The sequence below is a fragment of the Mytilus edulis genome, chromosome 9 (genome assembly GCF_963676685.1).
Source record: "Mytilus edulis chromosome 9, xbMytEdul2.2, whole genome shotgun sequence".
Lineage (NCBI taxonomy): Eukaryota > Metazoa > Mollusca > Bivalvia > Mytilida > Mytilidae > Mytilus > Mytilus edulis.
The window spans coordinates 73,934,069-73,988,943 of NC_092352.1; the positions used below are offsets into that span (position 1 = coordinate 73,934,069).

At 32.5% G+C, this 54,875-nt stretch overlaps 4 protein-coding genes across 4 annotated transcripts; 1 reads left to right on the plus strand and 3 right to left on the minus strand.

Moving 5' to 3' along the window:
* Window positions 1-4,289: 4,289 nt before the first annotated feature.
* On the minus strand, window positions 4,290-13,426 carry LOC139489000 (uncharacterized). Its single transcript, XM_071275019.1, has 8 exons — window positions 13,128-13,426; window positions 12,575-12,707; window positions 10,269-10,729; window positions 9,399-9,474; window positions 7,845-7,900; window positions 5,912-6,004; window positions 5,228-5,328; window positions 4,290-4,523 (listed from the first exon to the last, which is right to left on the minus strand). Exons 1-8 carry the CDS (start codon window positions 13,228-13,230, stop codon window positions 4,323-4,325), a joined length of 1,224 nt encoding a protein of 407 aa, XP_071131120.1. The 5' UTR covers window positions 13,231-13,426; the 3' UTR covers window positions 4,290-4,322.
* Window positions 13,427-21,250: 7,824 nt separating this feature from the next.
* Window positions 21,251-25,610, plus strand: LOC139489001 (zinc finger protein 501-like). The gene is made up of 2 exons (XM_071275020.1): window positions 21,251-21,355; window positions 24,137-25,610. Exon 2 carries the CDS (start codon window positions 24,280-24,282, stop codon window positions 25,168-25,170), a length of 891 nt encoding a protein of 296 aa, XP_071131121.1. The 5' UTR covers window positions 21,251-21,355; window positions 24,137-24,279; the 3' UTR covers window positions 25,171-25,610.
* A 4,800-nt stretch (window positions 25,611-30,410) lies between these two features.
* Window positions 30,411-31,617, minus strand: LOC139490428 (neurogenic differentiation factor 6-like). The gene has a single exon (XM_071277223.1). The coding sequence runs from the start codon at window positions 31,533-31,535 to the stop codon at window positions 30,525-30,527; it is 1,011 nt and encodes a 336-aa protein (XP_071133324.1). The 5' UTR covers window positions 31,536-31,617; the 3' UTR covers window positions 30,411-30,524.
* A 17,273-nt stretch (window positions 31,618-48,890) lies between these two features.
* On the minus strand, window positions 48,891-49,898 carry LOC139490178 (neurogenic differentiation factor 4-like). Its single transcript, XM_071277027.1, has one exon. The coding sequence runs from the start codon at window positions 49,896-49,898 to the stop codon at window positions 48,891-48,893; it is 1,008 nt and encodes a 335-aa protein (XP_071133128.1).
* Between the last annotated feature and the right edge of the window lie 4,977 nt (window positions 49,899-54,875).

The window sequence follows — 54,875 nt, forward strand, 5'->3', positions numbered from 1 at the left end:
CATATAACAAAAACACAGCCTGGGCATGGCAGATTATTCATACATCCCCACAATAGAAAAATTACAGATCTGTGGGTACTCAGAGTTTCTGACAGCTAGTTCATAGCTAATAACATCTAATAAACAATCCTGCAATGAAGACTACAATATCAATCAGTAAACATCTAACTTCCAAATTATCTAGTGTAAAAGTCATTAACAGACAAAGAAAAACATGACATTGTGCAAGGTCAAAGGTATCAACAGATTGTAGAATCAAGAATATGTATGTGTATATACAAATAATATTTACTCGATGTTAATGTACTGATTACAAAACCAATATTGATACCAAAACAAAATATAAAGAGATCTAATTACAGTGTTGAATTGGTAACTTTTTTAAAATGATTTTTTTTAAAGGATCGATCAGAGTACCAGGATCGTATTCAAAATTACCGTGCTCGGTAAACATCTCCGTAAAAATGTAGGATGTGCCATCCCGTTTGAAATAAGTTTTCTGCAGGTACAGTCAAACCTTCAAATCAAGTCAATGTTGGTTTTGGTTTTTGCAGATATGCTATATAGTATGTCCTTGTTATTGAGGTGTATGTCTCACGTTGTTTTATTGTTAAGGAGTCCAGTACACATGTACTGTAAAAGAGTTTTTAAAGGCATCAACACTAAAGTTCTGAAAACCACGCTCTGTGATTAAACTCACCATAGATACCAGGCTTCACATTTTGTGCCCAAAACATGCGCTTCTTCAAGATATATATTTGAATTCAAATTCACGAATTTGAAAACAAAATTAATCTGTGCTATCAAATTCAAACTAAATTTTTTAAAACTTGAAATAGTGATTCTGTTGTTTTTACTCGAGGATATGAAATCAAACTTTTTTATATTTTCAAACTTGTTTAACTATTGTGTTAATATTAATAGCTAATTTGTATTGTAGTTTTGAGGTGCATCATTACGACGATGTTAGAATGGAAAATGTATCTACATATCACAATTTAACAAGACATTCGATATCAAATGATTATGACCAAATATATACAACACATGTCGATCAATAAGCTATTCACGTACAATTCGACCTTTGGAAAATAATAAAAGTTGTACAATTTCTTGTTTAATCTTTTGCTTCAGTGTAATCAATGTTATGGTATGCATGCATTTTGGTGCGTTTTATTGTGTTAGAGAGTTAATAGCTTGCTCGTTTCACTCGTGTATTGACAAAAATATAATGAAATAAATTTAATATGTAAACGTCTTTATTTCTTAAAAAGTTTTTTTTATTGTATCATACTCTGGGTTCCAGTAGGTTGACATTTCCTTTGAAACGCTCAGAATTTATTCCCAAGTCGCAATGAATAAAATTTTATCTTTGTAAAAGCATACCCTGAATATTATTCCTGCGATAATATCAATAGGAAAAATATATATATTCCCGATTTTCTAATATGCTAATACATGTGGCTAACCCTAGCATTTGTATTTGTATCGATCTGATGAGTAAAGCCATTTTCAACTGATTTTTATAGTTCGTTCTTATGTTGTACTGTTACACACTGTCCCAGGATATGTTTAAGGTTGGGATCCCGCTAACATGTTTAACCCCGCCACATTTGGTGTGTAAGTTCCTGTCCCAAGTCAGGGGCCTATAATTCAGTTGTTGTCGTTTGTTTATGTGTTATATATTTGTTTCTCGTCTATTTTTTGTTCATAAATTAGGCCGTTAGTTCTCTCGTTTGAATTGTTTTAAATTGTCATTTCAGTGCCTTTTATAGCTGACTATACGGCATGATCTTCGCTCAGTGTTGAAGGCCGTACGGTGACCTATAATTGTAAATTTCTATGTCATTTTGTCTCTTGTGTACAGTTGTCACTTTGGCAATCATACCACATTTTTTTCTATACCTAATGGAATATTAAAGTCATAGATGATATCAAATATGTTCCAGTAGTCGTATTTACAATAGTGTATTTTTTCTCTGCAGAACATGGTTATCATTTATCAAAAGGATGAGGTGATTAGAAAAAAACGAAGACTAACTTGGCACACAAGATATAAACGACGAAATAAAAAACAATTTCCATTAATCGTTAAACAGAAAACTACATATTAAGCGACATCATCACCAAAATAACAATTCGCCTGCCATCGACATAAATTCAAATTCAAATCTTTTTATTGCTAATCAAAGCGCCAACAAGGAGCAGAACAATCAACATTAATTACATACAAATGATTACACGTGATTACATATGACTCAGTCACATAAACTCACGTATCATAGTTGTTTTATATTTGCTGCAAAAATTAGTCATAAAAATGATTACTCGGTCCTACCCAATGAATTGATTAACAACATTACATCTGTATTCCTAAGGATCCATATTAAATCGCTGGATCTACAAAAATTACATCAGTGTTCATACAATCATGTAAAGTCACTAGACATGCTAGATAAGCAACATATTTCAAATGTATCTATACATAATGCATATTTGGTGGCAAATTTACAACAGTGCTCATCAAATTAGGTGACATCGCTTGGTCTAACAACATTTCATGTTTCTAAAAAAGTTGTTCAAACTCTGGGTATTCTAAAATTATATCCGCGATTTCCTAAATTATATAAAATTGTAGAATCTACCAACTGATTCATGAAAATCGTATCCAAACAATTAAGTTCTACATTCGAAATTAATATTTGTTACAGTTCATTCAGCTTTATAATTGTTCGTGACAATGGTATGGATACATAGGTCCGTGACACGTGCATTTTAAATTATTAAGATGAAGACAGATTTCGCTCATTTTTTATTCAAACACGAAGAGTGAAGGTGCAAGGTAATTGCTAAAGAAAGTCTTTTTTTAATTATCTTGGACTCGACATGCACCGGACGAAATTTCTCCAAAACGGCACATATAAACAAAACACAAGAGTAAAGAAAAAGTGAAATGAGTATTAGTAACCATCATTCGAAAACATCACACCACAATGTCTTATTAATACCTGATACAAACGCTACACTAATATCAGATTACCTGACATTTTTTTATCAGCAACAATCAATTAAAATACTTACACTGATGTCAAGGTTGATCTTTTTTAACGACATCAACCAGTTAAACACATGTTTAATGCTGCTAACAACAATTGCCAGGAGTTACTGCATTACTATCAATATGATTTTATGTAACGAAAGCAGCCATCAAAACACTACACTACAATCAAGCTGCTTGGTCTTTTGTAACAACAGCAGCCATCAAAACATAACACTACTATCAAAAGAGTTGATATACCCTCAGTACAACAGTTAGTTAAACACTATACTACTATTGAAATGATTGATCTTTAGAAACGACAAAATACAAAACTGTCCATAATGACACTTGTTTTCTTAGACAACTGCCGGCAACTAGCAATACTACTATCAAGATGATTGGTATTCTGTATTAGTTCTAGTACAACGTTATTTTGTAGTAAATTTCTTTTAGACAATAAATGAATACTTTTAGGACAAATTATATCAAAATTATAGAAAACTTCATCAGCTCTAACTCAAAATATGGACAATTCTGTGTTGAGGGGGTCTTATTTTTAACCTTTTTCAGCTGGACTTAATCACTACTTTACTTATTTTAAAATTCATGACCAAAATTTTTTCACAGTGTAATTTCATCCCTTTCTTGCTTTTTGAGGCATAAAAAATGAAGAAATACATTTGCATCATCGTGATACTTGATCCTTGTGACTACAATAAAAAAAAATAGACACTTCTATCGAAGTAACACAAAAAAATGGATAACAGAAATTGCAAACTATATTGGACATTACATTAGACATCTTCACCCCTTTGAACAAAAACGATGCATACAAAGACAAAAAACAGAGAACAACACATGGTCATATTAGCCTGGCTTGGTACTTCAAAACCTATGGTAGGGTTTATATCAGCTTTACGCATACCGTGACGTCGTTTTACAAACATTGGTCTCTTAGTTAAAACACAAAATAAGATTCTGCAAAGTCCGCTACCAACGAAATGCCAAGAAATATGTTTAAACGCCGGAAACTGGTTTGATTGTCATAGCTGATAGTTTGATATTGCCACTCAGGATAAAACGAGAAAAACACGTCTATACAAAATGTTTAATTGACATCTGTAATTTGTGTATTGCCAAATTTAGTATATAACACCTGTAGTCACACATAACTTTATACTGAAACGTTTTGTCAATGATCAAAAATTCACATTACTATAAGTTATCTAGCTATTTAAATGAGCCTCAATGTTTTCAAAGAAAACACTTTATTGGTTTCAAACTATGGAATTACTACTGTTGCCTTTCGCTTGATTTCTGTTGATAACATTTCAGCAGTCAGTTCTCTGTCGGTAACACTGAATGGTTTATTTGGTTCAAACACAACATCTGTGCCATTTAGGGTGTAGGTAACTTTTGATTTTGCGAAAGCTCTGTTAACTGTGTCAGAGTCTGGTGTTAATGTACTGTCGTCAACTTCAATCTATACAAAAGACAAAAAATATTAAATATCATTGACGACATGCAATTGAGCAATTTTCAAACGGAAAGGGTTCAATTACTGCATGTTGACTTTTATTAACTTTTGTGTGTATTTTATACTTTTCCATGGCTTGAACACTGTCTCATTTATGTATACCAAATCACATGTTTTTAGATCAAGAGTGTCATCCTCATCGGCCCATATATTCATATTACCTCTATCCCGACAGTTTTCCTATCATGTGAAACATTTCATCAAAGGGTAAATAATATTAAAACAGATTTTGAATCAGCCTTTTTTTTAATCGTATTTTGAAAACCTACGAATGGCAAAGAAAAACAAGCAAAACAAAATGCGCCAATAACCTAACTATACAAAAAAATTGCCATTTTATTAACTCAAATCAGTATTAAACATAATGGCATATGGAAGTGTCACTAGTACTATTGTGGGCGTTCTGATAACTGTATACTTCATTTACGATAATGGACGTAATATGAATTCCATTAAAAATGGTCTTCGAAATTCGTTTCTTTTTAACTAAATAAGGAAATAGGAAATAATATTCATAAAAGTACAAATAATTCCTGATTTATTCTGAAATTCGTTGATATTTTGATTTGATCTAGTAATATGATAAAGATAACGGCAACATATGTAAGCGGTCAATCAAAGATAAGTTAAGAAAACAATATGTGTCTTACCTTCGTGATAAGAGTAACATTGATAGCCTGTGTTATATCTTCAACCAGGTATGTTAGCCTCGTCAGTCTATTTTCTATATCATCAACGTCTAACTGACAGACTAAAAAAGAGACTCTAATCGAAATAATACAAGTATAGAAATATCCTATTACTCATTTAAATAAATTGTTGGATTTTGAAAATAACTAATGACCAAAGCTATATCGTAATGTGCCTCTGAAAACTCTAGACACCTCAAAATAGATATGTTGTTCTGTTCTTTTCTTTCCTACATTTTGTAGATCTTCAGCTATAATTTTAATTATTTACAACTTGTTAGCAATCTGGATGACTTATCATGACAAATTGGTCACGTTCGTTGACAAGATTTTACTTTAGCTAATAGAAATGTAGCCTTTTAATTTCTATAGCTACACCAGAGTGTTGACGGTGTGACCATTTGTTTGTAATTGTCGAAATATCCTAGTAGAATCAGGTTTGATTAACCATTTTCTAAATAAGAAAATGCATATGCAAGTCAGGAAAATTACAATTGTTATCTTTGGTGTGTTTGGGCTTTGGAATTTGTCATACGATTGTGGACTTTCCGGTTTTTAATTTTCCTCGAAGTTCGTTTTTTGTTATTTTACTCTTTAGACATCATAAAAAGATTTCGTTGTAAGATATTGTGTGAATATTCCTACTTGTTTCCGCAAGATCTGTTTCACTCGTCCCACTTGGGTTGATTTTACAGACTGGACATTTTGAAGCACATTGATCTGTGTCTCTCTTCTTTCCTGTAAAACATAATTGTTCCATCATTGTTTTGTTTCTGGTAAAGCATTTAAGATTAAAAATTTAAAGAACAATTCCATTTTAACAAAGTAGGGTTTTATGTTTCTATACAGCATTTGGATGAATGTAACTATTAAAATAAAACAAAGGAAAACTTGTTGTGTTATGATTTGCCGGTTTTATCATATAAACATGATAAATGTAATTAAAAAAAGATACTTCTGTATATTGTCTAATAAGGGAGCAACAGTCTTCACTAGCACACATTTTAACTATTAAGCGCATCTCTGCTGGTGGACTATTAGTCCCCGAGGGTATCACCAGCCCAGTAGCCAGTACTTCGGTACTGGCATGAAAATACGGATTTTTTGTGTTATTTAAATTTGGTGTTACAAAATATTCGAAATTATTATAAATTCAGGAATGTATCTCCCTCATGCAAAGCTCTGATTCCTTTCACGAATTTGACTATACTTTTTGGACCTTTTGGATTATAGCTCTTCATCTTTTATATAAGCTTTGGATTTCAAATATTTTCGCCACGAGCATCACTGAAGAGACATATTTTGTCGAAATGCGCATCTGGTGCAACAAAATTGGTACCGTTGATTTTATTACTACCACTGGGTCGATGCCTCTGCTGGTGGACTATTAGTCCCCGAGGGTATCACCAGCCCAGTAGCCAGTACTTCGGTACTGGCATGAAAATACGGATTTTTTGTGTTATTTAAATTTGGTGTTACAAAATATTCGAAATTATTATAAATTCAGGAATGTATCTCCCTCATGCAAAGCTCTGATTCCTTTCACGAATTTGACTATACTTTTTGGACCTTTTGGATTATAGCTCTTCATCCTTTATATAAGCTTTGGATTTCAAATATTTTCGCCACGAGCATCACTGAAGAGACATATTTTGTCGAAATGCGCATCTGGTGCAACAAAATTGGTACCGTTGATTTTATTACTACCACTGGGTCGATGCCTCTGCTGGTGGACTATTAGTCCCCGAGGGTATCACCAGCCCAGTAGCCAGTACTTCGGTACTGGCATGAAAATACGGATTTTTTGTGTTATTTAAATTTGGTGTTACAAAATATTCGAAATTATTATAAATTCAGGAATGTATCTCCCTCATGCAAAGCTCTGATTCCTTTCACGAATTTGACTATACTTTTTGGACCTTTTGGATTATAGCTCTTCATCTTTTATATAAGCTTTGGATTTCAAATATTTTCGCCACGAGCATCACTGAAGAGACATATTTTGTCGAAATGCGCATCTGGTGCAACAAAATTGGTACCGTTGATTTTATTACAAATGTTTTGAGACACCGATTTCAAATCTCTAACAACTTTTTTTTTTATAAATTTCAACTTTTCTTGGGATACAAACAATAACGTAAAAAAGAACTAAAACAAGATTAACATCTCCATTTATTACTAAAACGAGATCATACTTTTTGTTATGGTGTTATAGACCTATCCTTATGATAACTGATACGGTTTCTCTACTGACATATCCACGTATTGTGAGGTAGCGATGTAGATAGAACGGTATATATATTTACAAGAGGCTGCTTAACATTGTTTAATGAACCATTTTCTTTGAAAAACGCCTGAACCAAGTCAGGAATATTGCAGTTGTTTCCAATTTGTTCATTTATAAAGTCGATCATTTGATTCTATCAGGTTTTATGAATTTTTCCCTTTTGTATTTACCTTGGATTTCGCTACTTCCTCTGATATTTTGCTCGTCTAAAACTGTGTTGTCATATCCGTCCATAAGAAAAATTTATATTGGTTTTATATACAATTTAGTTTTTATATTAAGAATACTTACTTCCATTTGAAACTTTCTTTTTGTTTATTAATGGACAAATAAACGTCCAAGGTAGACTACAAATAAAAAAAATATGAAAATAATATAAACTTACTTAGAAATAGAGAAAATGGCTGATTTAAAGATAATCAACTAACGACTATCAGGATTGAATTTAAAACTGTGTAACATTCGGTTGGACGCTATTCAAATCGATGTACTTTCTTTGGAAACAAATATATAGAATTTCGTAAAAAAAAAACTTCGATACCTTATTTATTATATTAACACATTTCAAATTGTCAATAGTTCATCCATTTTGTCTTCAAGAGCAGTATTTATTTTTGATAAACATTAGGACTTTACGGAAATACATGTGAAAAGTACAATAACAAAAATGCCTCCAAGGAAATTAAAAACAGAAAGTCCCTTATGAAAAAGAAAAAAAAATCAAAGATCAAACAAACAAACGAATGAAAAACAAGTGTAAAATATTCCTGACCTAGTACATTCATTTCCTTATGAAAAAAATGTTGGATAAAATCTGGTTTTATAGCTAGTTTTATGACAGTCATATAGAATTCCGTTTTATTGGCATCAATAAGTGAGCCAAAAAATAAAACAGGCATGATAGTTAAAAATGTCAAAATTTGGAGAACAGCAGTCAACGTTGTGTTCTTGTCTTAATCAATCACTATTACAAAAATGCCATATCGACATACTATAGAAAAAAGTACATAAGCAAAAATAAAAGACAAGAATAAAAAGATTACCATAGCATTATAAAAAAAATGATGGGATGTAGCCACGTCAAAAGTAAATACCAAACATTTACAAAATAGTAAAGGTCAACAATTATACAAAGACCTTAATTTGGGATGATTAACAACGTCAGGAATTAGAATCTTTACTTTATTATTAGTGAAGTTGATAGAAAATATTTATCAACAAGGTCTTGGTCTCTTCTAATGAACTTCTTTTTAGAAAAACACAATGAAAAAGGACGATAAGTTCTTTGACTTACTCCTTGTTAATCAACTTTCTGCCAAGACAGTGGTGACATTTTATAAATTCTGAGTAGCAGCTACAAGCTTTTGGATACCGAATGTTTAATATAAGTGAAAAAGATTTACCATCACCTGAGAAATAGCTCGATATCTGCTTTAAATCGTTATTTTATATTAAAAAATAATCATAAACTCGCAACTTTGTTGTTTATTATTATTAAACTGAAATCCAAAAAACTTGAGCTGATATTACATGTATTACAAGATGTTCAATGCTAACTCATTTTGAAAGCTATAAGTGAACTGCAGTTGATTTCACAATAAAAAAAACTTTAGACTAAGATTGATCGTAAGAATACTGATTTGTTCATGTCTTAAGACCAATCTTAGTCGTACATTTTTTTGGTGAAACCAACTCCTGGTTATTTATACAATAGTTGACTTATTGCCAAAAAACAATTAATCCTTATTGCTTAAATATGCAATTGATGTGTTTGAAACTGTATTGTGTTAATATGATATGATTATTAACACTATTATATCTAAATAAACTATTAAGGTACTTTACTTTTTAACAGTTTTACAGCATTCTGGAAATACGCAGCACTTGATTTTGCTGCGCTTCTTGAATATACATTTCAGTCCTGTAAAATAAACACAAAATATGTTATGATTAAAGGAAAGTAAACAAAGTAGTGCAACTTCACAAATCATTAGCTGAATAAAAATATGAGAGGTTTAAATATATGGGACAACAAACCAAAATATCATACGTTTACCAATCGTTGTCTTTTGATTGTTTTATCTTTTTTAGTATTTTTTTTTTTTTTTTTTCTAATTGACCTTTTTCCTCATATTTCTTTTTATCTAACCTGTTCCTTAATACCAATATGATTTTTGTATTTGGTGTCTGTAAATTAACAAAGGTGTGGTACTCTAATCGAAATACGAATGTCGTCTTATTTGCTGTTATAAATTTGGGCTATTTTATTAATCAAAGAATGAATATCCTTAATTTCATGCAATACAATATAATATATTTTTTTTCTCGAGAGTTCGTGACTAATGATATGTTATTTTTTTATTTAGAACTCTTATTCACAGGAAACCGGTACTATATGGAGGCATGTTGTCGTTTCTTTGTTTTGACATCAGTGCATAAATAGCAGTTGTCTTTTAAAAACAAATTACCCACACTTATCCTGTGGAGGTCTTATTGTCGTACTGAATGGACGAATATTTTAGACAATTCAAATATATAAGTGGAAATAACAATTTGGAGAATAAACTCATCATAGATACCAGGATTGAAATTTTATATTTACACAAGATGCGCGTTTTGTCTACAAAAGAGTCATCAACAACGCTCGAATAATAAAAAGTTAAAAAGGCAAAATAAGTACGAAGTTGATAGCATTGAGGACCTATTAATACTTACGCCTTTTAATCCATTCTTTTATATTTAACTTTTCTTTAATTTTCTCCCAAATTTTGCTGGATATCCGGAAAAGTTTTCTTAGTTTGTTCCACCATTTCCTCAGTAATTTTCTCAGACGACGCCCAATTCCTTGTAGTCCTTTCTTGATTTTGTCCCTTAATTTTTTAAATAAACTTTTTGCTTTCAAACGCCTGTCTATATCTATGAAAGCTGATCGCAATGCGTCTGCATTTAGAGCCAGTTCCTCGAGAGCTGTGAGATTGCTCTCCCTTATGATATTTCCGCTATGTAGTGCCACGTTAGCATTACTCTTTGCATATCGTGTAAATCTTACTCGTCCAAGGATATCTATTGATACTTCAACTCTGCTTAAAACTACAGTGAGAAATTCTATTGAATTAATCACAGGCATGACAGCTTTAACCTTTAAGGCGTCAAAATCGTCATCTGGAATAACTGGGCTGAATATGAAACATACAAGGAGTAAAATTAAGACAGGCGTAATAAAGCAGTCACTGAGCATATTTGATTTAAGTTATGAATAATGTTAAATAAAATTTGACCTGTTCCCTTAAATATGAGACTATCAGTATATACACTGACAGACATATCACACTTGAATATGAATAAAGACTTTTCAATACTAATTTTGTCTCGAGAATATACGTATTACATCTACATCCAAATACGAAAATTATTTCTCAAATCCAAATCAAGACATATCAGAATAACAAGTGATTCGTAGTCAGTTATGTGACGTTAAGCAATCAACAATCAATATATCAGTCAGTTCCATTCATACATTTACAGACACTATATGCTTTTGTTCTTTGAAATTGGAATAAAGTATGACGTGAATTTTACGTTATTATTAATAGACAGCAGTCTTTAGAGAACTAACAATAAAAGAGACACCTTAGTCGATAGTTATTGTATTATAGTGTTCATTTTACTTCTATTGTAATATTTAAATATGTTACAGTGAATTTGCAGAGTCAGTGATTATGTAGAATCCCTAAATATCTTTTATGATTTATAATTTTAGTTCAAAGAAACACAGCAATTCTGGTGGCTTGGAAAAATTTTGTTCCTGGGTACAACCATGCAGGCCAGAGTTAACTAACAGTTACTTAAATCTAGCAACAGCAAGAATAAACTTTGCCCTGCCTAGTTATATTCATATTAATGAACACACAATAGGTTTTAAAATTTCTGATATAAAAGGACCTAATATTTTTGATGAAATGATACAACTAAAATCATTGCAAATAAATATAATAAAATATTCTTTTTGTTACACATTAAAGAATTAACCAGCACAAATATTGATAGAAAAAAAACTTACTAATATCAATTTATTGTTTAGAACCACGTCTTACTAAGGAATTGAAAAAAATGGTCATATTTCTTACTTGGTACAAACATGTCCTTGGGCATAAAATGACAATGATGAAAAGGTAAAAAGAAAGATAATGCATATCGGAAAACGCGAATTTAACCAGCTGCATTGCAATACATGACAGATGACGTTTATAATAAGATCATGCATATTCCAGCGGCTAATTTATATCACGTTATATTGAAGTGACACACATTTCAATAAAATGCAAAGAAAGTCAACATAAAAATGCTCTTGCACCGTATTGTCCTTTTTTTCTTCTAAAGTACATCTCTTTCTTAACTTTTTCAATGGGAAACTTTAAAGGTAGCAAACTATTGCCGTGGCTAAATGACTCTTAACTGACACAATTAAGTTGTCCAACCCATTAACAGACCTTTTGCCCATAATATTTACTAAAATGTGGTATTACTCATGTTATATTACAATTATGAAATATTTACTAATGTCAATTTATTTTTTTAGAATCAAAGTACTATTTTGTGTCCATTAAATGATATCTTAAAATGTATTTTTCGCCTTTTATCCAAAATATTGCTATGCGTATAAGCATCAATACCACATACTTGCGCGACGCCTTTTAGTTTTACTGAAAACTGCGAAGACTATAAAATGTTTTTACAGGTGGAAAATGTTCTATGAAAGATATCATTTTGGCTGACACATTTCTTTTTTTTTTTCTTTTTTTTTTTTGGTTCTTAAATTATGCCAAAATTCTGTATATTTAACAGAATATAACATTAAATTGTGCTTTTTACAGACGTATAACCGACCCGATTAATAGACCAACCGCCTATATAGCCGCATATTCAGGTAGATTAACAAACCAGTGACAGCCGTGCTATTTAGTTTATTATTTAGGTATCGGTTTAAATGCTTCATGAATTAAATAATTGGATGTACATACCGTTGACATTTGCTGTCACTGCATTCTTTACATTGTTTGATATTTTGTAAGCAGACAGATGATTGGTTTTGGTATTTCCCTAAATCTTTTGGTATATATTCCAAAATATCAACTTTTACTTCTTTGTCAATACCTGTTAGAACAATTTTAAAGAATAACACTTGAGAATAATCACATTGGCTATTTTAGATAAAATCATAATAATAATTTCGTGTGTACAGAGAACATTTGTTGGTGCCCTAAAACTAAGTTAGTGTAACTAAGATCGAATTTTAAAGAATACAATTTTATTGAAGCCTGAAAAAAGGTCGAATTATTTAACCATGTTGCTGAAAAATAATAATCAAAGAAATCTGTTGTTTAGTTTGCGCTATACGGAAAAACTCATTTCAAATCAAATACGGCGAGGGAAGACATATCTATTAAAGATCAATTAACGATACAATATTTAAGGATTAATATCAACATTTCAATAAATCATTTCGTTCTGTTATCAACTGGGGCATAAATAACCGTTTACGTGGAAAAACTAAATTTAAACAGAATTACTCACCATGTTTTGTGTCTTTGTCAACTTCAACAAACGCACTATTGGCCACTGCTGACAATGACAGTGTAAAGCAAAAGTAAAGTATGTTTGTGTATAACTCTCCCATATCGGATCACCACTGCAAGGTTTTTTCCAACCCGTCCAAATGGTGTGATTGCGCTCAAAAAGCTTCTGACTGGTTCTTTTTATAGTTCTTGTTCGTAATCCACTCATTCGGTGACACCCACAATATGTTATATTTGATACTTCAGTTTTTCGTTAAGAGTATTTAAAAAGCGTTGACTTTATACAATGTCAAAAATGTATATACAGTCACTGGTCGTAAAAAATCTTTAAGCCACGCCTACCGCTGATCTTTCTTTTTAAAGTACACTATTTAGCAAGTCGGGCATCGGCATTAACTCGTTCCCCTTAAACATGTTAAACAATTCAACCTACATTAATTTTCTTTTTAGCTTATATGAATATATGAATTATTTATTTTCATCGCTCATTTGTTAGTGATGTATATTGCAAACAAATGAACTAATTCCCTGACTAATTTGAATCTACATGTTGTATATCTTAAAAGTTATCAATCTCAATTGGCATATGTCAATAAACTCATCATAGATATATACCAGGATTGCAATTTTGTGTTTGTGACAGACATAGACATTTAAAAGCTCCGAATCTTTAAATGTAGATCACAAAATAGAAAATAAAATAATTACATTCAGTTGGAACATTGCTTTGAAAGACACCAATATTGCATTGACTTGTCATGACAAATATATGTTATGAATAAAGAGCATGTTTGAGTTGAAATATACTGACAAAATGTAGCCAAACGAGTTCACAGGAATTCGGTAATTTAGCATCTTCGCTAGCCAAGGGTTACGATCCACTCCCGCTCTCTTCACCCTTGGCGGATTGAGCCAACATTTGTGATAACAATGGTGCGCCATCTATCGGAAGATAAAAATCACGCCAATTCCGAATACATTATTCTTGACCAATGGTAGCACTTGAACTCTTCAATTTGGAGGTAAAAACACGGTAGCGTCTAGATTCTACACACTTGGTAAAGCCGGAAATGAAAACACACGTCAACATTCATGCATTTGTGCATGAAACATACACAGGAACTACTATTTGTTGATTAAAAACATTCAAGTTTGCACTAAATATAGTCGTATGTTTAGGAATGTCAAGACTTGTTGCACAAAAAACACGTGGCAATTGTTTACAAACACTTTCTACATTTACACGGGATCATGTTATATGCGCATTTTGATTGGATGCAGCGAGTTTTGACTGCAACCAATAAAAATCCTTACCTTGGGTCTCCGAAATGTTGGCTCAATCCGCCAAGGGTGAAGAGAGCGGGAGTGGATCGTAACCCTTGGCTAGCGAAGATGGTAATTTAGGTATAATATTATTATTTATCATATATTAAGTACAAAATACTGCAATTTTTTATATCTAATAAAGGTTCTTTTTTCCAGTCTGTATCACCTACCCTGTATCGCATACCCCGTATCGCATGGCTAAACCCGTATCGCATACCTGGCGTGACGTCATAAATCGCTAGACGTCAACGTTTGATCTTTGACGTCCAGTTGCTGCTCCCACTAAAAAATGTCCTATCATTCCAACTAAAATCGATATTTTTCAAAAAAATATTACCCAGTAACTTTACTAGCAATTTTTATATAAATAAAAATACAATAAGATGTAGAAATAGCCGTAAAAAACCTGCAAAAAAGGTAGCTGAAAACAGGCAAAACATAATGTTCTTTTCTTGCTTATATTATCGGACGATTTAAAAAAAAATCTTGGATATTGCATAAACCTGATACTGTTAAAAGTATAAAACTGCATGACTTAATAATACAAAGTGATCTTATTTTGTCTTTCACACAACTTTCTGTGTTGGAATTTTACGTCCATTACGTACTAACACCGAAAATACTACAAAACATCTAGTCATTGACTATACAAGAATGCAACAAATATGAAAATGTGTGACAATAAAAGATAACACTGATTAATGGTCAAAGATACCAAACTTTTGATTTTGTTCGCAAGATACGCGGTTCGTCTACAGGAACGTTTGATTTTTTAAAAAAATAATAAGTTGACGAGCAATGGAGTCCAAAAATTGCAAAAGGTAAATAATAGATGTAATGCTACAACATATTTATCAGTGACAAAAATTAAATTATCATTTGCATCAAATGGTATTTTTGTTCATGAACTATATCTTACAACATTGTATTTAACCAGCTTAATATTATACAGTCAATTGAAATCGGCTTACTGTTAATTCTAACGGAACAAATTCACTACATGTAAATTTATGTAATACGCTTATAAATGTATCATGTGTATGCAATACATATGCACTTTTCCCTTCATAACTAACGTTACAAAAAGAAGGAAGTTTATAATATACACATGGAAAAAAAGTATTGCAACACCTTGATTTTTTAAAATTTGAAAAATCAGCCTCTTTTTTTTGATGAAATATAATAAAATATTTGTATAATATTATTGAAACATAGTTAATGATAACATTGGCATTGAAACTAACAAAAAATGTTAGAAAAAAAAATGATTTATTTAACCACATATATGCACTTTTCCCTTCATAACTAACGTTACAAAAAGAAGGAAGTTTATAATATAACCCGGAAAAGTTCAAAAACAATCTTATTAAAAATTATTTTACACGACATGACCATATTTTTTAACAATCATCAGGCTTAAGATCATGCACTCAGACAGAAAGCCTCTTTTCAAAATCTGACATGAATATTTGATTGTATTTATATTTTTGCATAGTAATTTGCTTGTTCCTTTTTTATTACTCCGTCAAACCCAGTTTGATTTATCAATCATTATTTCGTTATTATAGGTAAGTAGAAATTCTCGATGTTTTTTAAACTTATGATATTGCTTGTGCGGTATACTACTGTTCCCATTATTTATGCAGCAACATCAACATTTTAAATTAATAATGTTGTATTGTCGTCTCCAATTTGAGTATGCATTTGAACTGGTTTAGTACAAAAAAAGATGTGTGTATTCTTGCCATTAAAAAGTAAAATAACAAAAGTACCAAAAGTACCAAAAGAACCAAACCTCAAAGGAAATTCAAAACGGAAAGTCCTTAATAAAATGACAAAATAAAAATCTCAAACACATCAAACGAATGAGTGACAACTGCCATATTCCTGAATTGGTACATGCATTTTCGTATTTGGATTAAACCTGCTTTTATATCTAGCTAAACCTTTCACTTGTAGGACAGTCTCATAGAATTCCTTTATAATGACGTAATGTGGGAGCAATACAAACAGACATGATATGTAAAAACGTCAACGATTGGGGTAAAGCAGACAACTAAAGTTCTAATGACGTAGAATTAGGTAAATAAATAGGTCACATTACGGCCTTCGAAGATGAGAAAGCCCAATACCGTCAGCTTTAAAAGGCGCTGACACAACAAAATGTTAAGCAATTTATACGACAAAACCAAAGACCTGATTCATGACAAAACAAGAACTGTAAAAAATAAATATGACAGTCAGAAACCACCTAAAACCCTTAACTTTGATGCATGGGACTGTCAATATATAATGTGGATGCTTCCGATGCGCTTTCCTGTATTTCCCATCATGCAAGCTCAATTCCCAAAAAAAGGTATGTTTACTTAGAGTTAAAACTGGCTCGAACATTTTTTATGTTTTTTTTGTTTTTGTTTTTGTTTTTTTTTTTTTTTTTTTTAATCTGGCCAAAATTATACACATTTCACATACAAATAATTGTGACAACTATAAATACAAAATAACTTTTTTGGGGGAATATCACATTAAAAATGACAAAGTAAAGGCCTTCTTAAGTACAATTTATTTGTAATGTTATGTAAAAAAAAAAACAGGATTAAATTTTTTATTTACGCCAGACGCGCGTTATGTCTACAAAAGACTTATCAGTGACGCTCGATTCCAAAAATAAGTAAATAAATAGGCAAAATAAAGTACAAAGTTGAAGAACTTTTAGGACCATAATTCCTAAAAGTTTTGCCAAATCCACACAAGGTTATCCAGTTTTTGTCAGATTTTCAACAATTCTCAACAGTTATGGCAACCTTTACTTAGGCCACCACCCCTAATCAAAACACATTTTGGTTCAGTTGCGGTGAACGGTTTTCTCAAGATTTTAGAACGCAAAATGCTCAAATCAACGTATTTGGACATTTTATCCAAACTTTGATGTCTAGAATGTTCTATTATGACTTTTGAAGGTTCATTTAAGGATTAGGTTATGATAAGTTGAAATACAAAGCCAATTGATGTATGATAACAGTTGTAAACTGTTATGACCAAAAAATATCTGAAAATTATAACGAAATCCATGATTAACCAATAGCTTTCATTTCTTTATAAAATATAATTTTAGACAGATTCGTAACAAATTATATCAGGACCATTGAGCTGATGATAACTTCAGGGATTGCTAGTCCACATGCCTGCATCGATTTTGTTAAAAGCCATAAAATATATGAAAATATTTGATTTTTATTTTCATGCATTCGAAACACTTTACCTTGGAGAAGTATCAGCATACCATAAAAACAAACAGTAAAAATCAGTTGGAAAGGATTTGACTCATCATATCGTCCCGAAGGACATTTAACAACTAGTGGATACATATTGTAACCCATATTGTGGTGTTGTAGAATATACATTAGATGGGATTATGAGGAAATACAAAAACAAACATCAAAGGGGCAGTCAATGAATTAACATAAACAGCTGAATACAGAGCCAGAAGAAATACTCATAAAGTAAAAGATTGACAGACAGTGACAGATAGTGACAGATCATTCCATGAAAATGATACAATATGCAGAATCGCACCAGGAATCAAGGATACAATAATTGTCTTTGTCCAAACTTACTAAGGACATTTTTACCATGCACGTGTTAGATTGTGGTTTGTCTGAACTTTTAATTACCGAACGTGACTTATTCCCGATTGTGACTGTTTTGCTGAGTGCGAATTCGCATTGCTATAAGACGTGTCATGGTACTTTTCTATCCAAAATTTATGTATATAGTTTTGATATTATATTTGTTATTTGTTATTGTCATCGGATTTTGTCAAATGACTTAATGTCTTATCGTTTGTAGTTGTAAATCTTATTGTTTCCTGTTGTATCCGCGTGTTATGGTTAAGATAATTAATCACCCAGTTCATTTATTAGATGTTATACAATATATTTGGTTTATAGTTTGATTAAGAAGAAACACCGACATAGATAGATACTAGAATACAATTCTATATTAATAAGTATTGTAATTTTCATTGTAATAAATAAATATAATATCATATCAGTATTAGAAACCTAATCTTGAATTCTATCGTCATTCTATCCTATTTTGGAGAAAATATTTAAAAGTTCTTTGACGTCGCTTTGTGCGTTGATCTCTTTGGCTAAATCGGATGTGACTTTTTATGTCCTGGTTTAGGTTGTATTATGTATTCGTTTTATTCTGTAGCTAGTCACCACTTCGGTGTTTTCATGTATATCTATTATATAGTCATTTTTATAAATTTACAGTTTGCAAAAATATGATTTATTCTAAATAATAAGGATGTTCTTATCCCAGGCAGAAAGTCTTGAAAATGGCCATTGTCATGTTATAATTTCTTTTCTGTGTGTGTTACATTTTAGTGTTGTGTTTCTGTTGTGTCGTAGTTCTCCTCTAATATTTGATGTGTTTCCCTCAGTTTAAGTTTGTAACACGGATTTCTTTTTTTATCAATCGATATATAAATTTCGAACAGCTGTATACAACTTGCCTTTAATTAGGTTAAAAAAAAGGGATTTTGGCGAAATTTTACCAGATCGGTCGGATGTTAGCCAAATTAAGGACCAGGAAACATAGAGCGCAGGCGTGGACAAGCTTAAAATATTTAAAATAAGACATGTACAAGTTAACATAACAAACATTATTAAAAAAAAAATGTCAACGTATGCGCTCTGTGTTTCCTGTCCAATAATCATTGGAAATTAACCAATTTTCATTGATTTGCCTTGGAAAATCAAAATAAGTACTTTTTGTGACGTCATGAAAAATATGCAGGAAGGTAAATTTTCACAAACAGACTTATTTCCTATTAGTCCAGTCAAACTAAGATCTAACCTCAAACTAATTGCAACAGAAAATGTTTCAGTTCTAATCTATAGCATTATGCCATTTATATACAAAGAAAAAAGTCTCATAAAATCAGCATTTTTAATTTCCTATGGAAATAAACATTGGAAGGGGAGATAACTCTTGCAAAAATGAGTCTTTTTTGTCAGTTTTTTGTTGTTTTTCTTGAAATTTATGTAAAGTATGATACTTTGATGGGGTTATAAGTTTGTATATGACTAAATTATATAATCTCCTGCTCATGAAATGTACAAACCCGAAGTGTTATGGGTAGTTTTATTTTTTTTCATGCATTTTTCATTACAGGAATTGCAAATTTGAAGCTTTGTAACCATTTTGAAAGAATAATGTGAAAATTTGGTATTGTTAATATCTGTATATTATATTTTTTCAGCAACTTACTTATCTAAAGAAACTTTAAACCACAAAAAGAAGAATACATGCTTAATTATTTTTATTAAAATTGAGATTCTTTACCTTGACATGTTGAAAAATTCAATAAATGGTCAACTAATGAATTACGAAATCTAGATTATAGCTTGTTAAAATATATGAAAACACCTTTAGAGTTTTTTGTTATACTCTAAAGACCACTAAAAAATCAAGAATCAAAACATTCTGATAAATAGAAGCGGTAAAGTTATAATTTTTGTATCAATTCTTATTGATATTTCTACCTTTTCAATGCAAATCTCCATAGGAATTTTAAATGATTTTTTTAGTTTTCCTCAAGTTAGATTTTATGGGACTTTTTTCTGTGTATATTCATTCTTTTTTAAGCCAAATCAATTTGCCGTTTTGCTGTTATTGGATCCCCTCCTTGTCCCCTTATTGGATCCTTAAATTTACCCTACCGGGCCATTTTACACTTGGGACTTTTTATGGGTATAGAAATTCCCCGTTTTACATGAAATTTATTTTTTAGTTTTAAATATACAATATTTATTTTAAATCAGTTTATTTGTGATTTTATATCATGGGCTTTGATATTTCATTGTTAGTTTAGTTACCGTTTCAACATATATGTGAATCTTCTTCTTTATATACAAAAAAAACTTTCTGTAACATGCCTGGTTTAATATAATTGTTAATTAATAATGATTAAAAATATATATTTTTTTTTATTTCATAATCATTTTCAATTTTTATATCCAGGGACTTTCTATACAAAGACTATAGAATAATTAGTATAAAAAGTCCCTGGTATATTTAAGTATATATATATCATATATAATTCATACCTGACAACTGTCACTATTTGAGGGGGATTTCCCCCATGGAGGCTCCCAAATTGAAATTTGGAAAGAGCAATTTTTGTCCACAATTTAAACAAAACAATTATTTTACAATGACTTTAGGCTTATAAAAGGTATGAAGAAGCAAAAAAACAACAATAAAATGTATTTGCAGGCCCCCTTGAAGGTTTTTTTTAGGACTATGACAGCCATCTTGCACGCAAAACCCCCATGGGTATTTTGAAACGTTGGCAGGTATGATAATTTAAGTATTACTTTTCAGTTTTAATTTTTAATGTTTGGTATAAGATAAAAAAAAAAAAAAAAATACATATGGATATATATATATAAATGTGTTGTAAATTTAAGCGCTTATGATATTTTTAATATTATACAATGCGCTGTAATAAGGAGTTAGATCATAGGCGAATCCAGGGGGCTGGGGGCCCGGGCCCACCCCCCCCCCCCCCCTTTTCGTGGGAAAAATTTGGTTGATTATATAGGGAATCATTGAAGCATGACTGGAGCGCGCCCCCCCCCCCCCCCCCCTTTAGGTCAGTCAACGGGCCCCCCTTAAGAAAAGTTCTGTTTCCGCCACTGTAGATACACATTTTTACGTTGAGGCGTTTTGTCAACTTGAGTGAATTTGTACATATCGATAATATCTCAGTATGCTTGCCGTACAATTTTAAAAGATTGGATAATCTCCCTTTGTTTACATTTCTGGAAGCGGAAAGCTGTTCGATTAGATTATGTTTAAATTGTTATAATTTATAGTTTTAATCATGTAAGTTTTCATTTTTCAAATGACATCTTCATAACAATCGTAATATAGATATGTAATTTTTACACACACAATGATTAAATTTACTGTGATAATTGTACGTCTCTTTTCTTGTCAAAAAAAAACTATGGAAAGCATGCTTAACAATGAATAAACGCCTTGTTGGTTCTTTGATTTAATTTGGGACAATAAACAGTCAGTGGTACAGTACTACTTGTACAATAATATTTATTTACTTGAAGCAGTAAATAATAATATACTTTTTCAAATAAATTTTGTTTAAATGAATTATTTTCCCTTAATTTTCTTTAAAATAAGTTAGCTACGTTTGTACTAATTTTTATAAGATTCTTATCATTAATAGGGCTCTTCACGGTTAGTTCGGCCATATTGGATAGGGGGCAGATTTTCATAATAGAGGTAAAAATGGTGTGAAAAATACGGGAAAACATCATTAAAACAGAGCTGTTGCTTGGAAACACACATAGGATTTCCCACACTTTCATACCATTTCCACCTCCTTCCAAAAAATCTGCCCCGTATCCAATATGGCCGAACTAACCGTGAAGAGCCCTATTCAAAAGAGAAGCAAAGATCTTAAGTAATTGCTCAAAGCCTTCCAAAATTGCACCTTAAAATTGGCGGCTTGTAAATGTGCAGTGTAATGTGAGTGTTTGAACTGATAACAGACAAATGAGATTTTCATTGTCCATGAAATAAGTAAAGACACCAGCAAAGGACAGATATTTGAAATTCTAATAGCACAAAGATGAAATAAGTAAAGACACCAGCAAAGGACAGATATTTGAAATTCTAATAGCACAAAGAATTTCCAAGAAAATCAATAAAAGAGGATACTTAGAAAGTATGACTTTTTTACTTGTATAAGAAAATAAATCTGAATGTGTAAGGGATATATAACTTTAGCCAATAAAATTATTAACTATACATGTAAATGAAATACAGCTTGTATCATTATCATACAAATTAACTTATATATATATATATATAGGTACTTTAATATTTAATTTTTTATTTAAATAAAAATTACTTGTACAAGTAGAACCCTTTACTGAATGATATATGTATTGACTGAGACTACTTTAACTACTGTTATATAATGTTAGATTATGTAATAAACATACCAAATATTCCTTGATTATTTGATTATCTTGCTTTATTAGGAAAAAAAGGAATGATTATGTCATTATATTGACAAAACATTTGTGATTAGGTGATTATTTGGACACCCTATGAGGGACCTCATAAATCATCAAAATCTACAAATGCATATGTAACTAATTTAAAATCCCATTTGGAAAAAAGTATAGGTTAAAAGACAACCAAATGTATAGTCTGTTGTTTTGTATCATTTAACCTGTTTAGTCCATTTTTCTCATTTCTCATGGTTTTTTTGCCTATTAATAGTTTATATCTCAGTTGCCCATTGCTCCCTATTTTCTTAACTTCATCCTAATGTCCATCAAGGCCCTCATTTGTAGCTTTATGTATTACATTGTATTATAAAAATATAAAGAAGATGTGGTATATTTGCCAATGAGACACTGAGTCCTCGAGAGGCAAAAAATAACACAGAATGAGAAATAAACAAAAATATAGGTCACTGTAGGGTCTTCAACAATGAGTACAACCCATTCCCCATTACTTACTTACTTAGACCCTTGGCTCCTACGGGGAGCATAGACCATTGAGGAAATCCCTCCATAAGTAAGTATGTAAGATCACTGTAGGGCCTTCAACAATGAGTACAACCCATTCCCCATTACTTACTTACTTAGACCCTTGGCTCCTACTGGGAGCATAGACCATTGAGGAAATCCCTCCATAAGTAAGTATGTAAGATCACTGTAGGGCCTTCAACAATGAGTACAACCCATTCCCATTACTTACTTACTTAGACCCTTGGCTCCTACAAGGAGCATAGACCATTGAGGAAATCCCTCCATAAGTAAGTATGTAAGATCACTGTAGGGCCTTCAACAATGAGTTCAACCCATTCCCCATTACTTATTTACTTAGACCCTTGGCTCCTACTGGGAGCATAGACGCATAGACCATTGAGGAAATCCCTCCATAAGTAAGTATGTAAGATCACTGTAGGGCCTTCAACAATGAGTTCAACCCATTCCCCATTACTTACTTACTTAGACCCTTGGCTCCTACGGGGACGGAGCATAGACCATTGAGGAAATCCCTCCATAAGTAAGTATGTAAGATCACTGTAGGGCCTTCAACAATGAGTTCAACCCATTCCCCATTACTTACTTACTTAGACCCTTGGCTCCTACGGGGAGCATAGACCATTGAGGAAATCCCTCCATAAGTAAGTATGTAAGATCACTGTAGGGCCTTCAACAATGAGTTCAACCCATTTCCGACAGTCCGCTGTATAACGTTGCAAGAATAACAAATGTAAAACAATTCTAGCATTGAAACTAACAGGCTGATTTATGTTCAAAATTAAAAATGAACACAAATAGTATATACAACCACTGAATTACTTGGGACAGGCATGTATACATGGTATACACGATGTGGTGGGGTTAATCTGCAAATCTATTTAAATTTGATTAAATTGCATAAAATCTTTAAAAAATTGGCTTTTGCATAAAAAAAAATCTGACTCAAACAATTTTTAAATATCATACCCCAACCCCACCCACTCATCCACTCCCCACTTGAAGTTAAATGGTTGCTCCCCAAAGAGATATTTATCTTTGAAGGGTTTTTGAATTCTCATTTATATGTTGTCTAATTTTACAGCACATGTTGATTCTGCTGCAAGTCCAGTCTCCATGACAACAGAAATAACTACATGTAACCTTGACATTCTGATATAAAGTTGTTAAGAGGAATAGTTATATAGGATTTCCGAGGCAGTCATAGAAAATTACACAATACTGAATATGAATGAAGTACATTATGGTATATATGGACTTGAAGAGGAACTGTTACCAAAAATAACTGATAACTCTAAAATGTCTGAGGAAGGAGCTGGTCAGAGTTCTGATATGTCTATGGAAGGTGCTGGTCAGAGTTCTGATATGTGTGAGGAAGAGACTGGTCAGAGTTATGATATATATGAGGAAGGGACTGGTCAGAGTTCTGATGTAAAAGTCCATGTAATATCAGACACGGGTAAAGTACATAAATATTTGTATAAATTTAAAGGTGCAAAACCTTATAAATGTGGTGTTTGTGACAAAGCATTTAATGATCAAGCTTCTGTTGAAAGACATATCAGCAGCCATACCATTAGAATTGTCAACCCGTTTTCATGCACAGAATGTGGAGCAGAGTTTGAGGACAAATTGTTGCTGGAACAACATAAACTGCATGCAGAATTTAAACATTACAAATGTAAACAGAGTAAACGGTGTAGAAGATCTTTTCATACAAAACATGGATTAGTGATACACGAGAGAACTCATCGGGATAAACCTTTTCACTGTGGTATTTGTGATACCAGTTACTATAGTAACATATTGCTAAAAAATCACATGGCTAATGCACATAATGAAACACTTTATAAATGTGGACTCTGCAAAAAAGTTTTTACACAGCATGGGTTACTACGTAAACATATGAAAGAACATGCCAACGATGGGAATGGTAAAGAATCTTGTAAAGTATACAAGTGTGACGCATGTCAAAAAGAATACAGTGAAATAAGTAATTTGCAGGCTCTCTCTATGGATATTGAAAACAAGGATCTTAAAATTTATTTTTGTACCGATTGTATGTCAAAGGGAATTAATGTTCACCAAATGAGCAACAGCAAGTATGCATGGAAATAACTAGCCCTTTGCATGGTCGTTTTTCTGTCATGGGTTATCATGAATGTCTCCATGCCTTAAGTTATAAATAAAACTAGGTGGAAAAGTTTTATGAATTGCCTGAAAGTTATAACTCCCCTTCATGTTGATAAAATAATTGTTGGTCTGGCTCAACTGCTTTTAAAAGGGAGTTCGTTTCTCAGTTTCAAAATAGTTAGCTTTTCAAAACACTTGTTTATATTGATAGGGAATTAATAAAGGAATCGAAAGAGCAAGAAAAATATATAAGTCAATGTGCTTGTTTTCAAGATATAGCCATTGCAATTTTGGCGGGAAAATATTCTCTCTTGACTTTTCATAGCTTTAAAACAATTTATTTTTTTGGCAACAAGTCGAAAACATTTTATTTCTTTCAATTTTAGCATTACATATAGTGGCAGCTGAGGGTCAAACAACCATTTGTGTTGTAAGTCAGATTAACATTCAAAAGAAATGTCAATGACCTCTCGACTAAACTGCCCAATTATTATCAAATCAGAGGCGGATTTAGGGGGTAGGCTGGGCTCGGTGATTCAGTCATTATATATATAGTACACCAGATCCGGATTTCGACAATAAATGTTAGGGATCGAAACGGTATTTGGAAGGCCATACAATTTACCCTCAATTTAAGAACTTTAAGAGTCAATATAGGATGAACGGATCATATAAACCGGAGGGAAAATATGATACAAGCCCAAACGAAAAAAATTAAACAAGTCTAAATTGAAAACTACGTTCAAACCTATGATTGCGTTGGATAAAAACCGCAATTTTTATACGTGTGCATGTAAAACAAATTCCGTTGTAGAAGGGTCTAAATACAGCACAAACAACATTTTCCAAAAGACCAAAAAAGTGAAAAAGTATATTTAAACAAAACGCATTTGACTAACAGGTCGAACCACTGATGTTCTTTAACCCTGCTGACTGCCATTGGCGATTGCCAAATAAAATTGATCACAAGATGTAACAAAATGGATCTTTATATAATTTTAATACTAAACAGAAAACAATAGACTTGTGGCCAAGATGTTATGCCACAAAAATGAGGTGTCAATATTTTTTTAGTACACCAGATCCGGATTTTGACAATAAATGTCTCTTCAATGATGTTAGGGATCGAAACGGTATTTGGAAGGCCATATAATTTACCCTCAATTTAAGAAAGACTCTTGAATTTAAGAGTCAATATAGGATGAACGGATCATATAAACCGGAGGGAAAATATGATACAAGCCCAAACGAAATATATACTGAATCATTAGACGAGTTGTATATACAGAATCACTATATAATATATATATATATTGAATCACTGAAGCATGACTAGAGCGGGGCCACTTTTAGGCAGTCAGTGGACCCCCTTTGCAATTCACAAATAATGCATATTTCAAGATCTTTCTTGTCGACCGTAGCGATTCATAAATGAACATATGCAACTATTCCAGTCATAATGACGTTCGATGACTCTGCATGTTACTTGTTTAATTAGGATTACGTAAAATATACTAGTGTGATGATTTAGAATATTATAGACTTCGCTATAGAAACATAAACATAGTCATTCAATATTAACTTAAGATAACTGTGTTTTGATCTTTTTTATTTGCCCTACTGATTTTATAGACTCTTTACAACTTTTACCCACAGGGACTTGGTTAGCAGATTAAAATTTTGTAAATCAATGTTTTTAATTTATTTTTTATTTTTTCCTGTCTATCTGCATTACTTTATTAACGTATTTAACGTTGCCATCACTATTTCTTTGTTTTCTGGCAATGTGCAGTTTACTATCCATATCCAGCTTCAGTTGCATTCGTGCAAGGACGTATAACTATATATATATATATCTAATAAACGTCCTTGATTCGTGTCAGAATATTCAAATTTCCCGGCGAAAGCAACGAAACTGGCAAACATGTCGTTTTCAATATGATAGACGAAATGGGAGATAACTCTTGTCATTCGGAAACTTCTGGGGTGATGCGTTTACCACAACGATAACTCCTCATAAACAGACGAGTGCTGTCCCCTGATTTATTATTACATATCGAGCGCAAAATTATTAACCATGTTAACGAATAGAACCTTTCTTCAAACGGGGTAACATGGTCCGAGAACACAATTATTTCGTAGTGCATTTCTTTTAGAACATAAATGAAAATAAAAAAAATCCCACCTGCGCTTTCTCAAAGAAACTTTTACAGTGTGTTCACTACTTTTGGGACAAATTATATCAAAATACTAGAAAACTTCATTGGCTCTAACTCAAAATATGGACAATTTTATGTTTAGGGCGTCTTGAAATCTTTTGACAGCTTCCGAAGTGCTAATTTTCAACCTTTTTCAACTGGACCAAATCACTACTTTCCTTTAAAATTCTGGACCCAATTTTTTTTACAGTGTAATTTCATCCCCATAGTTGCAATTTGAGGCAATAAACATGGAAAAATAAATTTGGAAGGGGTATAAAAATTAATGGCAAGTAACCCACTGTCAACACTAGGGACTATATTCGTAACAACGAAAAACAAGGGACGACAATTGTGGTCTCGGACCACATAAATCATTGACTTTTTCGTAGACACATCAATAAAATGAAGAAGTTACTTAAAATATTGACACGTTCAATGAGATTTATAAGGTTTACTAACAGTACCAGGATTTAGAAAAATAGGGGGAGGCCGCCGGTTGGTTGGTCAACTTGGATTGATACTTTGAAAAAGGTCTATTAATTTATCATACATGCATGTATGAAGTTCAATCAGAAGGCCCTATTTCCCCATAAATACGCCTCTGATTATATAAGTGTTGTACTGCATAAATCCTTGATTTCACGGAAAAATATCAGAACGATGTCAGAATGTCACATTCCTTTGTGGAAATAAAACCCGATAGTTTGGGGACAATCATTTGATATTTTCAATGGGCGGAGGGATAGGAGGATAATCTGATATTGAAACACTGACTGTTCAAAGACATTTTTGTTTGATTTAATTTATATGAAGGATATATTGGTGTGGCGTAGGTATCAAGTAAGGGGACAGCACTCGTCTGTTTATAAGGAGTTATCGTTGTAGTAAACGCATCAACCCATAAGTTTCCGAATGACAAGAGTTAACTCCCATTTCGTCTATCATATTGAAAACGACATGTTTGCCAGTTACGAATGCAACTGAAGCTGCGTAAGAGTTCTGTTAATCCACAAATCAAAATATAGTGTGATAGAAGAATAATTTCGGAAGAAAATGAAGGCTGTTGTAAGGTATATAGTAATTTATGAATATTTTTAATTATTTTTTTATCTAAAGTAGGGAAGGCAATTCAAGATGGCGACTTAGATCCCTTTAGGTTTTTCCGACGTAGTCGGTATAGTTTCGGTTTGTGCCCTTTGAACTTAAGGACACTTAACTATGGCAACAGAATACGCATGCTCGAACTGAATCTTTTCTGTGATTGGACAAAATGCTGTCATGGTGGGTGATTTGGTTGTGTTTGAAAAAACGTCTCGTTGATTATATAATATCGTGTATGAAAGCAAGTGAAAAACTATAAAATATTTGGCAAATCTAAGATCTTACAAAGATTTATATTTTAATTAAAATAATTGTTTCTCCAATAGCTCTTTGCATCCGTGACAGCTGTTTATTCGGAACGTACATGACTTTTAGAACGCACCTACGCATGTGAGATTTCCGCGGGGTTTTGATGTGTAAACAGAAAGATACGAGGACCGAGAATACTGAACACAAACAGAGAAAACGTTATTTAAATGGTATCTTTGTGCTTCTGAAGGTTATCGAAATGGTAGTTTTAAACATATACTCAAATTTAAATACGTCGGACATCTTTTTTAAAGATAGTTTTTGTTTCAGTATACGGATATGGATAGTAAACTGCACATTGCCAGAAAACAAAGAAATAGTGATGGCAACGTTAAATACGTTAATAAAGTAATGCAAATAGACAGGAAATAATAAAAAATAAATTAAAAACATTGATTTACAAAATTTTAATCTGCTAACCGAGTCCCTGTGCTTTTACCATGATTGACTTTGAAAAATAATCAAAAGGAATATTCCCACCTTTTTTCTTCACTTATCAGTAATGGGCCATTACATGTGCATGGTGATCAACAATACAGGCTACAGCTATGGTCATGAACATGTTTCATTGTGTGCAAGTCAATAGAATCTAAGGTATTAAAAAAATCATTTAAGACAATTAGTTTAAACATATATTTTAATAGTGGATTGGGAAACAAGTTTTGCAACTTATATTAATCCCTTTCCACTTTGCGGGAATTGATGGAATAGGGGTATATTTATACGTTGTAAATTGGAATGGGCGAACTTTTTGGTGGTCTGACACCTAAACGGAGGATCATAATCCAGATAAATATGAGCAGAGACCCAATACAGTTCCGTTTGTGTTATATGTCTCTGGTATGAGTATTCCAGGCCAGATCTATGAATGTAAATAGTTATCAATGTAAAGTTGCTAAAGGATCGAGGCTGGTCGTGTTTTTTTAAAACGCTGATAAAATGGGGACGTAACTACAAATACATTTTCCTAATCTGCATCACACAGGTTAAAGACGTGTAAATAAAATATACGTCTTTGTACGAGGTTAGTTTATCACATTATTTTCAATGTGTGATGCTTATAACATCTCGCGTTAAACTTAGATAGGGCATTCGGTTTATGCAGTCCCTTATATTCGTACTGCTGAGCCATCAGATTGGTTTTTATTTTACTTATGAAACTGAAACATAATAAAACTTAAAAAAATATGAAAATGGAATTCTGAACCAGTAAAAAATTATTAAATAAACTAAAATAAAAAAGTGTTTTCCTTAAAAATCACGGAAACAAAAAACAGTATCTTACGCAAATCTATGGAAATAAGCAGCTTAAAAATTATTTTTTTTTTTTTTTTTTTTTTAAAGATTTCACTTTTTCTTTAACGTACAATTGCTGTTAAAATGTTTAATTGTTTTATGGTCCGATTTTGTTCTCTTATGTACCTTAGCATCATCTGTCAAGGATGTTATTGTACATCGTATTGTCATTGTTTGCTGTTAAATACTTGGTCTTATCCCATTTTCCGTTATGAGTATGGGGTGAGGATATAGCCTAGCCCAAACATCAAAGCAGGGACCGAGTAAATTATATACGCAGGATAGCTGTTCGGCCAAAAATTAAATAATATATATAAAATATTTGAAATAATTTATTATTAGGAAACACACATAAATCACATGTCATAAGAGACAAAAATCGTCTTAACACAACATAGCACTATTTGTTAGATTTACATTTTAGAGTAAATTTCACGGAAACATCTCATAGGCAAATCCGTCAGATGTGTCGGAGTATTCAGTAGGACTTCCAGGCTGAGGTCTTTGATACATACAATTCCAATTAAATGATTGTTCATAATTATAACTTGTAAATCCGAAAGACGGAAACGCCATGTTTTTCGCAACATGTGCTGTTGGTATACTTCGGTGATTTGCCAAAACTGGCGATGATGAAGAAATAGGTGAAAACGACTCTGAAAATCCGGCAGATGTATCTCCATTTACGGGAACATAAGGGGTTTCTGGATTAACTGATACATCATACATGTCATGATGATGTTGGGCCTGGAAGTAGTTTGGGAAATAGTTTTCTTGAACACTTGCCACTGGTGACGACGTCTGATACGTGAATTGTTGAACTTCACACTCAAATGAAGATTCCTGTATTATAGCACTATTTGTGGAGTTGTCATTTGAAGGCACTTGTACGTTATCCGTCACGGCAACATAGTTTTGTGGAGCTTTATCCACCATGTCCAAGGTCTGTGATAACATCCATATATAGTTGTGTGCCATTCGGAGTGTCTCTATCTTTGAGAGTTTGTTTTCACCAGGATTGACGGGTAGTATGGATCGGAGACTCTCTAAAGCATCGTTAAGTCCGTGCATACGGTTACGTTCTCTGTCATTAGCTTTTGATCTGCGGGTTTTCTTGATCTTCTCTACAAGACCTGGACTCCTATCACGTCGACGAGACTTGTTGTAACGTTTCCTCTTTGGAAGATTTTCAGCTCCCGATAAATCAGGTTTAGGTAGTCCTTTTGTTTTAGTGTCTGGAGAAATATTTTTAAAGTCTATCTTTTCTACAAGAGATGCTGCGACGAAAACGTCGTAATTTTCAAATTCATTCTCCGACAAACTGCCAGGTCGTGATATAGACATCGATGATGAAACTGAATCTGCAGTACAAGGACTTCTAAAGCTGCTTGATGCTGGAGAGATTGAATAGCTGGCATCGAACTCGAACTTCATCGTGTCCATGGTGAATTTAAATTTGACTCAGTATATAAAGTGTAGCTATATATTTTCTCTTTTAAAATAGATAAATAAAGAATGTGATTTCTCTTTAACCAAGCAGGTCTTTTAAATACATTTTGGGCTAAATTATTTCTTCGACATGTCTTCTCATACTTATGCATGAGTTGATCAATTACTCTGGAATCTTATTGAATGATCAAATCATAACTAACGATAATTTCGTGTGTTTATTCGAGCCATTGTTCTCAATTATCCAAACATATTGGAATTACTTGTGAAAACAGTCAGACACTGATTATTTCAAGTTATCGACCCATAAAAACACTGATTATTTAACAAAGTAATCAACCCATTGAAAATTATAATTAATACAAGAATTTTTCAAATTGTATTGAATGTTTTGGCATGTCAAGGGAGAATACGAAACTGAGTCATTAAAACAAGTATTCGTTATTTTAAGCTAAAGCACATTATCAGAGCTTTTTAAAGGTAAAAAACACACTGTTGAATATTTTAAAGTTGTCAGAAAATTTCATTGAATTTTTACAAATTTGAACCGTTTTTTAAAAGTTAGAGTACTATACCATAATAGTCTTATGGTTTTTTTTTTATTGTTTTAATTCTAAACGCGGAAAATTTTGTTCTTGTGTTTTATGATTTTCATCTCGATCAGCAATATGATCTATCTCATCATTAGAGACATATACATGTTGAAATACATTTATGTCTCTGTTATCCGATGATGCATCGCCAAGAATAGAGAATAAGCAAATAAGTCCGGATTCTAACGACGGAAATATTGAATTAAAATTTTAAAGAATTTACATCTAGAAATGACTTAAGAATTGTTTAAGTAAGCAAACGAAGACAATCCCCTTTCCCATTAAGACTCTAAATCTAGATTTCAAGGTGACAATCAGTACGTTTTTGGTTACGTTAAATTACGTTTCCAGTTGGTTGATGTCGATATCTGTGCTGAAATTATGAGTTGTCTCCACTTTATCAAATCTCGTCCTTAAACTTTTTGTTTGTTTACAAATTTCAGATTTCTCATATTATTTGGTAAGATGAATTGTATTTAGATTTTTACACTTAACACTCTATGGAATATGATGGGCATAATTATCACAAATACTAACAGCTAATACATGTATCTTGTCAGTCAAAATAATAATGACGTCTGGAATTTACTAAATTATTTAGGCTATTATATCTATTTTTTTTACGCCTTTATAGTATACATCGACAGGAAGGAGACGGAGTACAAGCAAAAATTTAATAAAGCCTTCCTAGACGTCATAATTAATTGGACTAGTATCATGGTATCACAGTACTGCTGCAACTTACAAAGGTTAAAAAGGATAAACATGTTAAGGTTTATGTACCCTTCTGTAACGTGACGGTACCCAAATTGCACCTATTTTGACAGTTTTTTCACCTACGTTTTTTTATGATAAAGACAAAAATTTCCATTCTGTGTTTATTTTGTAGCCGTATCCTTCTTTATTATAGAAGTACACCAATTTCATTTTTAATCCATATGGAATCATAGAAAAATTGGTCTAAACTGACCTCCAAACCATCAATGATTCTGAAATGAGGAGTACCCAAATTGCATCCAGAGGCGTAGCTACCCGGAGGCACGACAGCACGTGCATCCACGTCGTTTTCACAACAAAAAAAAAAAAAAAAAAAAAAGCAAAAGAGAGAGAGATGAGTTGGTCAATCGGAATTGGAGACTTTTGGTGTCTTTTTCGTCTATCCCGGATATTAGTTTGACAATCTAGTTACAAGTGTTGATGAAGCTTTTCATTCAGAAAAAGATCGTAGCTCCGAAGTTGCGTGCACATTGATTCGGCATGCAAAAAAAGAAATGGCAAAATAAAAATTTATAAATTGAATGTTAAAGGAAACAACTATGTTGTCACTTTTTTTTAATTGATGAAATATCATTAAATAACGACATTTGGTTTCAAAATAATTGTTTTTTTTGGAGATTATGACAAAATCGGAAGGTTACTTGTATCTTTTTACAAGATTTTTACTTTTGAATTTGTAATACTCAGTCTAAGATATGTAGTTTTGGAGCACATTTTACAGTGTACAGTTCATCAGTTTGGAATGAGATGTACCAATCGGCATTAGAATTATCAGATCCCTTCGATATCGTTGAAAATATGCCGAGGCGATGTGGTTGACAGACTACCGGAGCCAATCACCCTGCAACCACGCCAAAACAGTATTGGAAAGTCTCATTATTTTTTGCGTTCATAGACCATATGATAAGGCAACTGGAGAGTGGGGTCTCGACAAGTTATCAGAAAATCGCTTCTTTGTGCTGTATCTGCTTCATCGTGTTGTAGGAAATATCACAAAACATACAAATCTCAATATTGTCTGAAACATACGAAACTGACCTAGCATGTAATTTTGACGAATTCAATTTGGAAGGTCGCTCGATGCCGAACACGTACACTGGTTTATAACATCTCGCGAGTGCTACCATGCCATGATGGCCCTGAGATCTATCAGTCACGGTACTACGTATGTAATTGAAAACAAATGTACGATCAACAATGAACAACGAAAGTTACATAGCATTACTGCATATTCATCAAGATTTCAGTGTGAATGTTGACAAAGTAATAGAGAAGTGTGTTTCTGCCCAGACCCGAAGAGCAGATTTTGGACAATTTTGAGTAAATTCTGTATCACAAATATGTGTTGTCTATGTATTACTATATTCAGAAGAGTTATTAATAGTTTTACATTCATAAATTTTTATCTACAAATAGCCTTTCTTTTAACCGTCCTATGACCGAAAACCGAAAAAAAAAAATTTGCTGCATGATAGGGTCTCAAAAATGTGTCGCCTCGCTCCGCTCGGCGGTAGTTGCTTCCACATCGTTTCTTTCTAGCTACGCCCCTGGCATCCATGCTTAAATTCGCACTGTCAAAATTCTAATAACAGAGCTTTTTTTTAATTTCTTCAAATATTTTGAACAATTGGATATTTGTCCATGTTTACTCTTTATTTTTTTTAAATGGATACTTGTAACATATTGTATTTGATCATTTTAAAAAGATGACGTTTTGATGACGTCGCATGGTGACGTTTCAGTACATTTTGCTTTTTTAGTAAACACTTCACCTGTTGATAAATACTGTGAACGTTTTGTGCATATCTAAATAGTTTTACCTATGTTGAAAGATGTGCATAGTATCAAATCATAAAAATACAAATAGTTTACGGTCTCTAGGAAATCTTGTTAGATTATTTTTACTATTTTGGCTTAATAGGTGCAATTTGGGTACTCGGTGCAATTTGGGTACCGTTACGTTAGCCATTTTTGTACGAATTTTTCAAACCTCAATTGTATCAAAACTAAAGATACAATAAATAATAGAGATAGGCCATTTAGTACATGTTCCAAGGGAAAACTTGATGCAAAGCATTATTTTTTACTGTTTCATTGCATTTGATAGAAAAAGAGGACTTTGTGGCAAATAAATCAAGATTTTTATAGAAAATCCACAGCCTTTAATACAGAGATTTTTGTTATAAAATTTGAAACATAAACTACTCACTTGATTTTATATGATGTGCTAGTGTTTATTTTTTACAAAAAGTTCTAAGTAACCTGTAAATTCCAAAACACCTCGTGCTGAGTCACTAAAGTCGAGCGCACCCTAAAAGGTGTACTTGATTTTGGCCATATTTATACTTGCTTAACCAATAACTACATTTATAAACTTGTTTTAATGAAATCAATGCTAGCACTGCATGCAATAATCCTATATCTATCAGTCATCAAATTGCCAAATATGAGAGTACAAGGATAAAAGGCTGTGGATTTTCTATAAAAATCTTGATTTATTTGCCACAAAGTCCTCTTTTTCTATTAAATGCAATGGAACAGTAAAAAATAATGCTTTGCATCAAGTTTCCCCTTGGAATATGTACAAAATGGCCTATCTCTATTATTCATAATATCTGTAGTTTTGATACAATTGAAGTTTGAAAAGTTCGTACAAAAATGGCTACAGAAGGGTACATAAACCTTAAGATTTATATATAATTATATATCCATAACAAACGGATTTTACATACCAAAAACTACTCTGAGTCCAGAACTACCCGTGAAGTTGGGAAAGTTTTAATGCCTGGCATCAACTAGATACATTAAAGTTAAATGCATTTTGTGTTTCAGAAAGATAAAATCTCTTTAGAATTTTGATCTTGATGGGCATTTTTTCGGTAGGTCTTTTCACCACCTAACACCACTGCACACTGCTGAACACCACCGAACACATTAAAATACCATCTAACACACCTAAATATTTTGTTTTCACCTTATTTGATTTACCTTCTAAATGAGGATAACTATGTTTATTAAACATGTAAATACACAAATTAATAATAAATGATAACAAGAGAACCAACAAGAACAGTATTGCCGGGCTGAAAATGTCATCTTGAACGTACACTTTCAAGTCTTTAACATTTTTTTTAAATATAATTTTTGTGATAATTTCACATTAAATCAAATGTTTTAATTATTTGAACAATTTATTTCTATTGAATTAATTGCAAGTAAAGATCATAAGATAATTAATTATACAACACAACGAAATACTTCAGTCAGGGTTACTACTTAAACAAGTTTAGTTCAAGTTAATTTTATTTACTTGAACAAGTAAAAAAAAATATACACATATATAAGTAAATTTGTAGGATACTTATACAAGTGAATTTTATTTATTTGTATAGGTAAAAAAGGCATCCTTTCTTCTTTTCTTGAATTCTTAAGATTGCTTTGCTCTAATAGAATTTTAACTTGTGTACCCTTTGCAGATGTCTTTACTTATCATTTAAGTTTAATTTCATCATCATGGACAATGAAAATCCCATTTGTCTGTTATCTTCATAACACTGCTTATTTTCAAGCCCCAAAGGAGCAATTTTTGAAGGCCTTGTGCAAATATACAAAATCTTTGCTCAATCAGTTTCTTTGATGAATTAATGAGATGAAACATTGATCTTTAATGAAAAAATTTGAGCAAACCTGGGAAAAATCATTAAAGGCATGATTTTACATCTCAAAACTTGATGATATTTGTGGGATTGAAAGAAAAATTTACCTATACAAGTAAATTTTTGAGAAAATTAAGGGGAGATCATTCAAACATTATTTACTTACTTACTTATATGTGTATATTTTTTTTTACTTGTTCAAGTAAATAAAATTAACTTGTTTTAGTAGTACCCCTGACTGTACTTGTAACAATGTAAATCCGGATTTTTTTTTTTTTTATTATGATTCTCATCAATTATTTACATACAAAGGCATGTGAAAAACATGAGAATATGATTAAATTTTACGTAATTTAAATGATTAGATTGTTTTATGTTTATTGTGTGATATTATTGTTTTTCTTTATGGTTAATGTTATATTCTAATTCGTCACCTCAAACGTTTATAAAGTATTTATAAAATAAAAACAAACACTTGTTTCATAGGAATAGCTCGCCAGCATGTGCAACTTACTGTGAAAATTTTATTAAAAAAAGAAAATTTGAGTCCTGATGTCATCAGATACCGGATCACCGTTGCGTAGTACACAACAGTCTACAAAATAGAAAATCAAAATGAGAAATCATCTATACATATACACATATATTATAGGTATTCATGATCAACCAAACAATGCCATACTGGTAGTATAAATATCTATCTATTCTATCTATCTATGCGTAAAAACATTTCGTAAATACAAGCATACAACTCCTGGTAGGGGAGGGGGTTTTACCTAAACTAAACTGCACTTTTCTGAACGGTATACGAGCGTCAAATGACAATATATCTTAACTTACTTTAACAAGAAAACTATTCGCACCTAAAAAATCCTGTGCTACAATGTATTTACATATCAAATATCATACAATATATTTACGCAATGGTTTGGTGGTATGCGGTTGTGTTCGGTGTTGGAAAGACTGGCCCGCATTTTTTTTCCTTCAGGCAATAGGTGTGAAAATTAACTAAGTTGTGGTACAACTTTGAGATGCACCCTCAGGTAAAAACCGGTTTGTATTGTTTTGATTCTCCTTAATTGACATGGACAAGAGTTATCTTCACAACTGTAGGTGAGTTTTGCAGAAAGGAATAAAATTATTAAAATGCTCATCAAAAACCATGAAAGATTTTATCTTTCTTAAACACAAAATGCATTTAACTTTTATATATCTAGTGGATGCTAGGCCTGAAAACTTTCCAAACAGCACAGGTAAGTCTGTACACAGAGTAGTTTTTGAGGTGCAAATACCGCCATATTTGTCCATATGTTATGATGATTGAACCTAGTCCAAATAATTATAATGTTTGGCAAGGCTATTTGAATTTTTTTAGTCAAGCCCTGGTCTCAGTGACTCATTTATTACTGAGTCACTGAGACCAGGGCTGGACTTAACTTAAGGAAGCAAGTTAACTCGTACCACTTAAAGACAACTCTTACCAACGCAAAGTTGTTCCATTCAGAACTTGTACCATTACAACATTGTTTTTTTTCGGGGGGGAAAGGGGGGGTGTCGGACCTTTATCTGTACTCTGGGATCCGGGAATTCTCTTTCAAATTTTTGGATGTCAAAATATAAATTTCTTAAAATTGGGACCTCAGGATTTCCTGTTTTTAAGCCCTGATTTATGTTTTTATCCCAGGAGTACATTACCTTAGCGTCAGAGTTCTGATGTAAAAGTCCATGTAATATCAGACACGGGTAAACTACATAAATATTTGTATAAATTTAAAGGGATAAAACCTTATAGATGTGGTGTTTGTAATAAAGAATTTGATGATCAAGCTTCTGTTGAAAGACATATCAGCAGCCATACAATTAAAAGTGCCAAACGATTTTTATGCACGGAATGTGGAGCAGAGTTTGACAAGAAAATGTTGCTAGAACAACATAAACTACATGCAGACATTAAACAGTACAAATGTAAGAGTGAATGGTGTAAGAGATCTTTTCATACAAAACATGGATTATTGATACACGAGAGAACATGTCGGGGTAGAGCTTTTCACTGTAGCATTTGTGAAAACAGTTACCTTAGTAGCATCATGTTGAAAAGGCACATGGCTAACTCACATGATGAACCACTTTATAAATGTGGACTCTGCAGAAAAGTATTTACTCAGCATAAATTTCTACGGAAACATATGAAAGAACATGCCGACGGTGAACATGGTGCAGGAACTGGCAAAGTATACAATTGTGACGCATGTCAAAAAGAATACAGCGAAAAAAGTAAATTACAGGCGCTCTCTGTGGATATTGATAACAAGTATTTGAAAATTTATTTTTGTACCGATTGTATGTCAAAGGAGGCGCTCAGCCAGGTTTACGCCAATACGCCCGAGCGTACGCATGAAGTGATCCAAATAGATTAAGGTATCTGTTTACAAGCAATTGTAATGTTGACTTGTCTTTGTTGACTCGTAATTCGAGATAAAAGAGACATAATTTACTTTTAAATCAAATGGTATCAATAAAATATTCATTCATTTTCTGTCAAACTTTGAATGTCATGTATAATTGTAGTATGATGTTTAATCATTTAAAAATATGTATCTTGCCAGCAAGGGCCTTGATAGATTGGTAAAATGGAAGAATGTCTAATGTAATGTAAATATTCTTCTCGGATTACTATAATTGATTAAAGGCACTGGCTACGGTTACATGGAAATGTAACAAAGGAGTAGGTCCGGTAAGGACTCATTTTGGCCTCAAATTTCAGTTTCATCTGACGAAAGATTTTGACCACTTTTTAAAGACATAAGTGTCTATTCCACTTGATTTAATTAGTATAAGAGAAAGATTTTAACTGATTTAGTCATTAAAACGATCAGATTCAAGCTCAAATATGTAAAATCTTTCAAATATGCCAAAAAACGTCACTTTTCAGATGGTTTTTGTCAAAAAAGAAAGTGGCCGCATCTGTGTTCATCCACAACCTTTATATATGTTATGTATTATCATAAAATACAACTTACATTTCAATATTAAGGATGAACACGAATGCGGCCACTTTCGTTTTACAAGGAAACCGTCTAAAATTTAACTAAAATGATAGAATTTTGAAGATTTCAGTAATTTAGCATGACTTAATGGTGCTACAACCCGATATATGTGCATTGTATTGTCAAAAACAGCCCATATTTATGTAGCAGAAGCATTCAACTGTCCAATAAATAACTAAAAGTTTACATTTTAACAATTTTGTAAAACTGTTATATTTTGGGGCCAAAAAGGGGTCTTACCGGACCTACTCCTTTAATAATAAAAATATTATTGTTACATTGGAGACTAAATGCCGGAATGCATGGTTGGGTAAGGACCTGTTTAATTACGAATGTAACAATAATTATTGAGGCTATGGTTACATTGCGTTATTAATATTGTTACATGAAAAAAAGCAATTTACGATGGGACTAGTAATATGTACTAAATAATAAAAGTTGAGGACATTTACTACATACATTTATAACATACAATGTATTTACTGTAATTTTTTATTTACAATGACAATTTCTACAAATCTGTTTGAGATGCGCCCGAGTCAATTACACTTTACTACAGAGTTCGACTCGTAACGGGAAGAAGAAGAAGAAGGTTGTTTTTAAAGTCCGACACATTTTTGATGAACGAAATTACGTCCTCCACGGATACGTGTACATACAGAATTTCTTAGTATTTAAGTTACAGTTAGCAAACTTTGCTTTTGATTATCAATTTGCGTCAAGTTATAAAGCTGTATGAAATGTATGTCTAAGTTGATATTGTTTCAGTTTCGTTTAAAACGCATCCCAAGTTTTTTTGTTTTTTTTACCATAAACAAAATTGGTCCAAAGTATAATGACAGTAATAAGAGTAGGTGTGCAGTTAAATACTTTAAAAAAGTGAAACCATTGAACTATATTTTTCGCCTTTGACAGTCACACTCCTAATCTTGAGTAGTATCTTTACGAACATCAAAACCAATGTCCATTAATACGTAGTAAAACTATTCAAGTTGTACACTTGTTGAATAATAATATTTTATTATTTATCAGTATTAAATTACAAGTATTGTTTAGTACATATGAAAGAATGAAGCAATACAACTATAGAAGATTTAAGTTTAATCAATATAGCGTACATTGCTGTTTTTCATGCAATAATAACGTAATGTAACCGTAGCCTCAGTAATTATTGTTACATTTGTAATTAATCGGTTCCTTACCCAACTTAGCATTCCGGCAATTAGTCTCCAATGTAACAATAATATTTTTGTCGAGCCTGCAACTTTTGTTGCAGAAAGCTCGACATAGGGATAGTGATCCGGCGGCGGCGGTGTTAGCTCACTTCTTAAAAGCTATATATTTTAGAAGGTGGAAGACCTGGATGCTTCATATTTTGTATATAGATGCCTCATGTTACGAAGTTTCCGACAGTCACATGTCCATTGTCCTTGACCTCATTTTCATGGTTCAGTGACCACTTGAAAAAAAAGTTCAGATTTTTTGCAATGTTAAATTCTCTCTTACTGTAAGTAATAGGATAACTATATTTAGTATGTGCGTACCTTGCAAGGTCCTCATGCCCGTCAGACAGTTTTCACTTGACCTCAACCTCATTTCATGGATCAGTGAACAAGGTTAAGTTTTGGTGGTCAAGTCCATATCTCAGATACTATAAGCAATAGGTCTAGTATATTCAGTGTATGGAAGGACTGTAAGGTATACATGTCCAACTGGCAGGTGTCATCTGACCTTGACCTCATTTTCATGGTTCAGTGGTTATAGTTAAGTTTTTGTGTTTCGGTCTGTTTTTCTCATACTTTATGCAATAGGTCTACTATATTTGTTGTATGGAATGATTGTAAGGTGTACATGTCTAGCGGGCAGATGTCATCTGACCTTGACCTCATTTTCATGGTTCAGTGGTTATAGTTAAGTTTTTGTGTTTTGGTCTGTTTTTCATACTTTATGCAATAGGTCTACTATATTTGTTGTATGCAATGATTGTAAGGTGTACATGTCTAGCGGGCAGATGTCATCTGACCTTGACCTCATTTTCATGGTTCAGTGGTCAAAGTTAAGTTTTTGAGTTTTGGTCTTTTTATCTAATACTATATGTCATAGGTCAACTATATTTTGTGTATGGAAATATTTTATGATCTATATGTCAGTCGTGCAGGTTTTATTTGACCTTGACCTGGTTTTCAAGGTTCATTGCTCAGTGTTAAGTTTTTGTGTTTTGGTCTATTTTCTTAAACTATAAGCAATAGGTCAACTATATTTGTTGTATGGAAGCATTGTTAGTTGTACATGTCTGCCTGGCATATGGTTCAACTGACCTTGACCTCATTTTCATGGTTCATGTTAAGTCTATGTGACAGTTGTAATAAAGCTTTAGATTTAGGAGTATCAACATAATATCAATGATTAGTAAAGAAGGCGAGACATTTCTGTGTGTGCACTCTTGTTATTATTATGTAACCGTAGCCAGTGCCTTGATTAAATTCTAGTATATGCTGGAATACAATGGGTGTCCCATTTTTAGTTTAGTTTAAACATATCTATTAAAATGGATTGGGAAACAAGTTTTGCAACTTATATTAATCCGTTTCCACTTTGCGGATGCGAGTGCTGCCTTGTAGCGGCATTAGCCTACTCTTTTTCGAAATCTACAAGGGTGTCTTTTATGTGCAAGAGATATGACTTTTTCTTAACACGGGTCAGCCATTTATCGTCCCCTTCCGACGGACTATCATCGTTTCCTCAAGACCATACTCACGGTGGGTATGGTTGTCCTGCGAGAGAACGTTCTGTGCTGGTGATTTGGTCCTGTCAGGTGCTGGTGGGTCCTGATTCTGTGCTGGTGGGTTTGTTTACATTGTATCAGAACGGCAATAAAACGACTGTTTTGTTGCTTAATTTTTCTCTGATGCGTCATAAGTACCATGCAAAGTATATTACAACAATATTATATTGCAAAAGTCGTGCAAGTTCGTTAAACGGAATTGTCCTGACGCTGTGCTGGTGATAAGAAAAACGGTCCTGGTTCTGTGCTCCTATGTCCTGGTTCTGTGCCTTTATATTTTAGTTAAAAGTGGCATATATTCAAAATTATTGATGCTGTACTGTTATTGACTAATTAACTGTTGTCTGCTTTCTTGAAATTGACATTGTTGTGAATCTGTTTACTGTTATTATGAGAGAAAAAATAACCCCTTTTTTTTTTTTTAAATTTACTGTAATCTTATTTATTGACCTGTTAATGGAACCCTTCTTGCCCCCTTTTAAGATAAGAAAATATGTTTACGATTTTAGGGATTACGATCATTTTGCAAGATCACCAAAATACGTTGTAATTTATACAATACTTATATAAAGTAGATGATGTGGTATGTTTGTTGTCAATGGACAAATTTCCATAAGAAACCAAAGGAAGTATGTGTTAACAACCATACGTCATCGTACGACCTTCAACAATAACCCATAAAATAAAAATGTAAAAGGTTTTGCATAAAAATGGAGAGCAAAAATATAGAACAAAGGACTTTCTGAGCGTTTGAATCATATGTCTTTAGCAGCTTAAAACACATTTGTTTGTGAACAATTTAGTGCTGACTAAGAATGACAATAGTATTGCGGGTTTGTTTGTTTGGTTTTTTTTTTTTTTGGGGGGGGAGGATAAGTTAGAGCGAGGTTACAGTGAAAGTTTTAAGCTTGGAATAGTTTCCCGTTATATATAGATTTAAAAGTTGTATTTTAAAAGAAAAATGTATCTTATAGCTATTAAGAATCACTTGCTGTATCTGTAAGATTTTTTCAACATAGTTTTTTTGTCTGAACGGTTATCAGGTATTTTTTTTCGAAAGTTCGATAGAACACTAAAAAAAATTCACTATTTTATGAAAGGGCAGACTAGAATATGTCAATTTCAAAATTTAAAATATCTCGTAACTTCATACTACCACTTGAGTATAAAACAAGTATATAAGTTTAAAAAAGAAATTCTTAGATTAAACACCTACATTTAACTTTAAAAGGTCATAACAGTTTAAAACAATACAAATCTACACACACAAAAAACTGGCTTAATTTCAACTGGTTATCAAACCGAATCGCTATAAGATCATATATAAGCTCACCTGTGTCAATGGGTCGTTTGAGGTTCATGTATTGTCTTGGCGTCCGCAACTACAAAAAGATCTTTTTCTGAAATTACTTGACCAAATGTTACCAAATGATTTTTCAAGAGTGAATCTAGGAAAAACAATATTCATCAACAAACAAGACCACTGTCTGTTAAAATGTATTCGAGTTTTTAGTTACAGCCGATTCCATTGAGTATGTAGGCAAATGTAATATCTTTGGTTAGCTTACTTGTTAGCTAAACCGTGAAGTCATTGTTAGGTAAGGTATACTATTCTCCTTTCGAAGTAGCCTGGTCCTACAGACAGAAAGATGTGTCATTTGTCGGACTAGTCTACTCTTAAAGTAGGGTAGTTTACATAACCTAACAATGACTTTTCTGTTCAGCAAGCAAGATAACCAAAGATATTCCCTTTGTCTACACACTAATTGAAATCGGCTTTAATATTGCAAAAGTTCAAGCAATTAGGGCAAAACTTACCGAGTAAAAAAATCAAAAGGCCAATGTCTATCTACCTTGCACATTTCAGAAAATTCAGATCAGATAACGAAACTGTGTCCAGCAACATTTATAAGCAATTTAAGATTTTGACCCTCACAGTTTCCATTCACCACAAATATTCTCGTTACAACGAATCATGTTAAATACAAAAATACCAGTTGCAGCCTTTTGTTTATCTATTAATATATGTATACGGATAAAGTTATGAAAGGCAGCAGGGTCACCAGGGTGAGGAGTCCATGTCATCTGAAATAAATGCTAAGCATAGATCTAGAAAGCGACAGATAATCATGACATTAAAAAAACTCTCTTCTTTGCGACTTTTTTCGAACAAATAGACACATAAAATGAATTATATAGTATTGTGGAATTTTTAACTTGTGTTCAATTCATTGGTTACACCTTTTACTAGGATAACAATCCTGTCAAGTATGAGCTGGGTAAAATATTTCAGAAAAGAAGATGGAAATGTGAAAGTTTCCGTGCGTCAGGTGCAACAGCATACGAACAGCTAACATGCCTCGTCAGGGTGGAAGCTAAAAAGTCCACGAAAATTTAATTTAAAACCTTTATTCGTTCCAACAAAGTTATTGAGATTTTGTTGAGGATTTAACCATCTACGACAACAAGAATTTTTTTTTTAGAATTTACAGCTCTTCTATAAATATATGCAAAGCAAACCATTGATCAAATTGCTTGCTATGATTGTTTGGATGTTTGTAAACGACAGGTAAGTAGTCTGTTTACTATATACTAGAATTTGTTTGGACAATAAACATTAACTTCAATTCCTGTCAGTTTGTATTTGTCCAATCAAATCCCAGTATGTATTGAAACTCCGCCTACCTATTGTTTGAAAACATCCAAGCAAACATAGCAAATAAGTCAATCGAAGTTTTTTTTTGCATGCTTTTATAGAAGAGCTGTACTATATAATGCAAAGAAGCGTTTAAGTCTTTCGCCAAAAAATACTATCAATTTCTTTTTGTCCTATGTAAATTTCCATACCATTTCCTTCCATTCATGATCATTAAACTGAACTGTAAAACATTTCTTGGTACCTTCTTAATTCCTTAACAATAACTGTTGTGAGCACAAGATTCACTGCACACTTTTAAAGTTCTGCTTCATCAAACTTTAAAATGTGAACTTAAGTTTTGAACCTTTTTTAATCGACACGATTGGGATTTTTGTATATTAAAACATGGTTTTTCTATTAGTTGAAAATGCGGCTTTGCACTAGCTTTCAGTACCTGCGAGCATTCGTTGTTCAATAATGTGTGTCTTTGTGTTATTATTTTATGTGATAAATTGTTGTGTTGGTACACCACTGTAACAATGAAGGAGGAAATGAGGAGGGTTGGTTGGGTGGAAGTGGGGATGGGTATGCGGAGCGCTAACAAACATGTCTATGCGGTATGGGCTTTGATCATTGTTGAAGCATCAATGTAAGGGGCATTTAATATCTTAACAAAACTATTCTTATTTTAGATACTATATATTGTTATCTGATATTGGACGAAAGATGTTGCCCTTTTATGTAATTATGTAATACAAGTTACGATCATTTGAAAACACATATTAAACAGCCAAATGGATGCACATGAGCTAAAATAGGAGTCATAGATCCTATTGACAACAATTATCTGCCCAATTTTATTGATTTTGTAACATTTGTTTCAAATATGACCAACTTCTTATCCAAAATCACCAGCACCGTATCAGGACCCACCAGCACAATGACAGGACCCACCAGCACAGTATCAGGACATGAATAAATTGAGAAAATGCTAAATTTTAATAAATTGCAATGTTTTTTCACAAAATAGTTTTGTCGTGTGGATTGCGGTTTAGAAAGCGGACTCTATGAGCATTTTTGTTTTATTTTTTCAGTTCTAGATTTTCTGAAAATGAGCATTTTTGTGTTACGCTTACTGAAACAGTTTAGAGGGTCAACTTTTTAATGGTTTACATATGAATCCATAAGAAACAAAATTGAAAAATCTCAACTGTTTTCTTCCATTTTTTATGAGTGAAAACGTCAAAAATCATCATTTTCGTCTTTGTTTACATTTTTTCATTGATCACCGGCACCCGTCAGGACCGAATCACCAGCACAGAACGTTCTCTCGCAGGACAACCATACCCACCGTGATACTTACAAATGGTGTCAAGGGAGAGCCGAAAATTCAGTTCCTGAAATTCTCATCCCGGAACGGGAATCGAACCAGGAACCTTTGTGTTAGTAATCCGATGCACTAACCACTACACCACGGCTCTCTGGTGCACCTGACTATCTATCAAAATTAATAAATGCATGCGAAAATCAAAGTTAAATAATTATTAATAGAGCTTGCTTTGTATGCCCAATCTATAAAGTTTTGATATTTTTGACGATTGATTGGTTTACACATCTCCTTTTAAAGTCATATGAAACCTCAATTCGCCGACATATTTTCCGTATGTATAGTGACCTTAGGCAGCAACCATTTGATTTTCTGGGGGGGGGGGGGGGGGGGGGCTATGTCGCCAAAAAATAGAATGGTTTTGGCCGAAGATAAAGAATGAGCGAGTGCGGAGATTTAATTTTAATTAGATTGTAACAGACAGAGAGAGAATAAAATTGACGTTTATTTGATATATTTGCGTAAAAAAATGATAAAATCGTGCACAGAAGACTAAGTTTATGATATATACACCCACCATGCCATATAGCACCGTCCCTTGGTGCCTCCTGCAGTTCAGCTAGATATATTTAGCCTACTCACAGTATTCTTTTTTGTTACTTTCTAGAGGTGTGCCCGAGACGAAGTTTTTATATATACTCCTATATATATATATATACTAATATATGAAAACTGTTGTTTCTTATTTGTGTTTGTAACTATGTATACTATAAAAAAAAAAAAAGAAGATGTGGTATGATTGCCAATGAGACAACTATCCACAAAAGACCAAAATGACACAGACATTAACAACTATAGGTCACCGTACGGCCTTCAACAATGAGCAAAGCCCATACCGCATAGTCAGCTATAATAGGCCCCGATAAGACAATGTAAAACAATTCAAACGAGAAAACTAACGGCCTTATTTATGTAAAAAAAATGAACGAAAAACAAATATGTAACACATAAACAAACGACAACCACTGAATTACTACTGTATGGTTTATTATATTTGTAAAAGAATAATATTATAATGATATTATATTATGCTCCTTGTGAGCCCATTTTATGTAAATAAAGCATCTTCTTCTTCTATACATGCATTGGTTCAAGAATTGGATAAACATTATTTTTCACCAGTCACTCGTTTCATATGACTTTAAACAAATTCTCAACTGGTTTTAATATTTTTCGCTAAAACAAAGTACGGTACCATTAGATTTCAAATCAAAATCAACATAATCAGTAAAATCAACTTATAAAAATCCCCAAATCAAATTTAAAAAAAGAGGCGATAATATCAGAGGGATATTCCAACCCATCAGTTGAAAACAAACAGACGATACCATTTTAAAATCTAAACAACAGTACATCTTAAACGACAACATAGAAAAATAAAGACTAGGCAGGTAAGACGAACCCCACGTAAAACTTGGGATCTCAGGTACTCCAGAAGGTTAAGCATATCCTGTTCCACATGTGGTATTAACCCGTCGTGTTAATTGCTCTTGTAAGTCAGTCAAAGCTCGATGATAAGTCAATTTGGAGGAAAAAAGGACTGAATTGTAATTACAACAATGAAACATGTCCGTCGCCATCTGTGAAATAGTCAACTAACTCTTAAAATTTTAGAAGGCATGATAATAACTTCACCACTTGGAGCTATTGGTTTAAAAGCTTCCTTGTATGTAGGAACCTCTTTAAAAAAATCATTATCGGAAAAACAAGTTCTGAAATATCGTGTCAACTGGGAGATATATACTCAGTCTTTATATAAATACAGCAAGAATCTACTGGAATGTTGCTACATATAAATGAAAAGTTCACGGCTGGGAAATTGAAATCATCTCTATGTAGTAAAGTTTCGTTCTGAACCGACCAAGTATGTTGCTATTGATGAATTTTGAATTACAGAAATTATATCTTCTTTTACGATAACACGTGGGCTTTCGGGGGTTCCGCCTCTAGCCGGAGGTCCCATGTACTTTAGCCGCTGGAGGCCTTCCGACCCAGGCCTCGCCAAGGTTCGGGCTTACACTTAAAAAAGGGTTGTAACTTGTTCCTTCAAGTTACGTGCAATTGTTGTTTAACTTAAAATGTTTCGTTGTTTTATGGTCAGATTTTTTTCTTTATGTCCTTAAGCGTCATCTGTCGAAGGATGCTGCTGTACATGTATTGTCATTGTTTGCTGTTCTGTGGTTGTTAAATATTTGGTCTTATCACATTTTCCGTTGTGAATAGGGGATGAGAATATACATGTAGCCTAGTCCATCTTTTTGGCAGGGACCGGAGCCCATATACTAGTACTCGACATTGATTAGATACGCTGGATAACTGTTTGGCCAAAAATGAAATAATACATAAAATGTACAAAATTGAAATAATTTATTATTAGGAAACGCATATATATCACGTGTTGTAAGAGAAAAAATCTTCTTAACACAACATAGCACTATTTTTTAGATGTACATTTCCGAGTATATTTCAAGGAAACATCTCGTATGCAAATCCGTCAGAAGTGTCTGAGTATTCAATAGGGCTTCCAGGCTGTGGTCTTTGATAAATACAATTCCAATTAAATGATTGTTCATTATAACTTGTAAATCCGAAAGACGGATACAACATGTTTTTCGCAATATGTGATGTTGGTGTGCTTTGATGAGTGACAAAAGCTGGCGACGATGAGGAGATAGGCGAAAATGACTCTGAAAATCCGACTGGTGTATCTGTATTTCCGGGAACATATGGGGTATCTGGACTAAGTGTTACAGCATACATGTCATGATGATGTTGGGCCTGGAAGCAGTTTTGAAAATGGTTTTCTTGAATACTTGCCACTGGTGATGATGTCTGATATGCGATTTGTTGAACTTCACACTCAAATGAAGATTCTTGTATTATAGCACTATTTGTGGAGTTGTCAATTGAAGGCACTTTTTCGTTATCCGTCACGGCAACATAGTTTTGTGGAGCTTTATCCATCATGTCCAAGGTCTGTGATAACATCCATATATAGTTGTGTGCCATTCGGAGTGTCTCTATCTTTGAGAGTTTGTTTTCACCAGGATTGACGGGTAGTATGGATCGGAGACTCTCTAAAGCATCGTTAAGTCCGTGCATACGGTTACGTTCTCTGTCATTAGCTTTTGATCTGCGGGTTTTCTTGATCTTCTCTACAAGAGCTGGACTCCTATCAAGTCGACGAGACTTGTTGTATCGTTTCCTCTTTGGAGGATTTTCAGCTCCCGAAAAACCAGGTTTAGGTAGTCCTTTTGTTTTAGTGTCTGGAGAAATATTATTAAAGTCTAGCTTTTCTACAAGAGATGCTGCATCGAAAACGTCGTAATTTTCAAATTCATACTCCGATAAACTGCCAGGTCGTGATATAGACATCGATGATGAAACTGAATCTGCAGTACAATGACTTCTAAAGCTGCTTGATGCTGGAGAGATTGAATAACTGGCATCGAACTCGTACTTCATCGTGTCCATATTGAATTTAAAATTGACTCAGTATACAAAACAAAGTATAGCTATATATTTTTACTTAAATAGATTTATAAAGAATGTGATTTCTGATTGACAAAGTTGGTCTTTTAAATACATTTTTGGGGCTAAATGATCTCTTCGACATGTCTTCTCATATTTATGAGTTGATCAATTACTCTATAGATAGCTTATTAATAATTTTTCAATCCGAAGATCTCAATTATCCAAACACGAGAATTACTTGTGAAAACATTCCAACGCTGATTATTTCAAACAATCGTCTCATTTAAAATGAGTTTGATACAAGAATTTTGCAAATTGTATTTAATGTTTTGGCATGTCAAGGCAGAATACGAGACTGGGTCATTAAAAAAGTATTCATTAATTTTTGCTTATGCACAGTTATTAGAGCTTTTAAAGGTAAAATTACCAGTGTTGAATATTTTAAAGTTGTCAGAACATTTCATTGATTTTACAAATTTGAACTTTAGATTACTATATATACTGTATTCGTGATAATAGTATTATGGATTTTTTTTTTTAAACATTGGATTTTTTTTTTTTTTTTTGTTGTGTTCTAGGTTTTCATGTCGATCAACAATATGATATATCCAGAGACACGTATTATATGTCTCTGATATATTTCATGAAATTTATTTAGATGGAAACCGCTGTATCAATTGTTTTTTTCTTCTTCTTATAAATGAAAACAGTATCTTTGCTATTATGAGAAATACAAGAATGAGAGATTTGTTAACTCGAATAATTCAAGCCCTTACCGTCTCCGATTCTCTACACCTTTCGAGGTTAATGTAGTGATCGATATAAACTGGTCCGCCGTTCTATCATTTTTTTCATAAATGTGGCTAAAGATATAGGAGATAAAAACATTAAAAAAGACAGAAATCATCCAAGTATAATAAAAATTGAAGAAAATAAAAATGATTATAATGAGTTGAATTTTAAACCTGTAACAGAAGAGTTTGTGAGTAAACAAATAAATAGGTTAAATACAAGAAAAGCCACTGGATATATATGACAATATTTCACCAAAAATTATAAAATTGCCACAGCCAGTAATATCAAATCCTATGAAAATCTTACTAAATAAATCAATTGAAAGCTCAATTTTTCCTGATAATCTTAAAACTGCTCAGGTTTCCCCACTTTTTAAAAAGAATAACTCTCTTGATAAAGAAAACTATAGACCTGTAAGTGTGTTACCATGTATTTCTAAAATTTATGAAAGAGCTATACATGACCAACTAATTGAATTCTTAAATAAACATTTTCATCCTTTTCTTTCGGCATTTAGATCAGGTTTTGGTTGCCAAACTACACTTATTAAAATAATAGAAGACTGGAAAAAGCTCTGGACGAGAACAAATTTATTGCTGCAATTTTGATGGATCTATCTAAAGCATTTGATTGTTTACCGCACGATTTACTTTTACTTAAATTGGAAGCATACGGTCTGTCTAAAAATTCTCTAAAATTATTTAAAAGTTATTTAGAAAACGTACCGCAAACAACGCATTAAAATTGGAAGTTCTTACAGTGAATGGGATCGTATGTTTAAAGGCGTACCACAAGGGTCAATTCTTGGTCCAGTTCTTTTCAGTGTCTTCATAAATGACACATTTCATTTTGTACAAAAAAGCACCATTTATAATTATGCTGATGACAACACTGTATCAAACAGTGATCATAATTTAGATAAAGTTGTTGAAAGTTTAGAAACTGATAGTTTAAATCTAATAAACTGGTTTTCTATAAATTTAATGAAGGCTAATCCTGACAAATTCCAGGCTATAGCCATTGGAAAAATACAAATGAACATAATTTGATATTTAATTTAAATGGAAATAAAATTTCTTGTGAAGAAAATGTTAAACCTCTTGGAATAATTATAGATTTGGACTTAAATTTTAACAATCATATATCGGAAATATGTAAAAAGGCATCAAGACAATTAAATATTCTAAAACGCATGGGTAAATATTTAAACAGGCTAGGTAGGTTAACAGCATACTACTCATTCATACTTTCGAATTTTAACTATTGTCCAGTAATTAGGCACTACTGTAGTGAAAAAAAAATCTTTTAAAATGGAAAAAATTCAAGAAAGAGCTCTAAGATTCATTTATGAAGATTATGATATTCCTTACGAAAAACTGCTAGAATATTCTAAATTATATTTTACCATCTTTAAAAATAAGAAGAATAAAAACAATTGCAATAGAAACATTTAAAATAATTCACAAAAAAAGTCCGAGCTACCTTCATGATTTGATTGATATTAAAATTAACAAGTATGATTTAAGATCACAGGAAACAGCAGTACTCCAAAGAGTTCGAACTAAGTATGGCTTAAGATCGTTTCGCTATAATGCAGCACAAATCTGGAATGAGCTACCGAACCATTGTCGAATGGAAACATCTTTGGACCAATTCAAAAAATTGGTACAAACATGGGATCCAACTAACAGCTCATGCCTGTGCAGTGCATGCATATAGTGTTTATGCCTGTTTTATTTTACTTTTATTTTTTGTGTGATTATATGATTTGTGCAATCTTATTATTAACTTGTGCTATGTTTTAAGTGTACAATATGCTTTTAACTTATATATGTCATTTATCATCTTACTATGCATTATATGTTTAAAATTTTGTTGTTTTCATGACTTTTGTATGTGTGTATTGTATTGTGTGTGTGTATTGTATTTTGTTATTAAGTCGATTTGAAAAGCTCACTAGAGCTTGTGTTATGTAGTTTATTGAATATCGACTCTAAATAAAACTTTGAATCTTGAATCTTTAGCTTCGCACTAACTAGTCTCGATTACCCAGACGCTTGAATTTTACAAATCAAATTATTCATAATGCGTCTGGGTGATCGAGACTACGCACTAACTCGAATAATTCTGCGCCCTCTAACGGCCTATAGCGTATCGTTAATGTAGCAATCGGAGATTAGACGGAGATCAGCGGAATATAACGACTGACATTATTCGGGTTAGCTTCGCACCGAAGGTCAGTGTATCGATAAGTGAACACAACAGGGGTCCAGTTAGAAGCCGGACAAATCGCCCCACTTGTAAATTCGGTCCAGTTTTTATTCGGGTTAGAGATTTGTGAGATGTTTATCATCATTAGAGACATAGTTATATATATATTTTGAAATAGGTACAGTTTTACTTTATATGTCTCTGTTATCATGCATCAACAATAAGCAAATAAATTGGGATTTTATCGACGGAAACAATGAATTAAAATTTAAATGAATTTACATCTTAAAATTACTTTAGAATTGCTGCCCCTTTTCCATTCAAGACATTTATTTTGAGATTGCAAATCAGTCCGTTATTGGTTACATTAAATTACTTTTGCAGTTTGTGATTGTCGATATCTGTGCTGAAATTATGAGTTGTCTCCACCTTATCAACTTTTATTCTTCTATTGTTTACATTTCAGAGTTATAATATTATTTGGTAAGATGACTGTATTGATAGCATTTTTCAAAACATTCATTTACAGGACTTAACCCTAGTAAGAACATAATGGGCATACAGATTAAAGGTGTGATAAAGCTTTCTGCAACCGTGCTGATATCGATATCATCACGGGTGGCTGATACAGCACGCTTGCCAATGATTGTACAATTTATCTGTATTTACTACTAAGTATATAATAAAATATAATATGCAAATTGACAATTTACCTATAAAGAATTTAGAAATCACACAGTTACAGTTACAAGTTACAAATTGACAATTTACGAATTAACAATTTTGAAATTACAAATATACAAGTTACAAACTGACAATTTAGGCAGTGTCTGCGCGTACCTGCATGCGGGTACGAATTGCAAAATTGTCGTTCATAGGCTACGCGTACCCACATCCGGTTTTATAATAAATTGCCATCGGAGCGGGAATTAAACGTAAAATATATACAAAAATTATCGCAATTAGTGAATAAAATTGATCAACTACTTAGGAGTTTTGTAAATATTTATATATATGTAAGTGAACAGTTTTTCTCGGTTAATAAATATTCTTAAAATGGGAAAAGAGTGATATACGTGTGGGGCAGACATTTCAAAGTTATCATGATTTGGAACAATTTGTTCAAAAGTATCAGTCGATTAATTTCATACAATTGTATATAAAAACAAACTCGGGGTCAATTGCAGCTGCAGAGATAAGAAGAACTTTTAAAGTTTTACAGAATAATTTTTTCCTGTATTCACGGAGGCAAAAATTCTAAACAAGTTCGACAGGAAAAATTAAGGCCTAATTATACTTTATTTCTGATAAACAAAGGCCGATGCCAATAATCTTCTAAAAAAGCTTCGTTAATAAATAACAAAATGTTTGACGAAAATGTAAACCTTCAGCGCATCAAAAAATATTTTGCCTCTGAGGTGTGGAAGCAACTTAAAATTCGGATATTATATATTATAGGACTATAGTTTACAGGGACTGTATATTTCATTTTCAATCAGTGTGCATTTAATTTGCAATGTTTATTATATATTATTAACTTATAAATACAATTCGAAAATATTATTTGTCATACCCTTCACTCGTTCTACTCGAAATCCCCATATTATTGATAATTTCTGTATATATTTCACGTTTAATTCCCGATTTGATTGCATTTTATTATAAAACTGGATGTGGGTACGCGTAGCCTACGAATGTCAATTTGACTATTCCTACCCACATGCGGGTACGCGCAGACACTGCCGACAATTTACGCATTACGAATTATGAAATTACACAACTACAAGTTACGAATTGACAATTTACGAATTAACAATTATGACCCGGTTGGCTTTCCATATAATATATGCCTTCACATTATATTCACTATTTAACGTTTTCATACTGATATTTTCATTTTTTATTTTTTGTCTAAATCGGGTGGCACATTGATGGTAAAAACAAAAAATATCAGAACAGTAAATAGAAATA

Excerpts from the sequence above, each read along its gene's own strand:
- LOC139489000 (XM_071275019.1), bottom strand. The coding sequence starts at position 13,230 with ATGGGAGAGTTATACACAAACATACTTTACTTTTGCTTTACACTGTCA. Across the intron at positions 6,005-7,844 it reads AAAGAAAGTTTCAAATGGAA|GAAAGAAGAGAGACACAGAT; the intron begins GTAAGTATTCTT and ends TATGTTTTACAG. Across the intron at positions 4,524-5,227 it reads ATGTTACTCTTATCACGAAG|ATTGAAGTTGACGACAGTAC; the intron begins GTAAGACACATA and ends TCTTTTGTATAG.
- LOC139489001 (XM_071275020.1), top strand. The coding sequence starts at position 24,280 with ATGAATGAAGTACATTATGGTATATATGGACTTGAAGAGGAACTGTTA.
- LOC139490428 (XM_071277223.1), bottom strand. The coding sequence starts at position 31,535 with ATGGACACGATGAAGTTCGAGTTCGATGCCAGCTATTCAATCTCTCCA.
- LOC139490178 (XM_071277027.1), bottom strand. The coding sequence starts at position 49,898 with ATGGACACGATGAAGTACGAGTTCGATGCCAGTTATTCAATCTCTCCA.